Consider the following 72,089-nt stretch of genomic DNA (forward strand, 5'->3'; position numbering starts at 1 on the left):
GAAACTTATACTAAAATTGTGTACTAGCCCAACCTTTACTTTTATCCTATTTCTGAATTCGTTTTTCAGCGCAATGGTATGTTTTTATACTGGTAACAATCCAAAATTATGTCTCTATGAGATTGAACAGAGACCATATCTGGGAACCAGTGTGTCAACAAATCAAATAATCTATGAATATTATATATCTCCCCAAAAGAGGCTTGGTTTAAGAAACAGCTGTATTTACAAAGTGCAACCTAAAGTATTTACGATATCTTTATTGTAGATAATAAATCATTTGTATTTACTTGAATTTCCCTTTGGTAAAAAAAACATGACTTATATAGAGTGCATTTGTTTCTAACACAAACGATACAAACGGTTCAGCGAGGACACATTGAGATCATTTGTTTCTAACACAAATGATACAAAAGGTTCAGCGAGGACACATTGAGATCATTTGTTTCTAACACAAACGATACAAAAGGTTCAGCGAGGACACATTGAGATCATTTGTTTCTAACACAAACGATACAAAAGGTTCAGCGAGGACACATTGAGATCATTTGTTTCTAACACAAACGATACAAAAGGTTCAGCGAGGACACATTGAGATCATTTGTTTCTAACACAAACGATACAAACGGTTCAGCGAGGACACATTGAGATCATTTGTTTCTAACACAAACGATACAAACGGTTCAGCGAGGACACATTGAGATCATTTGTTTCTAACACAAACGATACAAAAGGTTCAGCGAGGACACATTGAGATCATTTGTTTCTAACACAAACGATACAAAAGGTTCAGCGAGGACACATTGAGATCATTTGTTTCTAACACAAACGATACAAACGGTTCAGCGAGGACACATTGAGATCATTTGTTTCTAACACAAACGATACAAAAGGTTCAGCGAGGACACATTGAGATCATTTGTTTCTAACACAAACGATACAAACGGTTCAGCGAGGACACATTGAGATCATTTGTTTCTAACACAAACGATACAAACGGTTCAGCGAGGACACATTGAGATCATTTGTTTCTAACACAAACGATACAAACGGTTCAGCGAGGACACATTGAGATCATTTGTTTCTAACACAAACGATACAAACGGTTCAGCGAGGACACATTGAGATCATTTGTTTCTAACACAAACGATACAAACGGTTCAGCGAGGACACATTGAGATCATTTGTTTCTAACACAAACGATACAAACGGTTCAGCGAGGACACATTGAGATCATTTGTTTCTAACACAAACGATACAAACGGTTCAGCGAGGACACATTGAGATCATTCGTTTCTAACACAAACGATACAAACGGTTCAGCGAGGACACATTGAGATCATTTCTTTCTAACACAAACGATACAAACGGTTCAGCGAGGACACATTGAGATCATTTGTTTCTAACACAAACGATACAAACGGTTCAGCGAGGACACATTGAGATCATTTGTTTCTAACACAAACGATACAAACGGTTCAGCGAGGACACATTGAGATCATTTCTTTCTAACACAAACGATACAAAAGGTTCAGCGAGGACACATTGAGATCATTTGTTTCTAACACAAACGATACAAACGGTTCAGCGAGGACACATTGAGATCATTTGTTTCTAACACAAACGATACAAACGGTTCAGCGAGGACACATTGAGATCATTTCTTTCTAACACAATTCAAACGGTTCAGCGAGGACACATTGAGATCATTTGTTTCTAACACAAACGATACAAACGGTTCAGCGAGGACACATTGAGATCATTTGTTTCTAACACAAACGATACAAAAGGTTCAGCGAGGACACATTGAGATCATTTGTTTCTAACACAAACGATACAAACGGTTCAGCGAGGACACATTGAGATCATTTGTTTCTAACACAAACGATACAAAAGGTTCAGCGAGGACACATTGAGATCATTTGTTTCTAACACAAACGATACAAACGGTTCAGCGAGGACACATTGAGATCATTTGTTTCTAACACAAACGATACAAACGGTTCAGCGAGGACACATTGAGATCATTTGTTTCTAACACAAACGATACAAACGGTTCAGCGAGGACACATTGAGATCATTTGTTTCTAACACAAACGATACAAACGGTTCAGCGAGGACACATTGAGATCATTTGTTTCTAACACATTGAGATCATTTGTTTCTAACACAAACGATACAAACGGTTCAGCGAAGACACATTGAGATCATTTCTTTCTAACACAAACGATACAAAAGGTTCAGCGAGGACACATTGAGATCATTTGTTTCTAACACAAACGATACAAACGGTTCAGCGAGGACACATTGAGATCATTTGTTTCTAACACAAACGATACAAACGGTTCAGCGAGGACACATTGAGATCATTTGTTTCTAACACAAACGATACAAACGGTTCAGCGAGGACACATTGAGATCATTTGTTTCTAACACAAACGATACAAACGGTTCAGCGAGGACACATTGAGATCATTTGTTTCTAACACAAACGATACAAACGGTTCAGCGAGGACACATTGAGATCATTTGTTTCTAACACAAACGATACAAACGGTTCAGCGAGGACACATTGAGATCATTTGTTTCTAACACAAACGATACAAACGGTTCAGCGAGGACACATTGAGATCAGTTGTTTCTAACACAAACGATACAAACGGTTCAGCGAGGACACATTGAGATCATTTGTTTCTAACACAAACGATACAAACGGTTCAGCGAGGACACATTGAGATCATTTGTTTCTAACACAAACGATACAAACGGTTCAGCGAGGACACATTGAGATCATTTGTTTCTAACACAAACGATACAAAAGGTTCAGCGAGGACACATTGAGATCATTTGTTTCTAACACAAACGATACAAAAGGTTCAGCGAGGACACATTGAGATCATTTGTTTCTAACACAAACGATACAAACGGTTCAGCGAGGACACATTGAGATCATTTGTTTCTAACACAAACGATACAAACGGTTCGGCGAGGACACATTGAGATCATTTGTTTCTAACACAAACGATACAAACGGTTCAGCGAGGACACATTGAGATCATTTGTTTCTAACACAAACGATACAAACGGTTCAGCGAGGACACATTGAGATCATTTGTTTCTAACACAAACGATACAAACGGTTCAGCGAGGACACATTGAGATCATTTGTTTCTAACACAAACGATACAAACGGTTCAGCGAGGACACATTGAGATCATTTGTTTCTAACACAAACGATACAAACGGTTCAGCGAGGACACATTGAGATCATTTGTTTCTAACACAAACGATACAAACGGTTCAGCGAGGACACATTGAGATCATTTGTTTCTAACACAAACGATACAAACGGTTCAGCGAAGACACATTGAGATCATTTGTTTCTAACACAAACGATACAAACGGTTCAGCGAGGACACATTGAGATCATTTGTTTCTAACACAAACGATACAAACGGTTCAGCGAGGACACATTGAGATCATTTGTTTCTAACACAAACGATACAAACGGTTCAGCGAGGACACATTGAGATCATTTGTTTCTAACACAAACGATACAAACGGTTCAGCGAGGACACATTGAGATCATTTGTTTCTAACACAAACGATACAAACGGTTCAGCGAGGACACATTGAGATCATTTGTTTCTAACACAAACGATACAAACGGTTCAGCGAGGACACATTGAGATCATTCGTTTCTAACACAAACGATACAAACGGTTCAGCGAGGACACATTGAGATCATTTCTTTCTAACACAAACGATACAAACGGTTCAGCGAGGACACATTGAGATCATTTGTTTCTAACACAAACGATACAAACGGTTCAGCGAGGACACATTGAGATCATTTGTTTCTAACACAAACGATACAAACGGTTCAGCGAGGACACATTGAGATCATTTCTTTCTAACACAAACGATACAAAAGGTTCAGCGAGGACACATTGAGATCATTTGTTTCTAACACAAACGATACAAACGGTTCAGCGAGGACACATTGAGATCATTTGTTTCTAACACAAACGATACAAACGGTTCAGCGAGGACACATTGAGATCATTTCTTTCTAACACAATTCAAACGGTTCAGCGAGGACACATTGAGATCATTTGTTTCTAACACAAACGATACAAACGGTTCAGCGAGGACACATTGAGATCATTTGTTTCTAACACAAACGATACAAAAGGTTCAGCGAGGACACATTGAGATCATTTGTTTCTAACACAAACGATACAAACGGTTCAGCGAGGACACATTGAGATCATTTGTTTCTAACACAAACGATACAAAAGGTTCAGCGAGGACACATTGAGATCATTTGTTTCTAACACAAACGATACAAACGGTTCAGCGAGGACACATTGAGATCATTTGTTTCTAACACAAACGATACAAACGGTTCAGCGAGGACACATTGAGATCATTTGTTTCTAACACAAACGATACAAACGGTTCAGCGAGGACACATTGAGATCATTTGTTTCTAACACAAACGATACAAACGGTTCAGCGAGGACACATTGAGATCATTTGTTTCTAACACATTGAGATCATTTGTTTCTAACACAAACGATACAAACGGTTCAGCGAAGACACATTGAGATCATTTCTTTCTAACACAAACGATACAAAAGGTTCAGCGAGGACACATTGAGATCATTTCTTTCTAACACAAACGATACAAAAGGTTCAGCGAGGACACATTGAGATCATTTGTTTCTAACACAAACGATACAAACGGTTCAGCGAGGACACATTGAGATCATTTGTTTCTAACACAAACGATACAAACGGTTCAGCGAGGACACATTGAGATCATTTGTTTCTAACACAAACGATACAAACGGTTCAGCGAGGACACATTGAGATCATTTGTTTCTAACACAAACGATACAAACGGTTCAGCGAGGACACATTGAGATCATTTGTTTCTAACACAAACGATACAAACGGTTCAGCGAGGACACATTGAGATCATTTGTTTCTAACACAAACGATACAAACGGTTCAGCGAGGACACATTGAGATCATTTGTTTCTAACACAAACGATACAAACGGTTCAGCGAGGACACATTGAGATCAGTTGTTTCTAACACAAACGATACAAACGGTTCAGCGAGGACACATTGAGATCATTTGTTTCTAACACAAACGATACAAACGGTTCAGCGAGGACACATTGAGATCATTTGTTTCTAACACAAACGATACAAACGGTTCAGCGAGGACACATTGAGATCATTTGTTTCTAACACAAACGATACAAACGGTTCAGCGAGGACACATTGAGATCATTTGTTTCTAACACAAACGATACAAACGGTTCAGCGAGGACACATTGAGATCATTTGTTTCTAACACAAACGATACAAACGGTTCAGCGAGGACACATTGAGATCATTTGTTTCTAACACAAACGATACAAAAGGTTCAGCGAGGACACATTGAGATCATTTGTTTCTAACACAAACGATACAAACGGTTCAGCGAGGACACATTGAGATCATTTGTTTCTAACACAAACGATACAAACGGTTCGGCGAGGACACATTGAGATCATTTCTTTCTAACACAAACGATACAAACGGTTCAGCGAGGACACATTGAGATCATTTGTTTCTAACACAAACGATACAAACGGTTCAGCGAGGACACATTGAGATCATTTGTTTCTAACACAAACGATACAAACGGTTCAGCGAGGACACATTGAGATCATTTGTTTCTAACACAAACGATACAAACGGTTCAGCGAGGACACATTGAGATCATTTGTTTCTAACACAAACGATACAAACGGTTCAGCGAGGACACATTGAGATCATTTGTTTCTAACACATTGAGATCATTTGTTTCTAACACAAACGATACAAACGGTTCAGCGAAGACACATTGAGATCATTTCTTTCTAACACAAACGATACAAAAGGTTCAGCGAGGACACATTGAGATCATTTCTTTCTAACACAAACGATACAAAAGGTTCAGCGAGGACACATTGAGATCATTTGTTTCTAACACAAACGATACAAACGGTTCAGCGAGGACACATTGAGATCATTTGTTTCTAACACAAACGATACAAACGGTTCAGCGAGGACACATTGAGATCATTTGTTTCTAACACAAACGATACAAACGGTTCAGCGAGGACACATTGAGATCATTTGTTTCTAACACAAACGATACAAACGGTTCAGCGAGGACACATTGAGATCATTTGTTTCTAACACAAACGATACAAACGGTTCAGCGAGGACACATTGAGATCATTTGTTTCTAACACAAACGATACAAACGGTTCAGCGAGGACACATTGAGATCATTTGTTTCTAACACAAACGATACAAACGGTTCAGCGAGGACACATTGAGATCAGTTGTTTCTAACACAAACGATACAAACGGTTCAGCGAGGACACATTCAGATCATTTGTTTCTAACACAAACGATACAAACGGTTCAGCGAGGACACATTGAGATCATTTGTTTCTAACACAAACGATACAAACGGTTCAGCGAGGACACATTGAGATCATTTGTTTCTAACACAAACGATACAAACGGTTCAGCGAGGACACATTGAGATCATTTGTTTCTAACACAAACGATACAAACGGTTCAGCGAGGACACATTGAGATCATTTGTTTCTAACACAAACGATACAAACGGTTCAGCGAGGACACATTGAGATCATTTGTTTCTAACACAAACGATACAAACGGTTCAGCGAGGACACATTCAGATCATTTGTTTCTAACATCCGTTTGCAAACTTTGCATAAACTTGCATAAGCAACCTGTAAATTCCTAAACACCTCGTGCTGAGTCACTAAAGTCGAGCGCACCCTAAAAGGTTTACTTGATTTTGGCCATATTTATATTTGTTTTAACCAATAACTACATGTTAAGGAAATCAATGTAAGCACTGCATGCAATAATCCTATATCTATCAGTCATCAAATCGCCAAATATGAGAGTACAAGGATAAAGGCTGTGGATTTTCTTTAAAAATCTTGATTTATTGGCCATATAGTCCTCTTTTTCTATTAAATGCAATGGAACAGTAAAAAATAATTCTTTGCATCAAGTTTCCCCTTGGAATATGTACAAAATGGTCTATCTCTATTATTGATTATATCTGTAGTTTTGATACAATTGAAGTTTGAAAAGTTCATACAAAAATGGCCACAGAAGGGTACATAAACCTTAAAAAGATTGATTCTGACGAAAGAAAAATGAGGTGTAATCCAGATTGTCATTGCTCAAAACAAGGTAAAAAAACAAATTTAGGTATTGCACTCCTTTGTTTTCATTGCTGACTTTTTTAATAAAAAGTTTTAATCATTACTATCTTCATACATTCATCTGATAAAGACAACGGACTAATAGTAAAATTATATCATATTCTCAGAAGAGCATGTCCTGTGTGTTTTTATATCTCCCCCGTCAATTATCAATTGGAATGAGTGCGGTAACATCATCCACGACTCAATCCGTACTTACTGCTCGAAGTGGATAAAATTCAGCAATGCACATAGTTGATATACGTATTCAACATTTTGAAGAACATTTTACTCCTAACAACAGCCATAAAAGCCCTATTTCTCGTATTACATGTAAACATAAACACATCCATGTTCATGTTTTCTAGCGGTTAACGCCTTACTATCCTACATCCTGTCCATACTATTTTTGGCATTACACAATTCATGTCTTCTTTGACTGTCCATGACGTTAAAATACTTAATCCCTGGGATGTTTTAGTCGAATTTAGTCTCTAATGCATTATTTTTTATTATTCATTTATTTTGGCATTTAGGAACATCGAGAACTCTCAAATCGTACTTTTAATTTGACCTGTTGATACAATTGTAATTTTTTGGTTATTGAATGTTTTTATTTTCAATATATACCAGCTTTGATAAGTGTTAAGTATGACTACACTATATTTTTTCACTTCTGTTTCTCGTACTATGAACAACAAAATTAATTATTTTATAAAACGTATTTCCATTCTGCATTTATTCTGTATACCTTACATCAAAATTATTTCTTTAACCTGTGTACTATATCCTATTTGTCGACAAAGGTTATTTGTTCAAGGTTATGGTTAACTTTCTGTAATTATTTAACATTTCACAGCTGTATAATACGGTTGCTTTTATTTATTCACCCGTTATTTTATTGGTTTTGTATTTACATTGTATCATAGATCAAATTTATTCGTTCAGTGTATGTTCACTTGTGTTTGAATGTTTTTTGATTGAGTTCAGCCATTTCAATTGATATTTTAGTGTGTGTCTTTCTATGTTGTGATGTTAATCTATTGTTTCATGTAAGGATGAAGGTTGGTACCTATCCAAATGTTTAAAACTGGTGCATTTGTTTGCACATGTGCGAACTTAGGAACCTGATGTTCAGTAGTTGTCGTTTGTTGATATGGTTCATAATTGTTTCACGTTTCTCGTGGTTTTAATATAGATTACTTCCTCTTGAGAGTGGTAAACATCTAGTTTAAGATATGTTCCCTTTGGTCATGTCATTACAGGAGACATCAACAACGTCAAAGACCGTGAGTTCAAAACTTTTCTTAAAAGGACCGACATATTGTCCTCCATTTAAAAAGATTGAAAACAGTGTCGTCACGTCATTAAAGACGCTCTGCTCTGTCTGACTACTGTAAGAATTGGTGTAAATGTGAAAAATCTGATAAAAAATCTCTAGACAGTTATTTGAATAAAATTATGAATACTGTTTATTTTCGTTTATCTCATTTTAAAAACAGTTTTGAAATCAATAATAGGGTTCATGATATTCCAATTTCTAGAATTAAAAATAAACTCTAAATACTCGCAAAGCGGGTTGTGTTCGTACCGGCAGACATAGATGCCAATAATGTAGTGATAGTGTGACGCATATACTACACGGAAGTTCTCCAAAACGAAATTGTCAATTCTTCTACCCTCAGGTCCGTATGGTTCCCAGCGAGTCAAATTGTAACAAGGCATATCACTGATACTACCCAGGTTAAGGTCTCTTCCAAACATTTGACAATCTCTACTATGTACTGCTTACTTTAATTGATTAAAAACCATTTAAATACCGTTTTATCTCCGCATCTAGTAAGTGTTCTACTACTAATCTATCAGTGCTTTTAACTACCTTCCTTACTACTATCAAATAACTTGTTATTAACTTTTGTATTAAAGCTTATGAAAATAATGTTATCAATTATTTTTGGAGTGATAAAAATTCTTTAGAGATTTTAGATAAAATACATGCTGTTGATGGTTCTTTTATTTCTGTCCACAGATTTTTCTAATCTCTACACTACACTTCCACGCAATCTTATGAAGAAAAAGTTATTTTCAATCAAACGTTTTTTTTTTAAATATCTCATTGTAAATGTATTTGCTATAAATAAAGGCAACAGTAGTATACCGCTGTTCAAAACTCATAAATCCATGGACAAAAAACAAAATCGGGGTAACAAACTAAAACCGAGGGAAACGCATTAAATATAAGAGGAGAACAACGACACAACACCGAAACGCAACACACACAGAAACGGACCAAGCATCAGACAAAACACCACGAGAATAACAAATATAACATGAAAACCAAATATATGAATTTGGGATAGACGTGCCACGTCTTATCTCAATATCTCAAAAATAAGAGAAAACACAAACGACTCAACGTTAAAATACAACACACACAGAAACGAACAATAATATAACAATGGCCATCTTACTGACTTGGTACAGGACACTTTTAAAGGGGAATAAAAAGTGGTGGGTTAAACCTGGGTTTGTGGCATGCCATACCTCGCACTTTAATGGCAAAGTTAAATATAACATTGAAATGACAACATAATATTACAGGACTACAATACAAATAAATAGGAGAACATATTAGACAAAGAAAAACATGATTAATAGATAACAAAAAGCATCAGGTTTAAAATTCAATACGCCAAAAACGCGCCTTGTCCACACAAGACTCACCAGTGACGCCCAGATATAAAAGATCGAAAGTGAAAAAAGTACAAAGTTGTACAGCACGGAAGATCAAAAGTTGAAAAGGTTTCGCCAAATACGGCATTGTTTTTATGCCCGGGATAAGAACATTCTTATTATATAGAACAATTCATGTTATTGCAAACAGTAAATTTTATCAAATGAATATGAAAGAGATATACATAAAGAAACTGAAGTATTAACTAATTACAGAAAACTAAACCCGAATACATAACGCCAAGATATAAAAGATCGAAAGTGAAAAAGGTACAAAGTTGTACAGCACTGAAGATCAACAGTTGAAAAGGTTTCGCCAAATACGGCATTGTTTTTATGCACGGGATAAGAACATCCTTATTATATAGAACAATTCATGCTATTGCAAACAGAAAATTTTAACTCATTTAAAGCCTTTTTTTGTAATGAAAAAGGAAAGTTTGCTAGATCCACTTACTGGAAATGTGAAGAAGAGATTGAAGCTTAAAATTTTCTCCTATTCAAAATATGTGTACGTTTCGACGATAAAGTATATATCGACAAGTAGTAGGTATTCACTTAGGCACTAACTGCGCCCCTTAAATAACAGATTTATTCCTGTATTTCTATGAATCTCAGTTAATGACCAAACTCAGTTAAGATACGTCGTTGTTACATTTTGTTTATACATTCAACAATACCGTTATCTGAATGATATTATTTCGTTAAATAATCCAGAGTTCTCTAAATATACGACCGAAGTTTACGCAAAAGAACTTACTTTAACTAAATCTAACATAAACAGCAGAAGTTGTCCATTTCTAGATTTAGACATTTCAATTTCGAAAGAGAAACACCATACTAAAATTTACGACAAAAGATACGATTTTTCATTTACTATTGTTAATTTTCCTTTTTTAGACGGCGATGTTCCTTTGGCTCCATCATACGGTGTTTATATATATCCCAACTCGTTCGTTCGTTATGCCCATTTTGTTTAGCTATATAGTGATATCATAGGTTTTAACGAACGTATTCAATGCATCGCTGGTAAATTGTTAAGTCAGGGATTTCGTTACCATAAATAACTTAAAACTTTTACTAAATTCCTTCATAGAAAACTTATTAAAAACGGTATTTCACATCTTAAATTTTACGGTAACATTGTACTAAAAGCGCGGAAATCACTATGTAATATGTTTAAAGTCATCGAACCTTTAAACCAACTTATTAGTAAAGATTAGCTTACAACTGTTGTAATAAGATCTTTGAATATCGTTTACATTGGCACTAATATCGATTTTGTCATCAGCAAAAAAAAACATATATAACTGAATGTGTTTTCTTTTCAAACGGGATGTATAAAGACACACTTACGTTGATTTTTTTGCACAACTCATGTCTTCTTTAACTGTCCATGTCGTTAAAATACGAAATCCCTGGTATGTGTTTTAGTTTATTTTAGTCTCTGATGCATGATTTTTTATCATTAATTGTTTTGGCTTTTAATTAGCTGTCAGTAATTGCGAATACTCTCAAATCGTACTTTCTTTTGAATTTGACCTGTTGATACGATTTGTAATCCTTGTATTTATTTAATGTATATTTGGTCTATATACCAGCTTATTTAAATGTTTAGAAGTACTACAAGTTTTCACTTCTTCGTACTGTAAACATCAAAATTATTTCTTTTCTCCTCTTATACTCACGGTACACACATCACACTTACGGCACCTGTACATGCAGAAGTTTTATTGAGCACCAATATTATAGTTTAATTGTTGATATTCACCCCACATGTACCAAGTTTTAGAAAAGTTTAATTGATATACAAGAAATATCTTGGTGTTCCTAGAGGGGGACAAGGGGTCCCAATAACAGCAAAACAGCAAATTTATATTGCTTATAACAGATAACAAGGAATTAAAATGGACAAAAACAAATAACAGTAAATGGAAATATTAAAATAAGTCGGGTCCTTGCTAAATCCAGTATTTCTTATTAAGGGTTAAACCTTTGTAATGAAATCTATTTTCTATGAAAATGGTGTTTAGAATTATGCATCTAGATATGTAATTGTTATAATTTTGTCCATCCGTCGTCAACATGTCGGACATTAACTCAAACACTCTTTAACCAATTTACATAAAACTTTAGGAAATTGTTTATATCTATTGACGTGAGCTCCCTATTGTTTTTTTATCATGAAATTTTAGATTTTAAGTTTCTGAGTAATGGGGTTTTATTCAATAAAAATGGTGGGTTTTTTTCTTCAGTTTTCTGATCATATCTCAAAAATCCTTTCACATGTTTGCAAGGAATTGTTTATATCTATTGACATGAGCTCCCTTTCAATTTTTATAAAGTTTCCGATTTATGGGGTTTTATCAATTAAAAGGGGGGATTTTGTAGTTTTCGGACATTAACAAAAAACGTGTTTATCAGTTCTCATGTAACTGTGTTGAATTGTTATGGCACCCTCAACGGAGTTGGGGTGACATATTGTTATTCTACGTTTCTTTTTGTTTTTATTTGTTTTTATTATGGCACCCTCAACGGAGTTGGGGTGACATATTGTTATTCTACGTTTCTTTTTTTTCTTATTTTTCTTATTCTTCTTCCACACATTTTGTCCGTCGTGTTTCTAGGAATCCTACGGACCAATGTTGATGGAACTTTACTATAATGAGGTCAATTCAATTCCGAGTTTCAAAGTTGTGCACCTTGGTATGGAATGGTAAAAGATGGCCGCCGTTTCCATGGAAACAGCAAAAATGCGAAAAAAATCAAAGTGTTCCAAACTGGAAGAAACTCCACAGGAATGTTAACTGGCATGTGCTGATTTCCAGTTTTACTTTGGAATTTTCAAAATGGCTGCCGTTACCATGGAAACAGCTAAAATATAAAAAATTCTAACTCTTTCGTTATAACACTCAGCTAGATGAAACTTTATAAAAATGTTATCTGGTACGCTAAGATGTCAAAACAATATTTGGGTAATCCAAAATGGCCGCCGTTGTCATGGAAACTAGGGGCAAGTTTTGCATTGACCCTATGGAAAATTGCATAAAATCTGCATTTTCTCAGAGAGTATTGCACCAAAGTAAATGAAACTGCATTGAAATATCACGTGACACGAGGCAATAAGATGTCTGCTTTTAGAATTTTGGAATTATCTACTGTAACCATGGTTGCAGGACAAATGTTCAAAATTTCCAAAAAAAAAGCAAAATCCTGCAAACTGGATGAAAATTCACAGGAATGGTAACCGACATGTGCAGAGTTGTATTTTGAAGTTGGAATTTCCAAAATGGCCGCTGTTGCCATGGAAACACCAAAAATCTAAAAAATCTCAAAATACTCCAAACTTAATATAACTTTACAAAAATGACAACTTGCATGTGTAGATGTATTCTTTGACTTTGGAATTTTCAAAATGGCTGCCGGTCGACTGGCAATGGGGAGCCGAGGGTGCCATCCGTTATTGCTAGCAATTACAAATCTAGTTATTTTTCTTCCACTATTTTTTGTCCGGAGCAGTTCTCGGAATTGAATTGACCAAAGTTGATGGAACTATAATGTTGACCACCATGTGAAGTTGTCCCTCTGACTTTGGAATGGTCAAGATGGCTGCCGTTGCCATGGAAACGGGTAAAATGTGAAAATTTTCTAAATTTTCAAAATGCTCCAATCTTTCTAAAACTTTACAAGAATGATAAACGGCATGTGCTGATGTGCTCTTTGACTTTGGAATTTCAAAAATGGCTGCCGTTGACCTGGCAATTGGAGAAGGGTGCCATCCGTTATTGCTAGCAATTACAAATCTAGTTTATATCTATTGTTGTAAGCGCCCTTTCGATTTTTATTAATTTTCGATTTTATGTTATTCAGTTAAGGGGTTTATTCATTATAAAGATGGTATTTTCCAGTTTTCGGACAATAAACTCAAAAATGTTTTCAGCAGTTCTCATGAAACTTTGATGTAGTGTTTATATACATGATAATTGTTGACTGATTTTTATAAATATCTGATATGACATTGAGAAATTATCGAATATTTCTAAAAGGCCTTATTTGAACAATTTTGTATCAGGTTTTTGATTGTATCAATTCTACTAGTAAGTAGAATACATAGTTTAGTAGGGGAACAATGGCTTGAAGACAAAATGGTTCTTTGTTTGTAATGAGTAATGTGCAGCTTCGGAACCCAGTACATGGTGGGAACTATCATTGTACAATGTATTTGGTTCTGCTTTGGAAAGAGCTGAGTCTATGTACCATATAATATAAAAGGTTAACTGGTTTTAAGGACATAGTCCATAATTGAGACCCTTGTCAGATATTCCTGGCCATATGTTTACCTTTTTGTCTTATTAACAGTTGTTCTAATTTAATATGTTCGTACGAGAAACAAGGAACATTATCCTTATAAGAAAAAAATAAGATACAATGTAATTCTAAATAAATGTTATAAAAGAAAATGGAATGTATTACAAAGGATAATCATAAGATATACTGGAATTGTCCTGAACCTCACTTCTGTGATGGGTATATGTTAATGGAATCCTTCTCTGAATACAGGACCAACATATTAGTAGTGGTAGACCCCAATGTTCAATGATCTTCAATTTCTACCGAATTTTGGATGTCAGAAAATGCTAACATTCCCATTTACAATTACAGTTAACAGCAAATACATTATCACAATAACAGATAACAAAAAAAAATAAAAGCCCCAATAACAGCTAACAAAAAAATTAAAAGCCCCAATAACAGCTAACAAGAAAATTAAAAGCCCCAATAACAGCTAACAAGAAAATTAAAAGCCCCAATAACAGCTAACAAAAAAAATTAAAAGCCCCAATAACAGCTAACAAAGAATAAGACAATAACAGCTAACAGCAAATAGATTTTCAGAATAACAGATAACAAAGAATTTTTCTTCCACTATTTTTTGTCCGGAGCAGTTCTCGGAATTGAATTGACCAAAGTTGATGGAACTATAATGTTGACCACCATGTGAAGTTGTCCCTCTGACTTTGGAATGGTCAAGATGGCTGCCGTTGCCATGGAAACGGGTAAAATGTGAAAATTTTCAAAATTTTCAAAATGCTCCAATCTTTCTAAAACTTTACAAGAATGATAAACGGCATGTGCTGATGTGCTCTTTGACTTTGGAATTTCAAAAATGGCTGCCGTTGTCCTGGCAATTGGGGAAGGGTGCCATCCGTTATTGCTAGCAATTACAAATCTAGTTTATATCTATTGTTGTAAGCGCCCTTTCGATTTTTATTAATTTTCGCGATTTTATGTTATTCAGTTAAGGGGTTTATTCATTATAAAGATGGTATTTTCCAGTTTTCGGACAATAAACTCAAAAATGTTTTCAGCAGTTCTCATGAAACTTTGATGTAGTGTTTATATACATGATAATTGTTGACTGATTTTTATAAATATCTGATATGACATTGAGAAATTATCGAATATTTCTAAAAGGTGACGGGCTGAGGTGATGGGCTTATCATGCGCTCATGGCGTATCTGTTTATTTGTTATAGAATACTTTTTTCAGCTTTTATTTTTATATAGTTATAGAAACTCACACATGCTTGTAATTTAAATAGTGTGTAATAAAATTAAGAATAGAAATGAGGAAAATGTCAAACAGACAAAAATGATATCTAGTAAAAATTCAAGGGCAGTTATGGTATCAAAGTAGGTCCAATTGACATAGTTCTTGTGTTTGTTGCTACTAAAAGAGTTTGAATATATATATTCGCATTCTGAATTTTTTAAATGCCCATTTAATGAGGTGTGTGAATTTTTTTGAATAAGACTATGAAGCAAAGTTCTATATAGGGTAAAAAAAAATATCAAACGTACCAATTATAAGCATGCAAATTATCAAGTACGTCGGACCAATTTTGACACTCCAAAAGTAATTTATTCCACTATTTTTAAAGGCCTTATTTGAACAATTTTGTATCAGGTTTTTGATTGTATCAATTCTACTAGTAAGTAGAATACATAGTTTAGTAGGGGAACAATGGCTTGAAGACAAAATGGTTCTTTGTTTGTAATGAGTAATGTGCAGCTTCGGAACCCAGTACATGGTGGGAACTATCATTGTACAATGTATTTGGTTCTGCTTTGGAAAGAGCTGAGTCTATGTACCATATAATATAAAAGGTTAACTGGTTTTAAGGACATAGTCCATAATTGAGACCCTTGTCAGATATTCCTGGCCATATGTTTACCTTTTTGTCTTATTAACAATTGTTCTAATTTAATATGTTCGTACGAGAAACAAGGAACATTATCCTTATAAGAAAAAAATAAGATACAATGTAATTCTAAATAAATGTTATAAAAGAAAATGGAATGTATTACAAAGGATAATCATAAGATATACTGGAATTGTCCTGAACCTCACTTCTGTGATGGGTATATGTTAATGGAATCCTTCTCTGAATACAGGACCAACATATTAGTAGTGGTAGACCCCAATGTTCAATGATCTTCAATTTCTACCGAATTTTGGATGTCAGAAAATGCTAACATTCCAATTTTCAATTACAGTTAACAGCAAATACATTATCACAATAACAGATAACAAAAAAATTAAAAGCCCCAATAACAGCTAACAAAAAAATTAAAAGCCCCAATAACAGCTAACAAAGAATAAGACAATAACAGCTAACAGCAAATAGATTTTCAGAATAACAGATAACAAAGAATTAAAATGTCCCATAACATAATAACAGCTAAACCCCTTGTCCCCTCTTCCTATATAAACGCAGAAGAAGAAGTATACTTAACAACAAAATATTTTCGTTTTCCTGTGTCATATGATAATTTTGATATTACAAATGGCGATTTTTTTTCTAAGTTAATGTTTTTTTTTCGGAAATTGTTTAGCATTTCACAGCGGTATAATGATTTGACTTTAATTATTCATCCCTTATCTTTATTAACTTTGTATTTACATTATATCATATAATAAATTAATTCGTTCAGTGTATGTTCACATAGTGTCTTTTGATTGGGTTAAGCCATTCCAATTGATATTTTTTAGTGTGTCTTTCTATGGTGTGATGTTACACTATCGTCTTATATATGGGTGAAGGGTTGATACTGATTTAAACTTTAAACCCGCTTCAATTGTTTGCACCTGTCCTAAGTCAGGAATCTGATGTTCAGTAGTTGTCGTTAGTTGGTGTGGTTCATAAGTGTTTCTCGTTCCTCTTTTCTTTATATATAGATTAGACTGTTGGTTTTCCCGTTTAAATGGTTTTACACTAGTACTTTTGGGACCCTTTATAGCTTGCTGTTCGATGTGGGCCACTGCTCCATGTTGAAGACCATACCTTGACCTATAATGGTTTACTTTTATAAATGGTGACTTTTTCATACATCATCTTTCTATATCTGTAAAAGAACTCGCCAAGGAATTTTGTTTTTGATAAGGCTGCTAATGATATCCTTATTGTTTGACGTAAATTTTACATTGAGGTTCAGAAAAAAAAGGAAATCATGAATTCACCATCATTCCAATTACCTCCATTTTCTGAAAATGACACAAACTTTTAGCTACCTCTTTAAAAGCAGAACAAAATATAATGAAAGGTCCAACAATTTCCGAAGCTGCACAAAAGTCCTTACAAATATAGATTTATTTCTTCTTCAAGACATTTTTCCACTACTGAACTATCTATTCTACTTTCTAGTACACTTGATACAATCAAAAACCTGGTAATACAGTGTTCAAATAAGGCCTTTAAAAATAGTTGAATTAATTACTTTTGAAGTGTCAAAAATTCATTGGAAGTACTTGATAAATTGCATGCTTATTTCGGGGATTTCGAATCTGTTCAGAGTTTAGATTTTTCTATCAAATATACTATTTTGCCTCGTAATCGTATTAAGAAATAAATCAAACACCGGATTTAATGGGCATTGCAAAAATCAGAATGCGAATATATACTCTTGTATGTCATTTTTAAGTAACAACCAACAAAAGAACTATGTCATTTGCACCTACTTTGAAACTATAACTACCCTTGAATTTTTACTAGAAAACGTTTTTGTTCGCTATGGAGATTCCGTATATCGTCAAGTTATCGGAATACAAATGAGATCAAACTATGCACAACTTATTGCGGACCTGTTTCTATAATAATATTTTGCATTGATATGAGTTACAATTTATGACTACAACTAGCAAAGACCCATCGAAACATCATTTGATTCACAATTTTAGATATTTGGATGATATATTGGTTCTCAATAATGACGACTTCAGTGTATACACTAAAGCGATTTATTTATTCCGAACTAACTTGAACAAAAGCTAAGACTAACAACGAACACTGCCCTTTCCTAAATTTTGATAGCTATATCTTTAACGGAACGCCTAGTACCAAAATTTATGATACAAGAGATGATTTTTCATTTTCTATGGTTAATTAGCAATTTTTAGACGGCGAAATTCCCTTATGGTGTTTATATGTCTTAACTCGTCTTTGTAGCGACGTTTTTTATTTTAACGAAAGAAATCTCTGTACTACTGAGAAAAATGATTACACCAGGACTTCGATATCCCAAACTAGTGAGTCAAAACATTAACTTAATTTTATCATCGGTACAAGGACATCATTCGTAAATATAGATATAAGTCAACATGCATACATCCTATTCGTTCAGGTATTTCACATCCAATCTTTTATGCTATTATTCTTTACAAAGCACAAACATGTCGGCATTCACATCAAAAGCTAACCTAACACTTAAACAAACTTATTTAAGGTGGTATGGGAGTCTAAAATAAAAATTATAGAATTTGTTCGGACTTTGCCAAAACGTAGTATCTATTGATATATGTTGGAAAATATAATAAAAATGATAGGTCACCGTGCATTTTCTCAAGCTACAGGACGGGACAAAATGACAAATTTTGTATGGTTTAAACAGGAAAAAACACAATTTTGTGATTAGAAACTAAACAAAATGATAGAGTTGTTAAATACTTCAGGAAAAGATAGCTTTCAGACACTGCTTTGAGAATATCAAAAGAAAAGAAAGGGTCACCGTATGTTTTTCCGGCTAAATTAAAAAATAGGAAAATTCCATGTAGAATTCTTCAGAAAATGCAGTTTTAGAGTTACCTCCCCTTAAAATGCCAATTTTAAAAAATATTAAAAACAACCAAAAATAATTAAAATTTGCAAAAATATTAATATTTATAAGTTATATTCTTATAAATTGGTTCTTATAGATGAAAATTCACATTAAATGTCTGCATTCCTGCATCGAATTTTGCTTACTTGATGGAAAATCTGGACCTTTGGTTCTGTTTTTACAATCCAAGATGGAGGAAGACGCCCATACCATCTTTAAAGGACTATAGTTACGATACTGTTGTCAGGTCATTAAAGATTGTATATTTTGGTATTAATATTGATTTTATAGGGTCTTTGCATTGGAAACACACACATTTATTCGAAAGCCAGTTGTTGTCATGGTACGAGTTTAAATTTTCTCATAGATATAGGAAGATGTGGTGTGAGTGCCAATGAGACAACTCTCCATTCAAATAACACTTTATAAAAGTAAACCATTATAGGTCAATGTACGGCCTTCAACACGTCCGCCTTGGCTCACACCGAACAACAAGCTATAAAGGGCCCCCAAATTACTAGTGTAAACCCATTCAAACGGGAAAACCAACGGTCTAATCTATATAAAAAAATATATATTGTATGATGGTATTATACTATTACTAAACACCTGGCCTTAGAGGTCATAAAACTTTCGAGTTTGTTTTTTGTTCTCATACTCCAAATTCAACAAATCAAAATGCTTGATTTCATGTTTCGAGCATGATTTTTATGCTCCGAGCACTCGGAGCAAAGTTTTATGACTTCAGCCCCTGACGGGAGGGACTGTGTCTGATTTTCACATATATAACAGTGAAGACATAATCTTTTAATCAGTTTAATTGAGGTCTGGAGCTGGCATGTCAGTAAATGCTATTAGTCCTTTGTTAAATTCTATATCATTGTCATTTTGTTTAGTTTCTTTTGTTACCTTTTATGACATCAGACTCGAACTGTCTTTAACTGAGTTTTACTGTACGTATCACTGTGTGTTTCTTCATTCTACATTGGCTAGATGTATAGGGGCTTTCACAAAAAATGTTTAACCACTCGTTATTTTTGCGACTGTTCAAGTCAGGCTCCTCTGGCCTTTGCAAGGCTGGAATGCTTTATTATATTAGTTTATTTATATGTTTTGGAGTTTAGTATGATGTCCATTTCACTAAACTGATACACAATTTTATTCAAGGGCCAGATGTGGCCCACCTCCGAGTGCGGGATTTTCTTGCTGCTTTGAAGACCTATCTGGTGGTCTTCGGCTCTTATCTGCTCTTCGATCGGGTTGTTTTTTCTTTGACATATTCCCCATTTCCATTCTCAATTTCATCAAATAATGCAATAACAGCCTTGTGCATTTTCTTTTTTTGATTTGTCTTATGCGTGTAAAGATTTTATATCATTAACTTATACACAATACTGTTTCGTTTTCTTCTTTTCCGTGTTACACAAAAATTGTTAGGAAATAAAATTACTTTCTAGAATTATATTTCACGTCGATATGAATAAAAGTTCATTTAAGAAACAAATATAAAAAAGAGGTTTAGACTATATACATTTTATTTATTTCATAAACAATACAACATCCGTCAAGATTCAGTATAGCACATTATTTTAACATATTAAAGCAACTCGAAAAATCCAGCAACGACAAAAAATTTGTGATGTAAACGTTTGAAAAACTGCTAAATCCATGATTTCAGTTTTCAGTACAGTAACTTGCAAAACTAAAAAATATCTACACTAATGTCAGTTGTTCTGGCCCTATTATAATCTCGATTACTCAGACGCTTAACGCCAATGTCATAATGCATTTCGGTTACCGAGACTAGGCAAGGTTGCACTTATAGTACTTCCCGATGCTCTATAAAGATACAATCACTATCACGTTTTGTTAGAGCTATGAAAATATCACCTTATAAACATAAATAGTGAGCAATTTTGAAGTATGGGATACAATTCAATTTTTTATAATTATATTAGATGTATTTTTCATTATAATACTTTATTCTGATAACTGCACATCACGTGTTATTCCTGAAGCAATTGCATTACTCAGTAAAACTTTTCATTCATGATAACACGTGGTCCCACAATAAAGTGCACAGATGAATAAAATAAAGCAATTATAAAATTCGTGTTTTCATTATCATAGTAGAAACAATGTAATTATAAGTATTGAATGCTTCTTTTTGTAACTTCATAGGGTTGTAAAAGCGTTGACCGTGCGTACATTTATAGGAGCGCTTTATACAAAATGTAATTCGGTCAACGCTTTTACACCCCAATGAAGTTACAAAAAGAAGCATTCAATTCTTAAGTAAAGCGAATTTTCGTAAAAAAATAATTAGTATCTATGAGATAGAAAAATAGGGGGAAAAGTCAAAAATTGGTTTTAATATTGGTGTTTTTATTTTATTTTACAAGATAAGAAAACAATCAATTGTTTGGTAAATAAAGAAAATTATTATAGACATCATGTAATGACATTTTCTATGCTGATTCTGTAAAATATGTATAAAATAATACCACTGAACGTTGACGGATATGACGTCATCATCATGTTATATCCACCGGTCACTAGTCACAATAAATAAAATATGGCTACACACACACATGATGTACAATATTCAATTTTGATAATCAAATATGACTTAAACACACAATATTCAACTTTCATAATCAAGAAATATTCAACATGGATAAAACTATACTTATATACCGCAAGTATATGCAATAACATTTCTTTATGTATTCTTTATAAATAAACGATTTTGAATTTACCGCGTCTTTTGTTTTCTTGTTATTTCTAAAGAAGATTCTACCCTTGAGCAGGAGTTCCTATATGGAAACCTTTCAGGGCTCTCTATCGAAATTCATACATTTATACCATTTGAACATCTATCTAAATAAGATTTGACTCTGAGACACGGTACAATGCAAAAGGAGGTTACTCGTAGACAAAAAGAGATAACACTTAGTAGAAAGTAAGTATATAATAACAGAGAAAGGTGAGTTGTGAAGAGCACTTTAACCGACTAAATAGCAAATCAAATCAGGAAAGTTAATTGATTTCAGGGAGTAAGACGATGCCTTTTCTTTATGTTTTGAGTGGAATGTTTACGATAGCACTATTAAAGCACTGTTTCCTGCAGCACTAGACAGAGTATAACATTCTGATCATTGGTACCTTTAAATAAATACTGCAATATGATATCTGCAAAACATCAGAAATTTATACTGGGACAAAAATTACTAGAAATTATTACTATCTTGACAGAAAAATAAAAGCTTTAAATTTCGAACCAAATTTGTTTTCATTCCAACAATTAACAATATACCTGAGAAGTGAGAACAATTTTTCTGAAAATTCATGAAATTCATATAATTCTTAAAATGCATGACACAATGAAAATATAAATCTGATGTATAATGTCGATCTTGTTTTTACAGCAATTTGTACATTATAAGAAGTCTCTAAACTAGTTTTAATGTGTTGCATCTGAAACTTGGCTCCATTCTAGTATATAATAATAGTACATTCAACAATTTACAGTCAATCATTCTATATCCCTGAGATTATACATGTTAAGGTTCACACGTGACCGGGTAAATACATTGCGTTTAAAAATACAATTTAAAAATTTAAACTCGATAACAAAAACATAATTATATAAGTGAACCTTTTGTCTATTCAATCTTACTAATTTACTGTGCAACACATCAACATTTTAAATGTATATCAAATATGTACTAGCTTCCCTGAATTGTTTTGTGAGCATTGTCAAATAAAAGGCACATTAAAAATATTGAAATTTTTACAAGAACACTGCTATCAGCATACACTGCCAAAGAAGACGATAAATTCTTATAACTTATAAGTAATGAGATTAAAGGCCAATCAAAAGATGGATACACTGAATGTTGGTAAACGGCGAATAAACATTATATATTAAAATACTTTGATATAAATAATCCAAACAACAATCATCTTAAGGAAAAATAATACAATAGAATGTGATGCCTCCCTGAGTGGTAACAACATGATATAAGCAGAAAAAGATATTTCTACAGACACAGTACCATAGAGAAACATATTTCTAAAGACACAGTACCATCATATTAGCTAGCCAAGGGTTACGATCCACTCCCGCTCTTTTCACAGAGCAGGGAGTGGATCATAACCCTTGGCTAGCAAAGATGCAGTACCATAGAAAAACAATTTGTAGTAGATGTAAAATATTTGGAAATCGATACAACAAAAACATATTGTAACAAAATATGTTAATTTTCAATCTACATGTACATCAATATTTAAAGATCTTTAAAATAATGCAGCCCTCTCTTGTGTGCTATTTCTACCATGATTCGTACGTTATATGATTTTTTTTCTCAAAGACAAGTGTTATGCATTATACCATTAGTAAAATGTTCCTAAAGAAACGAGTTTCTGCTGTCTGCATAGTTTGTGTCGTGAGCAAAATAAACTAAAAGACACGAGAGAAAAAATGATTTGTTATAACAAATATATTCGAAGTTGTAGAAAGTACAATAAAGTTAAGATGCTTATTTGCTGGATGAAAAGTAAAATACATATTGTATTTGTTTACTACAATCAAAAATGGTGATATACAATGTTGGTATAAACCAAGCTGTTTATACATTTTCAATAGCTAATTAAGAATTCAAATCTATCAAATACATCTGAGCAAACAAGCAAAGCCAACTTGTATGTACTCAATACATATTCAAATGGTATCACCTGTAATAAAATTTGAAGAATAGGAATATACTAAATGTTACCATAGCAACTCGTTGGAACAAGCACAAGCGTTTTTTAGAATTTATTTTTAAAATAATTTATGAAATCTCCTCAATTACCCTGATTCCCCTAACAACTAGACACATTCAAATTGCAGGTCAACAAACAAATTCCCATAGAGTTACAACATACACATGCACACATTCATTTACCGGTTGGAGTTAATTCCCTTTAATTCATATATGAATTACCTCCCTTACCCCGCGTATGGACACTACTTTGGTATCCATTGATCTGAGGATATCTAGCAGCAAATGTTTTATAACAGTTTCGTATAAACTTACAAATAAGTTTCTTTTAATTTATAAATAACTAAATATTTCAAATGGAAACAAAAAAGGTCTGAGTGAGACAAATACAATCTCTTAAAATATTCAGTTTCAGTATAAATCAAATTCTGAACTAGACAAAGTGATAATTTGATTAGATTATTCCATCTAGTTTTTTTTAACAATGGAGAGCACTGGCGAGATTTTATTCATATAGAATATGATTTATTTAAATATTGTGACTTTATATTCCAAATTTATGTTTTAAAACATTAAGATCATTCTTTGATATAGAATAATAACAAGCATAGCTAAAACAAAGGAGAATAACTCGTTAGAAAATTAGATCTTCAAGTCAAATTTCCACCTTGAAAACTATTAACGAGAAAGGGCTATAGTAACACAACATATTTTAATTGGGACCAATGAGTATATATTTAACGAATATCACATGAATGCAAATACATAACAGGCAGCACATAATAAAAACAAAACATAAAATAATTTCATCAACTTGCATCAAACATTCAATAATTGTTCTAAAGATATAGCTACTATAAGAACCAGTTCAACATTCTAGGCAAGTATGCGAATGGCATTTAACAGAATCCCTTCGGAAATTGTACATTGTCAGACAACTCAATCCTCAATCTGTTTATGACAAGATTATACAAGCCACGTGATATTGAACACTTATTTTTTTGTTCCATCCAGTTCCGTCATTCTATTTTAATTTAAATAGGTTATTACTGAACACATTTAATATAAATAACACGTTGCTGATGCAGAAAAATATCGTTTCATTTTTCCAGTTTTGAAGTAAAATATAAAAATACATTTCTCAACAAAACTCTTGACTTCGAATACAATACTGAAGGTCCCTGAGTTGCCATGATCACAGCAGTCGTTTATTTGACATTGTTACGTGACTCTCGTTATAATTCAGTGAATCAGTTCAGCATAGCATCGTCAGTCTGTTCTATCACAGGAAGTCCTGTCCGCCATTGTTATCAAATAAATTCAACAAATGAGATGGTACGTCACCGGAGTGATCGAGACGTATACAAAGTACCCGTTCAGCATGTCTTGTACTAATTGTACGTAAGTCTGTTACTTTCATTAAAATTTTCGCCCAATGTACTGGTTGGTGGGGCCTTTTTTCCGCAACATAACGCTTGAAAGCACCAAGGATTTCGTCTTGTAATTTTTCAACTGCTTCCGGTTCTTTAAGTCCGGAACGATCTAAAATAAACAAAACACATGTGGTCACACGTTGGGTAGAATAACTGAATAAAGTTCACAATTACAAGGGCCGACTTGTCCTTGTGCTTTCTTTGCCTGTGTAAGTATTTATAAGCACAAAGATGAAACTCAAACGTCTTAGTGACATTGGTATGACATTACAGAAAACAGTAAAACTAATTTTTTTAACTGTTTTACATTTAAGTGTTATGTCGTTGTTCTCCTCTTATATTTAATGCGTTTCCCTAGGTTTTAGTTTGTTTAACCCCAATTTTATTTTTTGTCCATGGATTTATGAGTTTTGAACAGCGGTATACTACTGTTTCCTTTATTTATTAACCATTTAACAGAATGTTTTTTCAGAACCTTCTGCTTAACCAGATTTTTCAAACGTTAAAAGTTAAAACTAATCTTGAAACAAGAATCGAAATCGTAACTTATCAAATATTCATTAAACTTTGAACTATGAACTCGAATTCTTACCTGACTGCATTAATAGCACCGCAGACAACAATGACAGTTCCGTCTTATCAAGCTGCAACTTTGAGAGACCGACAGCAAATTCAAAAATGGGTTCAACTAAAACTCCTAATCCTTCAGATTTAATCTGTGATTTGTTAATTAACATGCCGTTATGCATTAATAATGTCTCTTTCTCAGCATCATAACGACAGGCAGCTCGAAGGCACATAACCTCTAAACAGCAGGATTTCAGCAGCAAAATCTGATCATCTACATATAACTGTAAACAAAAGAGAAAAACTTTGAGATCATCTACATACAACTGTAAACATACAACAGACTTTGAGATCATCTACATACAACTGTAAACAAATAACAGACTTTGAGATCATCTACATACAACTGTAAACAAATAACAGACTTTGGGATCATCTACATACAACTGTAAACAAAAGAGAAAGACATTGAGATCATCTACATACAACTGTAAACAAAAGAGAAAGACTTTGAGATCATCTACATACAACTGTAAACAAAAGAGAAAGACATACAACTGTAAACAAAAGAGAAAGACTTTGAGATCATCTACATACAACTGTAAACAAAAGAGAAAGACTTTGAGATCATCTACATACAAATGTAAAACATAGACAGACTTTGAGATCATCTACCTTCAACTGTTAACAAAAGAGGAAGACTTTGAGATCATCTACAAAACTGTAAACAAATAACAGACTTTGAGATCATCTACTGTAAACAAAAGAGAAAGAGAAAGAGATCATCTACAAAACTGTAAACAAAAGAGAAAGACTTTGAGATCATCTACATACAACTGTAAACAAATAACAGACTTTGAGATCATCTAAATTCTACACACAAATATAAAACATAGACAGACTTTGAGATCGTCTATATACAACAGTAAAACATAGACAGACTTTGATATCATTTACATACAACTGTTAAAAAGTAGACTCAGATTGACATCAAAATGTATACAACTATAAAAGATAAACATGGTTTTATTGGCTGCAATATTCATCTGCTTATATATAGCTTAATTACACAAACATAAATACCTAGTTTACCACAGAAAAGTAATTTACTAAAAACTGTTTCAGCTGCAGTATTAAAACTGGGGTCCTACACTTATGATGGGTAAAGTTAAGAAATTGATTATATTAAACGATCTTGACGATTTCTATTTGCCTTATTGTTGGCAAAGTTCAGTAACTGTAAATAAATAAAACCGAGTACGACCATTTTTATTGGCTGTATTCAAAAGACATGAATCCGCGTTTGACGATTAGTTAGTTTAAACATATTTATTTATAGTGGATTGGGAAACAAGTTTTGCAACTTATATTAATCCCTTTCCACTTTGCGGATACGAGTGCTGCCTTGTAGCGGCATTAGCCTACTCTTTTTCGAAATCTACAAGGGTGTCTTTAACGTGCAAGAGATATGGCTCTCTCTTAACACGGGTCAGCCATTTATCGTCCCTGTCCGACGGACTATCATCGTTTCCTCAAGACCATACTCGCAAATGGTGTCAAGGGAGAGCCGATTTCTATTGGCATTCAAAAGTCATGAATCCCTGTTCCGCTCTTTGAGATAATATCTGAAAATCTTTCTAATTTTTCAATTTGTTTGCCGTTCCAATTTCACTTTCCGAATTTTTTTAGAGAACATCAATTCTTATAACAATATGATGTAAAATTTAATAAGGGACTGGATAACGTTCCCATACATTTTATGTTGTGTAAATAAAAGAGAGGTTGAGAACCAAGCAGACTCTTAATCTGCAACCACCTGGACCCGAAAATGAAAAGTTGAACATGCATATATATCCCTTGAAACCGATAAACCAAAAAATAATTCAAAAATTATATAAAAGCTTTTTTGAAATCTTTACCTTTGCAATTCTTTGTAATGCTGGCTAAATATTTGACTAAAATTGCAATTGATTTTCTCAATCTTATATTATTTAACATCTTTTTTAAGGTCAACACAGTGCTTCCAATTTACGCACCAAACTTTATAATGTTTTTCTGTTCACTTGATACTTGATACCGATGTTAAACATTGGACTGACCATTTTAATTTACACATCAAGGTTTAAATCTCCCATATAAAACTGTTTGCCTTGACCCGTCCAGTTTTAGGTCACATATCTAGGTTTATATCAGTGTAAAAAGTGTATATCATTACACAGGACAATAATTTATTCATCCTGACCCCTTAGGTCAACATCTAATGCATTCATACTGCTGACTAAGATAGATTTTTTAAAAGTAGGCGTTGTATTATATTTCACTTCACCAGTTCATGACTAAGGCCATTCAATTAATAGTTTGGTTATTTTCCCATTTAAATTAATTGAATTTCAGCCTGATTTTCCTACATTTATTATGATGAGGTCAAAGTCCGCCTTCTACATTCATTAAAGCTATAATCTGCATTACTCTTAATATCTTGATGCAAAATAAATATAATTTCCTTTTCCCTGTGTTTTATAATAATTTCCTTTTTACTCTATCTGTCGTCAAATTTAAACATACGTTATTGCTCCAAATGGTTATGTAACATATAAACATTTTGCAACACATATAGTATTTAGTCTTCTTCAGATATACCTATCTGTTTGTACCATTCAAGTAAAAAGAAAGGTCGAGTAACGATGCCAGTGTATCATACATAAAATATTCTTGATTAACATCCAAGTATGCCTCTTCCTATAGTTTTTCGCCGGGAGTTTTTTGTTTTGTTTTATAATTATGGTTTGTTTTGCTAAACTTGAGTTGTACAGATTTTCTTTATCGCTGGAGTAAAAAATAATGAGATTAAGTTTACACCTTTGTAAGCGCTAAGGAGATTTTGTTTACACCTTTGTAAGTGCTCATGCCAACTCTCAAATGTAGAAATAGTGTTGTCTCAACATATACATCATTTAAAATTCTTTGTTGATTTGTCATTAGGATTTTAAGGTGGTACCCAACACTTTCACTAAAATTAATTTGGCTCGTTTAATTTTCATAAAATTTGGACAATGTATTTACTTTGACCCTTAAACAAAACTATTAAAATTTCAAAAATTTTGAACCAACCGTTTTGTCAGAACAATTACACTGGTTATATAGCAATTTGACAAACACAAATTTTGATCATTGAGAAGCTTAATATTCCCTTTACAACACAACGTAATTAAAACGTTTAGCTGACTTTACAGAGTTATCTCCCTGTAGTGTTAGGTACCACCTTAATCGTTTGGTCTGAACACATCTGATTTTTCAATCGCTCTGACCACACTGTTTAAATTTTAGATGACTTGCAAACTTGTACAACATTTACAAGTTTTCTGAGAAGGCTATAATTCGAGGTCAACATTGAGATTCTTTTGGTCAAAGGTTTCAACTCTCTTTCTTGATTAATACTAAAAATCTAAATTTACTGTGAAAGGAAAACGTCATGTTAGCCTTATATACTACTAGTAAAACTATGCAATATACAAAACCCCTTCGGCTATATAGTTTTTATGAATAAATAATGGTTAATGTTCAGACCATAAGGTCAATTTGGGTCATTAAACAAACAAAGTCTTTAAAATATGTCATATACACAACAAAGCAAAATGGACACACTATAAAATTTCCCGCGAAAAAAGGACACACTATAAACTTTTCCTAAAAAAAAAGACGGTATCTATTTCTGTCACTTGTTTTTTTAAACTGTGATGTACTACTATAATGTATTAACGAACATGAATGTTTATTTATTTCATATAAACATTTCTCATACACAATTGTTACAAAACCATGGACTTATTCATGTTGTGTTAATAAGATAAAACTGGGGATGGAGTACTGATAAATATATTTTAACCTTGCAACAAAAGCCGGAAGCTCGTAAGATAAGAAGAACTGGTACGAGTAGCAATGAGACAACTCTCCATCCAAGTCACAATGTGAAAAAATTGAACTATAGGGTCCACATGTGGTTTTTAATCTGGAGCCTTGGCTCATACCGTTTCTGTGAGCAAGGAAATTATACCATATCAATCCCTATCCACCGCGAGTGATGAACTGTAAGTCGCAGACGGTAACATCACCAAAATGGCATACCTTTCGTAGGGTATTATTGCCTGTACATACATTCTAAAGCAACTCCCTCAAATTTAACCTTAGTAGCAGGTTTTGTTATTTTTATTCTTAATATTCATTTGCTGAGATTATAACTAACAGAACAGAGAGTACAATAGGGTGTTGTAATTGTAAGCAAAGCTTGGACACATGGTATGTATATAAGTAAGAATAGATTATAAATACAGCACTGCTAATTGCTTCAATGGTCCACAGATTAGAGATACAATTAGAGTATAACATTTGTTTACAAAAGTAATACAAATCCACCCGAACAAAGGAAAAGTCGTAATATTTTTAAAATCAATGAAAACAAGAATGTAAGTGCACTCAATATGTGTCGTTCTGGGAAAAAATGCATTAAGTTACCTGAATAAAACCGGGAACGCCTTTGGCAAATTCTACAACTTTAACAATGGAAGGCGTCATAGCTTCCGCCATTTTCTGCCATGCTTCAGGACTGTGTGGCTCAGGATCAGAGTTTTCAACCTAAAACACAAATTTTCATTATACTTTACATATATTCTATAAATAACTGATCTGTTACAATTTTCCTTGAAAGTACCTATAATCATAACCAACTTAAGGAAAGGACAATACAGGAGCAAGGAAGGATTGTCGCCAATTTTAAACCAGGTTTTATCTAATCCAGGCCTCCGCCTATCTTCCAATGTATTTATGCATACATTGACTCCTCAAAAACTGTGAAATATTAAATACCTCATTGTTCAATTTTAAATTCGATAATTTACGAACATGCCTTTTAGTCTCAACATTTGACCGACTCCGTTTCCTTACAATTGTGGGTAGCATGGATCTGTTATGTTATATAGATAATGGATACGTGTGGATGCTTGAAAAAGAAACCATGAACTCCGAGGCTAAAGATTATTAAACAATACTGGCTTCTTACAAATATCATGGCACAAAACTACTGATTTTTTTTAAAATATTATTAGCTTAAATATTTTGCATATTGCATACCTCACTTCCCTTTGGTGGCAGTGTGACATTTGTTTGATCATACGCTTGAACTATTTCATTAATTAACAATCTGTCATTATCAGTCATTAATTCATGCAAACATCCATCCGCAAGAGCTTTTGGTTTAAAATCATCAGTTTGTCTTTTTTTCCTATTGTCCTCTATAAGTTTCCGTTTGGCTCTTCTCTGCTTTTCATTTAATACCACTGAAAAAAATGCAAGGGTAAATAGAAATGTCAACATTATATGGAAAAATAATGTTTTTTTTTATATTACAGGAGTGTCTGAATTGGGTTAACAAAATTAAAAATAATAACCTAAAAAATCGATAATAAAGGTCAGACAAAAATAAGCCCACCAAATAAAAATCGAGAATAATTAGACTCCGTACAAAAAAAAAGGTTTTGTTAAGATGCACTGCAAAGTATAACTACATCTGACTTTTTATTAGTGTAATCTGGTCTGAATAAAACATTAAAGATCAAACAGACTTAGCCGAGCGACAAATCAGAGGTTATCCAGGCTTAGACGAGCTACAAGTTAGAGGTAAAACAGGCTTAGACGAGCTACAAGTCAGAGGTAAAACAGAGGCTTAGCCGAGCTATAAGTCAGAGGTAAAACAGGCTTAGCCGAGCTACAAGTTAGAGGTAAAACAGGCTTAGCCGAGCTATAAGTCAGAGGTAAAACAGGCTTAGCCGAGCTATAAGTCAGAGGTAAAACAGGCTTAGCCGAGCTACAAGTCAGAGGTAAAACAGGCTTAGCCGAGCTATAAGTCAGAGGTAAAACAGGCTTAGCCGAGCTACAAGTCAGAGGTAAAACAGGCTTAGCCGAGCTATAAGTCAGAGGTAAAACAGGCTTAGCCGAGCTATAAGTCAGAGGTAAAACAGGCTTAGACGAGCTACAAGTCAGAGGTAAAACAGGCTTAGCCGAGCTACAAGTTATAGGTAAAACAGGCTTAGCCGAGCTACAAGTCAGAGGTAAAACAGGCTTAGCCGAGCTACAAGTCAGAGGTAAAACAGGCGTAGTCGAGTTTCAAATCATAGGTTAACCAGGCTTAGCCGAGCTAAAAGTCAGAGGTTCAACATTGTGAACACCTCAATTCTTTTTTCTTCTTGTTGTGTTTCTATTATAAATTTAAATTATGTTTTAAACACAGTCATAGATATTTTAATCGAATAAAAAGACATTGTTACACCACGTCTAAATATACCATTGAAAGACCTATCAATCTCACTAATTCAAGCTCGAGACAACTGACATTACAGACTCTCGTTTTAAGTCTTAAAGCGAGAAAGATTAATGAAAAGAAAAATCATATCCGCTGATCTGACTGTTATGTTACGGTATTTTCAAACGGTTTGTATCCGTATAGTTTTGTAAAACATCTGTTTTTGATCGACCGAGAGTACATGTTTTTGTTCTGGCAACGTACTAGTGTACCAACAAGATACACTCGAGATACTATTTACATAGGTCTAAAACAAACATACGAGGTCAGTAAAATTGATAACTCTGACCTCGTGTAAGGTCAAAGATTTTTTACAGTAAACATATTCTCTATCTCAGGCCAAGGGTTAAATTTAAATGTACATTTAATTGAACCTTTTGTATATTTTCTGCCCTCCATTTGTGTTTTGCCATTTCTTCCATTGAACTAAAAGTTATTCAAAATCTTGCTGCAGGGTGATTTTGGGTATGCCATAACAAGACAACAATGACATTATTCAAAGACGTATATACAGGGTGGTAAGAATTTTCAACAATAGAGAAGTCCCTCATGTTAAAAACTTTATTAATATAACTGCAAACTGTCACTATTTGCGGGGGATTTCCCCTCATGGAGGCTCCCAAATGGAAATTTTAAAAAGAGCAATTTTGTCCACAATTTTAAACAAAACAATAAATTTTAGAATGGCTATAGGCTTGTGAAAGTATGAAGAAGCCAAAAACAACATTCACACGACAATGTATTTGAAGGCCCCATGAAGGTTTTGTAGATCTATAAGAAAATATATGAAAATCCCCATGGTCATTTTGAAAAGTTGGCAGGTATGTATTAAACGTGCATGAAGTTTTTTTTATATCATTATAGGGAGTTAAAAAGTTGAATTATCTTCATACTTATAGTCAGCTTGCTGTGTCTAATATGGTTATAGATAGATGATTTCAGCAACAGTCATTCGCCATTAATAACAAATTGAGCTTTCTTAAAATGGCTTTTTATTCAACATTATTATCACTTGAAATTTTATAATATTCAGTAACTTTTTATATAGCACAGGTATGATTGGAAAATTAAATTAAAATTTTAAAAATGTATTGTTGAAAAATAGTACTCATCACCAAATACTTTACCATACCAAATGAAATTATCTATTTAGTCATCAACATTTTGTATAAATGTTTACCCTTTGAGGTTGCTAAATACGATCAGCAAAAAGTATAAAATCCACCAAGCAGAGTAAATTGAAAGACGAAGAAAATGCCCGAAGATATATCATGTTCCAAACCGTGTCCATTTATTTTTTATAATATGATAAGTATGTTTGACCATTGTAATGGAAGGACTTCAAAGAAAACGACAACTTACTTCAAAATGTATTCATAAACATTGAGGACATTTGTTCTGTAAAAGGCGAATAGATACAAAACCTGTACAAATCTATGACACGAGCATTTTAAACTTTTTTGCGAATCTATATCTGCCAACATTTCAAAATGACCATTGGGGTTTTACGTGAAAGATGGCTCTCCAGTCCTACAAAACCCTTAAGGGGACTTCAATTTCTCTTTGATGTTGTTTTTTATGCTTCATGCTTATTTAATCCTACATACATGGTTAAATATATTGTTTTGTTTTAAATTGTGGACAAAATTGCTGTTTCAAAAATTTCAATTGGGAGCCTTCATGAGGGAAAGTGACAGTTGGCAGGTATGAATCTATGGTTTTGAAAAAAGATACTTCGATTCCAAAAGTATATAACATTTCCTCAATCAGCACAAGGATCTTTTTTCAATATTTTGCCCTTAATACTACGAAGAGCTTAATAAAACGACATGAAGGTTAGACCAGGTTTATGATGGTAAAAAAAACAAAAAAACAAAATTGAATGCAACGGCATTGGGAGTGAAACAGAAAAGGTCATCAAACTCTTCCAAGTTAAACTGGAGACGGTTTATCTTTAATGTTCAATTGGTGAACGTGAACGTGACGAAAAGAGACAGACATTTTTAAAACCAAAAAGACGTCATACCATAATATCTATATACTCAGTGCATGGGCACTACACTTATTTTATGAATGTTGAATGTCATTGTGTCTTTTCACATTCTATACTTGTTAATGACAATTAAAACATAAGCTTTTCACTACCCACAAATTGAGCGTAGTTACATAACTAACTGACCTTTGATAAATATCGCTAACATTATCCTTTTGAGGCAAACACCCCACCCTGTATACTAGTATATAATTATAAACATTTAGTTATTCTCTTCCAAGCAATTTCCACAGAAATATTCCACTCAATTGAATAGAACAATCCAGGAGAGTATTTAGGGGGGACAGTGGGCCCGCCCCCCCCCCTTTTCGTGGGAAAAAAATGGTTGATTATATAGGGAATCACTGAAGCGTAACTGGAGCAGACCCCCTCTTAGGCAGTCAGTGGGCTCTTATGGAAATTTCTGGATCTGCCACTGTAAGCTGTACTGTTGAATGGTTATTACGTTCTGGATAAGATGTCGTACTTTCGACATAAATGGAAAAATTGTAAATGCTAATAATTTTGATTAAAATATTATGCTACACTCTACAACCCAAAGATATTTTGAGTGAAACAGTATCGGACGTAACTCGTCCTAGTTTATAAAAAGAAGGAATAGCGTATAATAATAATACCTCGTTCATTCAATAATTCAATAATTCAATCTTATTAGAATAATTAATAGATATTGAGTAAATGACATGCACACGTTTTAAAATTGCGGTTTTAGCCAACGCAATCTTAAGTTTGAACATTGTTTTCAATTTTGATTTTGAAAGTTGTAATTTATTCCAATTATTGGAGAAGGCCATAATGGCCGAAACGTATGGGAAATTGTGTCATAGTTTTTATTATATTTTATGTATTATATAAAAAGGCTTTACTAACAAAAACCAAAAAATGAAAGAAAACACACCAGAGTTTTATAAAATGTATGATTAACTTTACTTGTCTTCAATACTTAATAATTCATATGGAGTAAAGATAAATATTTGTTGTCCCATGACCTTGTATAAGGTCAAATTTTTAATCTCTCGAATGGTTTATTTAAGGTAAACTCTGACCATTAGAGTGACCTGAATAGCATATATCTATACAGTACTTATGTAAATAAATACCATGTACTTATGAATAGGAGGGTCTTAACCACAACATCTCAACTTGTGTAAAACGTGTTTTAGACGGAAATAGATTTCCAATTTAAACTTCGTTATCAGTTTGAGGAGCAGGCAATACGTATTTTCAAAAATATCTTAATTCAACACAATATCCTGTTTTTAGACGACCACAGATGCGATGGCAATCAACAAAACAAAACAACAAAGCACCAAACGTTTTAATAAAAGACTTGAGGAAACATTCTTATAAGGGAGCTACCATTTGATTTTTATGGGGGGGGGGCTAGGATGAAAAATTTTGTCCTGCATTTTTTTTTAGTTGTAAACTCTGTCCTGCCTTTTTATTTTTCACTCTATCCGGTCCTGCTTTTTGTTTTTTTAGTTTATCCTGACTTTTTTAACATCAATTGTCATCTTGACTTTTTTTTTGTGCAAGTGTTTCATCCTGCCTTTTTTTTTACTCAAAACTCCTGTCCTGCCTATTTTTTTCAAATTTCATCCTAGCCCCCCCATAAAAATCAAATGGTAGCTCCCTAATTATAAAATTAAATGTCTCGTTCTGTTACGGATTTAAGATCATTAAAGAAGAAGAAAATCCCACTTGTTTTCAATAGAATTAAGTTTGTAAAATTATGTGATACCAGTGTTACCGATAAGGAAATGAAGAGAACTAACTTTTACTCATGTTTAACCCTTTAACCCCAAATACAAACCCTTTCCTCAAAGTATCCAAAATATACCCTTTTTGCCAAGTTTATCTCACATACTAATGTACACCTCCTTTCCCCAAGATTATTCCGAATGCAACTCCTTTTGGCCAGGTTTATCAAATATTCAACATTCTAACATGGTTATCCAAAAAAAACGCCAGTTTACCGGGTTTTTCCCACATACACCCCCTTTCCACACATTTATCCGAAATATTCAAAATACATCCTTATGTAAGGATTATCTCGTATACACCTCCTTTCCCCATGTTTCCGAATACAACTCCTTTCGGCCAGGTTTATTCAAAATACACCCTTTTTGAAAGGTTTATCTCACATACACCCCTTTCTCCACGTTATCCAAAATACGGCCAGGTTGACAGGTTTATCTCACATACACCCTTTCTTCATCAAATATATAAAGTTTTTTTTTCATCTCAGAGCCATTAATAGAAACTGTAATGAATATCATCTTCTTTCTAGACTAATGCTAGCACTGCCAGGGAGCTAAATTCAATTTCTGTACTGGAAGGCTGACCAAACAAGAATAAGTACATTACTAGAATTTCCATAAACTAAAAGTCAAATTATACAGGTTGTATTGTGTAAAGAAGAATACTTACAATCGACAGCCATTCCAACATATAAACATTTCTTAAATCTACAATATTGGCACTGGTTCCTTGTTGTTTTGTCTATGATACACGACTGGTTCCATTTGCAATGGTATTGTAAGTTTTTCTGGATTGTGCGTCGAAAAAATCCCTGTTAAAATGAAAAACAGTGAGTGATGTCTTATTCTATCAGTTTAGTTATAATTCAGTTTTATATTCCCCATTTCCATTCTCAATTTAATTACTAACCATAAAAAGTCTTTAAAAACGGGCAGTATTTTTTCAATGTGATGTCAACAGCTTCAACTATCTCCTTTTTATCACAGAGTTTGAGTAGTGAAGTAATTTTGTTTGGAAACTTAAGGATGTACTTAGGTGAAGTTTTGACTCTCTTGTTATTGATTTGAGGCCAAAATAATATCAATGCAAATATAAAGTAAAAGTCCGAGTTAGCTTTTCCCCCCTCCATATTTTATAACTCAAATATCTTGAAAAGGAGCTCCATGACCTATTATCAATATTATTTTAGCTTATTTTGATTCGTAACTTATATTTTTCCAGCTTAAAGTATCAATTTCGAATTCTTTATTTATAAATTTGTCCAAAGATCACCTAAGTCACATCCTTAAGTCCAGCATGCTTCCATGAGACCGAGGCTGGCGATACTGACCATTTACTTGTCGTTATATTGTTATTATCAAATTAAATCAAATCAAATTTCTTATTGTCGTAGAAACTTTACAGTTTGTGACCAACATATATTAATACAATAAACATAGCATAACCTGTACAAAATCGCAACTTGTACACGACATATACATGTATAAATATGTTTATGATAACAACAAACACCCTGAACATTATAATATAATTAGTGTACAAGTACATCTTATGAAGCAACTAAATGGTTTCATTTGAAAATGAAATAAAATAAAATATTTTATTTTTCCAATCAGGGTCCCACAGGGGGCATTTACAATTAACAATTGTGATAGTATAAGCAACAAACATGAGATATTGTACAATATAACTGACAGATATTATTATAGACAAATGAAAATAGCAGAACCTTTTAGTCCGAGATTACTCTGACGTCCAACGGCCCCAGCGTGTCTGGCAAAACAGACGTTGGACGTTAGAGTAATCTCAGACTAAACCTTTTAGCACTTGCTTAAAAAAAGAAGCTTGGCGATCTTCACACTCAAAACAATCTAACAAAAAACGAATTCTACAATTTTTTTTTCAATAAATGTCAACTTGTGAAATATAGTATTTGTTTTTTTGTTAGATTGTTTTAAGTGTGAAAATCGTCATGCTTCTTTTTTCTAGCAAGTGCAAAAAGGTTCATGCAAAGTACAAATATTGAATGTGAAATTGAATAGAAATAGACTTTCGACTTCAAAAAATGCTTTTTTTTCCTTCATGGCCCCTAATTCCTGTACGTTTGGGTCAATTATCCCCTTCCTCATTTACAGCCTTCCCTTTGTGATTTGGAACCTTTTGGTACATGCAAATTCAGAAACACATCTATGTCATACATCTATAATGGTACCCAGTAGACCCCTGTGTATGTAATACACTTACCTTGCATCCTTCACATGTCATACATCTATAATGGTACCCAGTAGACCGCCTGTGTATGTAATACACTTACCTTGCATCCTTCACATGTCATACATCTATAATGGTACCCAGTAGACCGCCTGTGTATGTAATACACTTACCTTGCATCCTTCACATGTCATACATCTATAATGGTACCCAGTAGACCGCCTGTGTATGTAATACACTTACCTTGCATCCTTCACATGTCATACATCTATAATGGTACCCAGTAGACCGCCTGTGTATGTAATACACTTACCTTGCATCCTTCACATGTCATACATCTATAATGGTACCCAGTAGACCGCCTGTGTATGTAATACACTTACCTTGCAGCCTTCACATGTCATACATCTATAATGGTACCCAGTAGCCGCATCAGTACAGACAACGCATGGTTCTGGACCCTGACTCAGGTCCATGTAACTTGGGATGTACGGAGTGCCTACTGAAAAAAAACCAATGTAAAATTCAACGTTTATTGTCATTACGGAATTACATACGGACTAACTGGCTGCAAGACGCACAAAATGGACAACAGGATGCCGCCGAACAGGGCATAGAAAAATCCTTAATTGACCAGTATTCAAGTGGTATTTTTTACCTCCACTTCTCTACTTTATAAACCTCCTTATATACCTCGTAACGTATTGTGGCATATTTAGCTTGTATGTCCATACCTTCGTAACGTATTGTGGCATATTTAGCTTGTATGTCCATACCTTCGTAACGTATTGTGGCATATTTAGCTTGTATGTCCATACCTTCGTAACGTATTGTGGTATATTTAGCTTGTATGTCCATACCTTCGTAACGTATTGTGGCATATTAAGCTTGTACGTTCATGCCTTCGTAACGTATTGTGGCATATTAAGCTTGTATGTTCATGCCTGCGTAACGTATTGTGGCATATTGAGCTTGTATGTCCATACCTTCGTAACGTATTGTGGCATATTAAGCTTGTACGTTCATGGCTTCGTAACGTATTGTGGCATATGTAGGTTGTACGTTCATGCCTTCGTAACGTATTGTGGCATATTTAGCTTGTGTGTCTATAATTATACCTTCGTAACGCATTGTGGAATATTAAGCTTGTATGCCCTAATGTTCGTAACAAATTTTGGCACATTTAGCTTGCATGCCAATCCATACCTTCGTTGCGTACTTTGGCATATTGAGCTTGCATTTTCATTCGTTTGTGGCGTATTGAGGCATCTTTAACTGGCATGAAGTTCGAAATCAAACAAAAATGTAAAAGAACAACCAACCATAAAAAAAAAAAAAACAACAACAAAAAAAACCCCAAAAACTTGACTCAATTTTGGGTTCTCTTTCTTATTCATTGTTACTACACAGAAGATGATGTGGTATGAGCCATTCAAACCTTTTAAATATCTTCATTTAAAACGAAATTAGAATTTTTTGTAGAGAAATGACAAAAGTACACATCATACTATAACTCAAAGGTAGACAAAATAAGTAAATGAAACCCCCTATTGACACATTTTTCGGAAGGATGAGAAACACATTGTCTTATCTTTTATTCAATAATACTGTTGAAACCCGCGAAAACAACATAACCGTTTTTTCATTTGCCTTATTTATAAAGTTCAGAAAAAGTCGATCATTGCAGTTTATTGACCGCTGTCTGTGACCGGTCGTTGACTGCAGAGTACCGCTAGGTGTCGTTCTAAATATTTAAGCGTATTACACACCATCGCGTAACTTACACATTTTTTGACAGTGGGAAGATTGGATTAACTCTCAAACTTGTGGTAAGTTTTATTTAATTTATAATGTTAAAGATCGTAAAGATAAAATGTAGATTTACATTTTTTTTGTACAAGAAATATATATATATATATAAAATGTATAATCGTCTAATCAAACTAAAACTCAACCGAAGACAAAAACAAACATTATAATCAATGTTTCATTTAAAAGAAACTCTTGTTAAAAAGGCGTTAAAAAAAACCAGAAAGACAATTCAGATGTTGAAATACTTAATTTTCCAAGGAGTGAGGTCAACAATGGAGGAATGGTGATTCTATGAACATTGATGAACTCCGGGCTCAATATGTTAGTTTACCAAAGATCTGTTGAGATCGAAGTTAAAAAGCCAGGAAAAAGCGGGCAGCCGATCAAGTGAAAATTAGTAGGAAAGAAAATTATATTCAATGCAAACAAAATTCGCATAGTTAGAATTGAAACTACGTGTGAATGGAATATTTCTTTTCCAAGAATCAGAATATTTTGTTTTGTTATATTCATTTGAAAAGGGGTAACAAAAGTCCATTTATGAAACAAAATCAGTACATGTCGGACAGGAAAAACACAAAAAAAAAAGGAACAGCGTTTTTATTTTGTTCTTTGTCTAAAGTCACAAAGACACGCCCTCAACACGGAGCAACGATACCACCTCAGAGATAAATCCTGAATATATATAGTTCGGGCAAGTATGGACACAACATTCAAGTTGCATACATATCTGAATCATTTTAGATTTAAATTTGGCACAGCACAAATTTCAGACAGTTTCTGATTTAAATTTACCTATTATGGCCAATAATCTGAATACATGGCTAAATTCAGCACATCAAAGAATTCCAAGAATTAAAATTTTGATGAAATAGAACAAAGTCTAATAATGTTGGACCCACCTCAATGTGGAACATGTTTGATAATGAGAATAAAATTAAAAAAAAATCTATAAACACATAGTTAGATTCGGTTAAACACAGAACCCCAATTATTCATTTTTTTACGAAATAAAACAATGTTTAATGTTGGGCCCTTTGGACTGATGTATAAAGGGGGTCCAAAATCCTAAATGTTAAAAATCGGTTAGGTTCAGCAATTTAAGAACCACATTAATTCAAGAATTTGAATTAAACACCATTAAAATTGGTTAAGAAATAAGCAATCTACATACAAGATGTAGATATATATCATATTTTTATTCAAAATCAAACCCCAAAGCTTGAATGGGTATAGACATTTCCCATTTCCTTCCTCAATTTTATAGAAATTTGGTAATTTAGATGCCTTCTGTCGACCTCCTGTAGAACCCTTGTCAAAGTCGATACATTGTGTATGAAATGTTTGCCACTGGACGTAAAGCAAACATCCAATCAAAATCAATGTTATTCTTATATATATATATATATCTGAAGGGACATAACTCAAATATATTTAACAGTAAAGATAGAGGTCAAATTGAACATAAATACTATTTATACTATTATAATTTATGTTAATGAGCTGATTAAATCGGAATTTAGTTCTTTTCAATGTAATGTAATGAATTATTCATATACTGTTACAAAAAATATGACTTTTTGTACTAAAAGTATACATACATCATTGGCAATCATACCACATCTTCTTTTTTATATATAATAACAGCAAGAATATTAGTTGTTTACCTCAGTACTGTTACAGTATTAGGTATCTAACGTATGACCATAGGGGCAAAACTTTCTATATCTATTAGATTTCTGATATTCCCTTTTGTTCTTGGCTTTTTATTTTTTTACTTTACTATCAGTGTACAGCCCGGTTTCCCCTTAAAAAATTAAATGAAATAAGAATGCGACGTCATGTTTTATTGGACTTAGTACAACAAATACGAGAAGGATGGCGATCTGATTAATGACCAGTACTTATTAAAGTATGCGATATCACATCTGCCTTATCCATAAAATGTCCATAAGTAAAGTCACATATCGATTTCATTAGTGACCGTCTGCTTTGCGGTTGAAACCCATAAGATAGACAAAGAAATACAAATACGTTTATTTGCCGTACTACATAGGTTGTCGTGTCAGAATGTTTTATGATATATTGTGGTGAATATATTTGATTACAAAATAAAATAAGGTATTGATTTTTTTAATTCTTCTGTCTGCAATTTATGTTTTATCGAAGAAAAAAAAGTGGGTTTTTTTTAAGTTTGAAAAAAAGGGTTTTCTCCAGAACTCCCACCACAGATAAATGATAGATGTTTACGCAATTCAATTCGTTTTGAATTAAAGGTGACTGAGAGTAAATCAATTTTATCAATGCTTTAAAATTTGGCATGACAGGAAGCAACGGATAAAAGAGAATAAGCTGTTTTGACGTATGGGATGCTTAGCATTTTTTTAACATGTGCTTCGGATTTTACTCGATAAAAAAGTAGAGAGTCACGTGATTGCGTATATTTGTACACCCGCGCATCAAAACGAATGCCTCTTCTTATTTTAGTGCGTCCAGTGGAAACTTTGTTTCAAAACAAAGGCAGCCAACAGTAGTATACCGCTGTTCAAAAGTCATAAATCGATTGAAAAAAAAACAAATCCGGGTAACAAACTAAAACCGAGTGAAACATATTAACTATAAGAGCAGAACAAAGGAACAACAGGAACACTGAAGTGCAACAAACACAAACTCCAACATACATAGAAACGCACTATTTGATAACAACTGCCATATTCCTGACAGGACATTTTAAGGAAAAATGGTGGGTTGAACCTGATTTTATAGCTAGCAAATTTAAGCTACCTTTAGGTTGGGTAACTGGTTATTGCTTGAGTCAATCTCAGTAAATATGCCAAATAAATATATACTAGATAGCATGTCTATAGACTAATATTTGCAACTATATTTACGATTTATAAGTTATCCTCAAGTAAGACTTTTAAAAACTATTTTCGTTAATCCAAATACAAGTAGTCAAAAGATTTGAGGCCTTTTGAGGAAGATTTTTAGACGTGATAGTTTTAAAAAAAAAGCCTTCAAATTATTTTTAACTTTTTAACCAGTTCCCCATACATAGGAATTTCTATTGTCTATTGCCAACTGACACGAGAACTTAAATCTGCTATCACCATTTCCTATACTGACCGATCACATTCTAAATGGTGATGACGGATGCAAGCAGCTGCATCTATTTATCTTGACGCGTTATTGAAGAACATAAATCACAGATGGGCTACTTATTTAATAGACTGCCAAGTTTTATAGACTAAGCAGTTATAAATTAATCCCAAAATTCCTTCCAAAGAAATCTATTTGCTAAGATAATGTCAAAGCAGAAAAATACCCGGCAAAACCTTCCATCTTGCTCATAAAAGCAGACTGAAAATGTGAATCCTTTTAACTTGTTCGTGTGTAGGTGTAATTTACCGCCTGATGTACATATTATATGCTTACAATGCATATCGCTGTTAAGTTACAAGTTGGTAATTTACTGATGCATTTTGATGCAGTTATTCAAAAATTTCTTTTCTGTTTTTGTCGATGCTTTTTTTCAGTATTTCTTTTAACACGTACGTCACTTTTCTTTATATTTATGCATAAACAGTCATATGACAATGGGCATCATTGAAAGGGGTCACAACATACAGTATTTTGATATGATATGTGTATGTTTAATAGGATTGTTTTCTTTATGTTTATGTATTTTGCAAACTAATTAAATACGTTTTGAACCACTAAAAAGACGTTGAAACAATTAGTTAACAGTAATTCAAAGTGTTTTAAACGACTCTAGGGAGTTTTATGTAGAAAAATGAGTCAGTTGAAGTATTATTGTTGTCGAAATTTGTTTTTTTTAATCTGAAGAAAATGATGGTTCCCACGCACATGCCGCCTCTGCATCCGCTTGTCGAAACTGAAATAAAGGGGGAAACTGACTGATTTCAATGGTTATAAAAAGATTGTCATAAAAAGCTTTAATCCTCAATTCTATTTTTCAGACCAGTAATTGAGTAAACAAATTTCATATAATTTATTCAGTTTTGACCTAGAAATTCTTCGTTGATAACTGATTCAATTCATGTTAAGATCCCGTGATGTTTTATCTTTTACTGCGGAGCTTTAATGGCGGGGTTGTCATGTCTGCTTTATCGATCAGAGTCGGCTTTATTCTTTTTCTCAGCTGCTTTCCCATTGATGAGAAGAAAATGTCATTATGACCTTTCAGAACTAGAAAAGGTCGAGACGACATAAAAGTTGATTTAAATTTCAGAGACACGTCATATTTTCAATTCATAAATAAATTATTATTATTTTTTCAAAATTTATCATATAAGTGATTCTTTCTTTAGAGGGAAACTTATGAATATGGGTGAAATCGTGGTAATAAATTTGATTAATTGATTGAATATTTATAACATGAATTTAAAAAGTAGATAAAAATATCAAAATAAAACTTGTAACTTGCTAATTTTTACACACACTACTCCTACGTACTTTAGTTATGCAAGATGCTTGGGGAATGAAACTACGTGTCAAGATAATTCTTATTTGTTTAATCACCTTATAAGGTTAAAATCGAAGATTGGTATGACGGTCTACAAACAGTACCATCAAGTTCCAAAAGAACAGTCAGACGCAAGTGAACACCCACTTATCGCGTTATGTGTATAGTTTGTGAAAATAAATTCATTCATAATCTTTCCCCATGTTGCACTTGTGTCGAATTGTAGCTTTAATAAAACTCTTTAGAACTGAATTTTTCATTTAAAATATAATTATGATATATGATAAATGATAATTTTATTTGCAAAAATACACCCATATGGGTCAAGCAAACACAAATACAACATTTAATACAGACAGCGAAGAACTACAAATATAATATATAAAACTAAATTTCAAATGACTATCTCTTTCAATTTTCTTTTACTTATATTTTTTTCTGAGCTTCTTATTCGTTTTGAAATAAATGCCAAAATGTTTCATATTTATATTCCTGCAAACATATAATACGGACCGCCAAAAATAAATTTTGAACTAAGATACTTAAACATGTTAAAAGTAGGCCAAATTATATATGTACATGTACAAAAAGGTCGTACGTAAAATCTAATGACAACTTAGAGTGTTTTTTTTTTGTTTTTGACAAACTGGCACGGCAATCAAAACGTCCCATAAACATCAAATTCAGACCAACAATGACCCAATTCAAGGCCACACTAAAAAAATACTAATAGTCTAAAGTTCTTGATTAAAATGATTTCTCGTATCGCATATATTAATATTGCAAGGGTTCCTTTCCAGATTAAACATCAACGGCATGCACATGTATTAAAAAAAAAAAAAAAAGGACAACAAAATTGAACAAAACAAAATCAACAAAAAAAACCAAACCAAACAATGCAACAAATTCAAAATATGCAGTCGTCTCATATTTCTTCGTTATATAATTTTAGCAGCTGCGACATTGCTGAAAATACATTCATGACATTTTAACTTGAATCGCCGCGATGATTCGCTAATACGATAAACACCTTATGTCATATATCGTGCAACATATTAATTTGGTAACCTTAATAAAATTGAGAATTCACACATTTTTGTCTTTCTTAAAAAAAAGAGGTGAACCAGTAATTTTTATTGACATAAGTAATGTAATATGTTGAATTATTGAGCCCGTTAGTAGCGGCCATTATTTCCCACGTGACCTCATTACAGGGTAACATGTAACGTCTAGTCGAGGCAATAATGATTATGAAATATTTTTCTATCGTGTTAATAGCACAAATAATAAAAGAAACGTAATAATTTGGTGTTTTTGACTTCAGGCAAATCTATTAGACTGGTTATTTTTGTCTGATGAACAAAGGGTACCAGGTGGGGGACTACATGTATGGAAAGGGAATACACCAAAAAAAAACATCAGTGATACATGTATGTGTTTGGAAAGATGACGAGGATACACAAACCTAAATATATGTTTGAAAGATGACGGGAATACACAAAAATATTTATGCGTATTTGGAAAGATGATCCAGGAATTAGTTTCAATGATATTTCTAATAGAAATACCCATGTTTAGGAATGTATGCGGGTCGATCGGTACATCGTAGGTGGGTGGGGTATTAAATGGTGCTGATGAAAAAAGGCGGCCAAGACAATATTTTTCAATGTATTTTCCCCTGCATTTCCAATGGAAACAATTTTTGGCCTCTTATTATCTAATGCACATTACAATTAACAAACGATTTATTGCGAGTCCCAAACTCCACCTCTACTGGAAGGAGAATGTAATATGCCTTATTGCGCGGATGCTTGTATTTAGGCTTGTGCCAGCTCCTACACAACTTTCTAAATTTTCTAATAATTACACTGATTTCTATGCAACATTTATAGAATGTTTCGCTTTGATCTTAATTCTTTATTTCAGATACTGGACAGATCAAAGAGCAGACGACAGAACGAACACTTCAGAAGAACACACGGATAGATCATTTGTTATTATTAGTCGGTTTTCATGTGTATATGTTTATGTTATATTTCAAAGATACAAGATTTGTATTTTTTTTTTATTGTATTTTACATTAGCATAATAATTAGGATGATGTTTTCATTTTATTCGAATTAAGTAACAAATGTAAACAAATTATTAAATCTGAATACATTTTAATATGAAGGGGAAATTGACACATCTCTCTCTCTAATATATGACATATGTGGATGATGGAGGGGAATTGACCCATCTTTCTCTCCAATGCATGTGGGAGAAGGAGGTGTGTTGCCACCCCTCAACGTTCCTTTTTTCACACGATGTTAGTTATCCTGTCGTGTACCCCTAGGTCTAGACCCCTGTTATCGGATCGATCCGATTACACAACAACCGATAAAGTATACTTCGATTGCCAATACATTAATAAACAACATAATCAATAATCACTTTAATCTGTCATGTCTAAAACTTACTGATAATAAATAGTGTTCCTAGATATATTGCCATCCTTAGGGATAAATATAGTATTGACCTAAGTACAGAAACTTCGTCTGCACCACTTACAAAAAAAATGTGTTTCCACTAAAATTCTGAGTATAGAATTGTAAAATTAAAACCAACGACCATAATTTCGGTTTAAGAAAATGGACGACATTTCAAAATAAAACAGCAAAAGTCTTTGCATAAAATGAATTAAGATAGACGATGAAACACCATTTTTTTCTAATTTTAAAATAAATGTTCATGCAAATTTTTATTAGAAATGGAATATTACAATTCCTGGTTTTGATGAGTTTACATGCATACAGTGAAAAAAAGTTTTACTCATTTAATCCTTTATATCAACTCTTAAAATATGGCATAGAACAGTTATGTTTCAGTGTAAGTTTTTAGCTGTACATGTGAAAATTGCTTAAGTTTCAAGGAAATCATAATATTTTGCAATGCATACAAACGTAAGAGTTTTCTATTCCTTGAGAGATAATTTTCTTATCTTATCATTTTCAAACTTTCCTAATAACTTGAAATCTATTTTTTAGGATTGTCTCATTTTGCGTGAATATGAATTGGGAATAGAATGACGTTGTTTAGATATTGACTTCTTTACACGAAAAAAATGTGACCTTGTAGAGTGTACATCAATAAAAAAAGTTGTCTAGAAATCGAAATTCATGACCTATGGACCTAAATGTATAGCAGACATTAGTCTTTGATATAAGACAACCCTTGAACAATTTTGGAAACATTAAAAAGAGTAGATAGTTGCGACATCAATTAGTAAATATTTGTGTAAGTTGCATAGAAATGAAATCCGTGGTTTATATGGAGGTCTTGATGTTATGTGATAACTAATGAATATACAAACAGACAAACGATTGCTTTTAATTCTCAGTACTTTTTCAACATAATCTTCAACAACACTGGTGTTTTACAACCTGAAGGCGTATACGATGTAGAGTTTGAATCAATCATTCATTCTACGTTTGATGTATTCCGTAAAACATTCGTGTTTTATGTAAATTTTCTGAATAAATAAACATAGGTCAGAGTTTATGATTTTACCTGGGTCCAAAATTCGGAAATTTACTTTGAATAATATAGCGTACTACAACATGTACAAGTACCACGATAAACAAAAAGCCGTTTTTTTACGGGTCGTTAAATTAAGGGTACATCTATATACGTTACATAGTTTAATGTATCATATACATGTACATGTACCGAGAACAGTGTACATCTTATAAGTATGCAACATCTCAACTTCTACATTATAAATATAAGATGAAATTTTATATTTTGTTTTCACATTTTTATTTACATGTTTAATATGGGTCTAATATTGCTTTCAATGACAAATTGAAATTCTACATTTATAAATATAAGATGAAATTTTTATGTGTTTTTTGAAATGTTTTCACATTTTTATTTACATGTTTAATATGGTTCTAATATTGCTTTCAATGACAAATTGTGTAAATTATACAGATAGTTTTTAAGTACTTTAATTTGAAAGTTAGATTTGTTGCTTTTTTTACTTTCCATTATACTAAAAATGAAACCAAACTAGATTTCAAGAAAAAAAATTACATAAACAAATGACCTTGTTAAAACTACAACTCTTTCATGTCTTTCTGATATGTATAAAATACTAGTATGGAACTTTCAATATTATTTTAAACGCACTGTACATGCAAATGTATAGATCAAATGTAAAATGTATTTACCTTCTTGGACCTTCAAATTGTTTTGCCATTTTAAACTTGGGTAAAAACAGATGTTTGTTTAGGGTTTTCCTACTTTGGATTGTTTTTGTTTCTAAATGTTTACTTAAAGTTTGGAAGCCACATGCAATTTTGTTACAATTCAATTCCAAAGAATGTTAAGAAGACACTTTTGAGGTACGCATTTTGAGGCATAAAATTTTGAATAAAAACAAATATTTTTTTTAATTTTTGCCCTACACATTTTTTGTTTTACATTATTAATATTATGGTTAATTGTTAAATCAATGCCAAAATGATACACCTGTTTTATGTATGCTTTGATAGAAAGTTTGTTTAATTATTCTCCCTGAATATGCACCAAATGTTTGCCACTCGACGGAAAGCAAGCACCATCGTTTGGTCATAATAAAATTGTATAGAATTAAATCTTTTAGCAGAACATAAGGAAATGAGGAAATATACACAAACAATATTAGTGCTTTATACAGTTCAAGATTTTTAATGAAGTAGTTTAGCTAGAAATTTATTAGCTATGCTCAATTCCAATGAAGCTTTAAAATTAGTTCTGCAACAAATACGTCCTCGTTCAATATTTGCCATGAACATAAAGCTTTCTTTAATCTATAACCTCACTTGGTTAAAATATCCTTGTTATTCAGTATACATGTGATAAGGGGTTGGATAATTTCTTCTAATAATTTCATATTTTTCATTTCATTTATGTATTTTTTAAAGAGTGTAATTCACTTAGCAGCATATATACAAATGCACTAATGATTCCCAACATCCATTAATTGTGCAATCAAATTTTGATTTAACGTTCTTCCTTTGCTCATGACCCCCTTTACCGCCCTCTTATAATACATATTGTTTATATATCATTAGACAAATTCACAGAAAACCCTATCGATTCTATATACCTGTTTTCCGCTTTTTATTGTGTTTCGTTTCTTCTTGTGAAGATGAAGATGAAGTTGATGAAAACGAAGACGATGGAAAACTTTCGCCACTTGCGGTTGAGTCAGGGGTGGATACGGGTCCGTATTTTACAGTGGTATCATTTCCATTATCATCCGGAATATCATATTGCTGAGGAGTTTCTGGCACCATAAAACGCATAGGGTCCGCATAAGCATTAATATCACTGTGCATATTCCTCATAAAGTTCATATTTGAATATATTCTGTTGTCCATTTTATCTATGTTGACCTATGGTGGTCAGCTACGGTCAGTTAATTTGCACTCGTCAACAGTCATACACATAACTCCAACATTCTACTCAGCTATACATCCTTGCACACAAAATTTAATAACTTAACTTGACCTGACCTAATCGATTTGTGGTACTAGTGTCGTGGTCACCTTCTTGACTATTGACCAGTGTCCGTGATGTAATCGGTTTTACAGATGAATAGTAGAACTTGGCATTTAAAGTGCATAGGGGTGGGCAGGTAGTAACATGTTTTGATTGGTCAGATGTGTTAACACTTTTTTGTATCAATATCATTTAATATCATGTTATTATTTTAAATATGTAAGAAAAAAATGAATTCTGTTAGTTTTATGCACATTTAGAATAAAAGTATTCATAAAAATGCTGTGGTCAGTTTTTTGAAGCGGTGTATTTACCCCTTGACATTTCTCAAAATGGACTATTCCCTCCGTTTTAATAATTAACCGATATTTTCACATATAACCAATGGCCGGTTGTCCATTCTAAAATGTTCTGTACTAAAATGTAAGAGCTGGTATTCATGTTGTATAGCAACTTTTGTTTCTATCTTTTATCATTAACACATTTTAGTTGATTTCCGATCCAGAAAAATGGACTCGCCTGACCAGCTAAGGCCATGGAAGGACAAAGGGTATTACATTGACCAGACGTAGATATAATCAATAATGACTACACAGGGTTAAAGGTTAAATATTTACAAATGGGCGAACAATAAACTAATAACCAAAATTACGCAATTGATCATAACGGTACACAGTTTACGAATGAATAAACCACAACCAAACCACGTTCTCCCGGCGAGAATTGTAAATATGTTGTTCATATTTGTACACTGTTTTGGTTTCTAGATCAACAAAAAACTTGATTAAGTATTATGGAAAGATACGTATTTAAAATAAGGAGCTTTTATCATGATAGATTATTTTCTTAATAACTTATTTTCTCCACCTTGTTTTAGTACTAAAAGATAAAATATCAGAAAAAAGAGAAATGCATTAAAGCGTTTATAACAGATATATGACATTTGGTCTTTTTATACATGTACGAATTACCACACTCAAACGCATGGTTTTAAATATATAAAGAAAGTATAAGTGCTTTTGAAAACTGTAAGTCAGATGTAATTCCAATTGCTTTTGAAAAAACTTGGAATGATTATATTAAGATACGTAACCAGGTGTCTGCTAGGCCATTTTCACTGAACAAGTACACTGTTTTATTAGAGGCCAGACGAGAATCACCTTCGGGTGCGGGATTTCTCGGTGCGTTTCAGACCCATTGGTGGCCTTAGGCTGGCATCTGCTCTTTGGTCGGGTTGTTGTCTTTTTGTCATATTCCCAATTTACATTCTCAAAACATTCTCATCGGGATAACGTTTCCGTCCCGTGCTCACAATGGAACAGGAAGGTTACAATCTTTACACACTAACTACGTTTATTCGTTTGCTTTTTTTTGTATATTCACGTTAACAATATCACATGCAACCTCTTATCAATTATCGTGAAATGGAAGACATTAGAGAAAAAAACCGATAGAGACATTAACAATCTAATATCATGACATTTGTTTCATGGGAGGAAACGGCATTATTCTGCTGAAATAACTTGACTTGTTCGCACTTCGACTTCTATGTTGACGTGAATTATCATTGATAATTTTATTATTATAAATAAACTATTTACAAAACCTTGAATTGTTCGTAATCATGGACATAAGGTTGGTGTTTATAGTGTAGATAGCTTAATAGCCATAATAATTAAACTTCATCCTTGAACCCCGGCACCCAACACTGATATATATCAAGACGCCTGAAGTTCGGCTTTTCAGTTACGACTGCTGAATTTTGGCCATGAGGAGATGAGCTAGCTAGAAGGAACTCAGAAGCAGACATTCACTAGAGGATTATCGAAAGAAACTTCTGATATTCTACTATGTTAAAATAACTTTAATTCTTTTAGTGTTTATCTGTACTTGTTGTCATAAAAAAAGTTGCGATGTCTAAATTGTATTCCTTCCCATCTGTCATTTCGTGTTGGACAAAGAATGACCATTCTTAATTTTACGATTAGGTCAGTCGTTTAATGGACAATGGATATTTTGAATCAGGCCAATTTAAAATCTGACGTCGACCATTAAATAGTCGAAACCTGTCATTTGAGCCAATTGTTCAGAAAGATACAAGAGTACAGTCATACAGTGGATAATTTTTTTTATGAAAGGACTGCTTTCCGGCAAAAAAAATTCTTGACAATGCGATATCTGGTATACATATATAGGTCTCCTATGCAACATAAACATTATAGGGGGAACATGGTAATGATTAATTAATTAAAACAGCATTGAAATTTCTTTTTTATTTCTGATTCGAAATTTCAACATAATTTTTAAATCACGGTATTTTGAAATTAACTTTAAAAACTCGCTGAAACTGAATTTCAGCTTTTGTATTAGTTCATTTTCATTTACGTCTTCGACACCGTTTACACTGCCAACGAATTTTGAATCGATTTTTATTTGACTCGATCTTAAAAAGACCAGATCGCGCTTCGATTGTTTTTGTTAGTGTAAACGGGGTCTAAATCTTGTAATGGTTCTTTTGACAGACGTTTACTTGTTACAGTTATTTCAACCTATTTAAAATTCGAAATTTCGATAACAGCTCTAAATTTTGACTTTATCTATCAAAAAATTAGTTGTATCTTCAATTTAAAGAACGAGCTTGCTATCACGAGTCCAACGAATGCACGTATCCATTTATGGACATAAATTTAATAATTATTATTTCAATCATTGAAGTACTGATGAATACAGCATTCAATACCAACATGTAAGAAGAAGAGAATTTTATCAGTCTAAACAGAGATATATATGTCTCTGGTCTAAAATACGAATAAAAGGGGTGGTACTAAATAAAATAACCAACCAACAAACAAACAAACAAAAACATATGCATATAATGTCCAGTCAGGACTATTAAAAACTGCAGGGGCTCTGCAAACCGCCATAAAGCAATCTATCTAACAATAACATCAATTTTCTTCTACTGGTATGTAATACATAGCAGCAAAGGAATGCAAAACTTAAATAACAAACTTCGTGGTATAGTCTGCGAGCCATTCGATAAATGACTCATAAATATACTGATCAGAAAATTGTAAAACCGAACTTTATATTCCGACGGCTATATAATGGACCAGTAGTCCGATATAAATTAAGGCTATCACGTTTTCCCCAAACTTCCAACTATGATTAAAACGGGATTTGAGAGAGATTGCTATATTATAAGTAACAAAAAAACAATGGCTAAATATTTTGGGATGCATTCTGGGTAGAGATAATTTATGCAAAACACCCTATAACTTTTAATAAGCACACTAGTCTGTTGAAAATATTGTTTGACCATCGACGTGTTAATATCTGATCCTATACATAGATGTCATATCAGTGGCATGAGTCATTATGGTAGTTTTAATATCAGGGGCGGATGCAGGAATTTTCAAAAGGGGGGGGGGGGGGTGCTAACCCAGGGCAAAAAGGGGGGGGGGTGCAAAACATATGTCCGATACAAATGCATTGATCGGCCCAAATAAAAGGGGGGTTCGCACCCCCGGAACCCCCCTCTGGATCCGCCACTGAATATTAAATGATAAATTATATGTTTGTATAAGTTATCAATTTAAAAACTTACTTCTAAATATACTGACAATTCAATCACGACCAAGGATTTTAAAATAAAGCTTTGAGGGATTCTCTCTCATGTATTCAAAGATTTATTCATTCAAGAATCACAATTTTAAAACTTCCCTATAAAAATATAATTTTTTAAGATTTTTATAAAAAAAATTATGAGAGTGTACATGAGAGCTTTCTTGAATCTGAGACAGAGCGAATCTACTTTTTAAAAAGTGAGATTTCTAGGATACTGGCGGAGTTTTGTGATGATGATGGCTTGATGTCCCGGTTGAAAAACTACTTTAAAATTAACCATGGTATGCTAATGTACATATGTGTTATCTAGTTTGACAAATATTAATGAATATAACATTCATCGGACATAAGAAGGTCGACACGGACATGAAATAAACCACTAATTTAATGGAGATTGTCTTATCTGTAATAATTAGCTAAAAGACCCCGGATTGGGCCTTGAATCACATTATTTTGACGTTTTATCGCAAGTTGTGCGGTAATGTTTGGAATAATGAGCTATATTGATGGAAATCTTGACTGTTTATTATTGAACATGCTGCCAAGAATCATCTCAAACTGCTGACCTTGACACCATTACTTGATCAATTAAGCGTTTTATTTGTAATATCCACGTTCTCAAAATATTTGTCTATTTGGAATTCTGAGATGTTCAAACAACTTGTATACTTGTTAATTAAAGTTGATTATGATTTAATGGGCGTATGCGAACAAATTAAAATTGTTGTTACTAAATGAATTATTTTTCAAATGTACATGTCATGATGAACGACTTAGTCAGCAATTTCCTTACAAAGGTTATAAAAAAAATCTTAGCTATCAGTCTGACAAGAGGATAAATTAGAATCGGCAGCGTGCTGATTTTCAACAACTTTTCCTAAGGTGTTACATTGCATAAAACTGTCGTGGAAAGACATCCTTGGTTTTAGAGAAATCAACAACTTAAATGTATGTAGAAAATGGACGTCGGAAAAGCAAAATCAAATAACAGGTAAAAAAGTGTATATTGTGCAAGGTCAATCAAGCTAAGCCAGCATGTGACAAACAACAATCATTCAATAAAAAATCTTCTAAAAAAAAACCAATAAAACACACACAAAAACATTTTTGTGTGTTGTGTAAAAGGAGTCAGTATTCACCTCAGAAACTTACAAAACCTTTAAATAGACTTATCAAGAAAGGATATAATTACGATACTGTTGTCAAGTCATTAAAGATTGCATATTTTGGCGTTAATATTGAGTCACTGATTAGGTCTTTGCAATGGAACTAAACACATTTATTTTAAAAACAGTTGTTGGCATGACACGGGTTATGTTCTTCTCATATATGTTATGATGGTATGATACTAAACCCCTAACGGGAAGGATTGTGCCTGATGTTCATATGATGAAATCATAATCTTTCAGTCAGTTAATTGAAGTCTGGAGCTGGCATGTCAGTTAACTGCTAGAAGTCTGTTGTTATTCATGTATTATTGTAATTTTGTTTATTTTCTTTGGTTACATCTTCTGACATTAGACTCGGACTTCTCTTGAACTGAATTTTAATGTACGTATTGTTATGCGTTTACTTTTCTACATTGGTTAGAGTTATAGGAGGAAGGTTGAGATCTCACAAACATGTTTAACCCCGCCGCATTTTTGCGCCTGTCCCAAGTCAGGAGCCTCTGGCCTTTGTTAGTCTTGTATTATTTTACTTTTAGTTTCTTGTGTACAATTTGGAAATTAGTATGACGTTCATTATCACTGAACTAGTATATATATATTTTGTTTAGGGGCCAGCTGAACTTCGGGACGCCTCCGGGTGCGGGAATTTCTCGCTACATTGAAGACCTGTTGGTGACCTTCTGCTGTTGTTTTTTTCATTGGTCGGGTTGTTGTCTCTTTGACACATCCCCCATTTCCATTCTCAATTTTATTTTAACACAATTGTTCCCATAAATAAATAAAAACTACACACCACGTATGAACTATCTACTTTCAACGATATAATTATTATTTGACAAGCATGTAAAAGCCAACTGCACCGCGTTGGCATCGGAGAAACGTGTTGTGATCTTGTGTGGTAGGTCTTATATCCGTCCCCGACCATGACATTAAAATTCAAACTGTACCGATTGCGATGCTGAAGTAAGTTTATACATATAGTATTTGCCACTAAACGTAAAAAAAAAATGCAACACCATAATAGTAAAGATGGAAAGAGAGGGACAATGCATTGTTTGATTTCAATAATTTTAGGGGGAAAATTACATGAAAAGAATAAATAGTCTTTTGCCATTGAAATATAGGGAACAATATTGAATGTAACCATGATTGAGCTTCTGAACCATTTTTTTTTCTCCCGGTATAATTTATAAGTTTTGTTTTAAATGGACGAATAAGATGTTTGCTCCAAGATGGATTATCTGAAAGAGTTTCGTGCCTGTTTATCCCCAAAACTACTAACTAGGAAACGGAAACTTATGAAAAACACATGCTTAAATCACAAAATTGACTCCAAACGCTTTAGGGACGACATCAAAAGATCAATGTAAAAATTAAAAAAACTTAGTTCAAATAGTTTGGGTGGGGTGGGGGGTTGAACTGTTGCAAGATTTGGTTTCCCGACATTGATTTTTACATACTTCCATATGGGTCAATCATTTTTTCCCAAATTAAGTTAAGAGGGGGGTAGGGGGTCAGTGAAAAAAACTATGTGATTTCAGTTTTTTATCCTTCATTGAACGTTTTGATGTCGTCCCTTACAAGGAAGAGGGGCATTGAGCTGGACTATTAAAATTCACGTATTTTTTTTTATTTTTTTTTCTCAATAAAACTGACCAAGAAGAAATATTTTTTCTCTTTTTTTCATCCACTTTACAAATTGAATTTATTTAAAACTTCATTGAATAAACTCATCAAAGATACCAGAATAGATATATTTGTTTATACATTGTGTTTACATTTCTCAGTTTTTACCTGGCAACCAGGTTACGGAATAGACAGGTAACTAGTTATTCCGTTACTTTACGTCACATTACGTAACGCGACAGACGACTTTTATTGAACCTTATCAAGGTCAAATACATATACTAGATTAAGCTGATCACTGGATAAGTGTTAAAAGAGACCAAACTGCTCGGGGGTGTTGTAAATATGTGTTCGGATTTAGGTTAACACACATAGTACATGTAGTGTTGAGTAACATGTATTATACGTTATTAACAAATACACATTGAAAACTGAAACAATATGGTGTGTATTACCAGAGACATATAATACATTATTATATGTCTCTGCATGGTATTACTGTGGTAGTTTCAGAAGAAAAGAGACTCAATAGTCGTAACGAAATCGGCCACACTTTAATAAAACACAAACGATTGGAAATATAACTTTTTTTTTATTAAAGTAAAAAAAAATCTACCTTATTTTGATAACATGTTTATATTGGATTAGACATTCGTTTTTGATAAAATTGAGAATGGAAATTGGGAATATGTCAAAGAGACAACAACCCGACCAAAAAAATAATGTCTGGACCGTGATTTAGCGCTACAATTGGGGTGGCGTTGCTGTCGTCGCCCGGTCCTTGTGTATTGTTTTTATGATCGTTATAAAACTGGAAAATCGCGCCTATTAATCATAAAAAAAAATGAATTCGAATTACAATAATATTATTTAAATTAAATATCATTCCGAGCACTAAAATCAGCCATTACTCATAAATCGTTCAACTTTAATTTGCACTAGATAGTTGGTATTCTCTGCAAGGTACCACGTATACATAAATAGAACGTCTAAGTTATTTCATCATTTAAAAGACTTAAATAATAATAAAAATAAACAGTGAGATTTGAGAAGAAACGTATAGGTTAAATACTTGTTAATTTGTGTAATTTAGTTTCGACAGTTTGTTCGTCTTTTTTTTTTTAATGTTATTCTGATTAATTTATACAACATCCTTGGCGTCATAAGCAATTACCAGCTAGTGTCAAACTTATAAACACAATAACATGGAATATGGAAATATAGATTCTTACACTGCAACAAGTGTATTACGATATTTCTCCACTCGAGACAGTTAAATTTTATTATTTAAAGCGCGAGGCTTGCCGAGCCCTTTAAATAATAAAATTTAACTGTCGAGAGTGGAGAAATATCGTAATACACGAGTTATAGTGTCGGAATCTGTTTTCTCTAATGCTTTTTATAGTTCTTTTTCAAAGATTTTCAGAAAATTGTGCTCTTTACATGCGACGTCATCAGGCAAGGTCGCCTTTTTTCATGACGTCACAATAGGAAAATTGAGAAGAAAACAAAACATTTTGACGTCATAATCAAATTTCGACTAATCATTTGCCGAGAACAGATTTTTCACTAGTGAGGAGAACTATTTTTCTCACACCGGTCAGAAAATGTGAAAATAGCACAAAAATTAGAGAAAATGCCTTTTATGGTTATACGTGGATACATCTCTAGAAAAAAAATGAAAATTGTGAATGGAAAATAGAATAGAAAACGGGCAAAAATACATTTGGGCTGAATTCTAAGCGTGTCCACAGTATCATTTGGGCTGAATCGCATAAACGTGTCCATAGTATCATTTTGGCCGAATCCCAAGCGTGTCCATAGTACCATTTGAGCTGAATCATAAGCGTGTCCATAGTATCATTTGAGTTGAATCATAAGCGTGTCCATAGTATCATTTGAGTTGAATCATAAGCGTGTCCATAGTATCATTTGAGTTGAATCCCAAGCGTGTCCATAGTACCATTTGAGCTGAATCATAAGCGTGTCCATAGTACCATTTGAGCTGAATCATAAGCGTGTCCATAGTATCATTTGGGTTGAATCATAAGCGTGTCCATAGTATCATTTGGGCTGAATCATAAGCGTGTCCATAGTATCATTTGAGTTGAATCCCAAGCGTGTCCATAGTACCATTTGAGCTGAATCATAAGCGTGTCCATAGTACCATTTGAGCTGAATCATAAGCGTGTCCATAGTATCATTTGGGTTGAATCATAAGCGTGTCCATAGTATCATTTGGGCTGAATCATAAGCGTGTCCATAGTATCATTTGGGTTGAATCATAAGCGTGTCCATAGTATCATTTGGGCTGAATCATAAGCGTGTCCATAGTATCATTTGGGTTGAATCATAAGCGTGTCCATAGTATCATTTGGGCTGAATCGCATAAGCGTGTCCATAGTATCATTTGGGCTGAATCATAAGCGTGTCCTTAGTATCATTTGAGTTGAATCATAAACGTGTCCATAGTATCATTTGGGCTGAATCATAAGCGTGTCCATAGTATCATTTGGGCTGAATCATAAGCGTGTCCATAGTATCATTTGAGTTGAATCATAAGCGTGTCCATAGTATCATTTGGGCTGAATCATAAACGTGTCCATAGTATCATTTGGGTTGAATCATAAGCGTGTCCATAGTATCATTTGGGCTGAATCATAAACGTGTCCATAGTATCATTTGGGCTGAATCATAAACGTGTCCATAGTATCATTTGGGTTGAATCATAAGCGTGTCCACAGTATCATTTGGGCTGAATCATAAGCGTGTCCATAGTATCATTTGGGCTGAATACTAAACGTGTCCATATATGTATCGTTTGGGCTGAATCCTAAACGTGTCCATATATGTATCGTTTGGGCTGAATCCTAAACGTGTCCATATATGTATCGTTTGGGCTGAATCCTAAGCGTGTCCATAGTATCGTTTGGGCTGAATCATTAACGGACCCCATGGAAGACATTTTTTGCTGAATCATAAGCATGTCTTGGTATCAATTAATTGTTATTGTAACAGAGTAAATATAATAAATTTTGTAAATTATTACAAACAACACATAGACCGAAGCTTAAGTGTATAAGGTTATAAATTCAGTAGCAGTTCTTCCTAGTTAACCTTTGTCTATTTGTTTTTCTACTATAATAACTAAATGACCTTGTATATATATATCTATATCTATAGTAATTGTAACATTCTTATCTTGTCATGTGCACAATTTATTTCGTATACTATGTATTATTATTTCATTCTATACAGTGGTTTTAAAGAAATTGTCTTGGCTTTTGTTTTAGAGGTATAATATATTTTGTTTGCATTTGGTCTATTTAAATTGTTTTTTTTTCTACCTATAGACCTATAGACATATATACTAATATATCTTAAATATATAAAACAAGTGCATTTAAGAAATATAATATTCTGTCATTTCTGATAGTGATCCAGCGGTTGCGGTGTTAAATAAATTCTGAAAAGCTTTATATTTTAGGTGGAAGAACTGGATGCTTCATACTTTGTATATAGATGCTTTATGTTACGAAGTTTCCGCCCATCACATGTTCAATGCCCTTGATCTCATTTTCATGGTTCAGTGACTACTTGGAAATAAAGTTCAGATTGTTTGTAATGTTAATTTCTTTCTTATTATGAGTATTATTACATGATAACTATATTTGGTAAGTCCGTACTTAGCAAGGTGCACATGCCCGTCAGACAGTTTTCACTTGACCTTGCTCTCATTTCATGGACCAGTGACTAAGGTTAAAGGTCAAGTCCATATCTTTGATACAATGAGTAAAAGGTATAGTATATTTGGTGTATGCTGAAACTACTATAACATGTGTTATAGTAGTCTCAGATGTATGGACGCATAGTAAGGTGTTCATGTCCAACTGACAGGTGTCATCTGACTTTGACCTCATTTTCATGATTCAGCTGTTATAGTTAAGTTTTTGTGTTCTGATCTGTTTTTATACGACCGCAAAATTGATTTTTTTTTGGTCGTTTATTGGTATGACGTTTTTAAATTGGTCTTAATTAAGGTCCAAAGGGTCCAAAATTAAACTTCGTTTGATTTTATCAAAAATTGAATACTTGGGGTTCTTTGATATGCTGAATCTAAACATGTACTTAGATTTTTGATAATGGGCCAAGTTTTCAAGTTGGTCCAAATCGGGGTCCAAAATTAAACTTTGTTTGATTTCAGCAAAAACTGAATACATAGGGTTCATCAATAGATCTATGCTCAATCTAACCATGTATTTAGATTTTTAATATTTGCGCCCGGTTATCAAATTAGTCCATATTGAGGTCTAACGGGTCTAACGTTGAACAATATTTGATTTCATCAAAAAATGAATTATTGTGGAACTACGATATGCTGAGTCTAACCATGTATTAAGATTTTGGATATTGGACCATAATGGGTAGACGTCCAATTTGATAATTTTAAGATTTTAAGTTTAAGTTCTTAGACCACATTCATGTTGTGTCAGAAACCTATGTTGTGTCAACTAAATTTAATCACAATCCAGATTTAGATCTGTATCAAGCTTAAATGTTGTGTCCATATTTGCCACATGCAACTGTTCAGGGTTCGACATCTGCGAAGCATCTGGTTCTAAGATAATATGCAATAGGTCTACTATCTTTTGTTCATGTCAGTCTCACAGTTTTTATTTGATATTTACCTCATGTTCCCGGTTTATTGCTTATTGTTAGGTTTTTGTGTGTTGGTTTGTTTTTTTAGAACTATAAGCAATAGGTCAACTATATATTTGTTGTATGGAAGGATTGTAAGCTGTATATGTCTGTCTAGCAGGTATCACCTGACCATGACCTCATTTTGGTGGTTCATTGGTCAACGGGCAGTTTTCATGGTTAAGTTTGTTTCTTAGAACTAAAAGCTATAGGTCAACTATGTTTAATGTATAAATTGATTGTAAGGTGTGCATGTCTGCCTGGCATGGTTTATCTCACCCTGACCTCATTATCACGGTGCATATGTCAATGTTTAGTTTTCTTGGTTAAGTCTGTTTCTTAGAAACTATAAGCAATATGTCAACTATATTTAGTGTATTGCATGACTGTATGGTGAACATGTATTTCTCGTTTGGTTTAACTAACTTTACCCTCATTTTCTTGGATTATGTTTATAGACAAAGGAAGATGTGGTCACGTGAGTGCCAATGAGACAACTCTCCATCCAAATAACAATTTATAAAAATAAACCATTGAAGGTCACTTCAAAACGAAGCCTTGTCTCACACGAACAATAAGCTCATTTGATAATTATAGTTAAAGCTTTATATTTAGGACTATCAAAATAATATCAATGGTTAGTAAAGAAGGTGAGACATTTCAGCGTGTACACTCTTGTATCAAGATACATATGCTACAACCTTCATAGAACGTCCGGTCACGTACAACAATATGTACTATTTTAATAATAGTTAGAACTTACAACGTGCATTTAATGAAAATTGGTATCATTTCGCGATACAGCAGGCAGCGTCACTGGACAGTTTTTAAAGGCAGCTACTAAACCAATTGTGTGGTTTTTGTTTTTATCTTTCACCTTTCTGTTTGATTCCTGCATCTGTTCATAGTTTCAAACTTTATTTAGTGCTATAAAAAAAATAGAATCCCTACTAGCTCCCAATTAATGAGGATGTGAACTGACTCTGTCTAGCGAGCGGAAGCGTAACATGAAATGTGAAATAAGTTATATTCCATTCAAATAAAGATAAAAAGAGTCTCGCTTCAACTTAATATACTAGAAGTCTTTAATTTCTATAATAATAAATTGAAAAAATAAGGTGATAAAGACGACTATTCAGGAACAGAAACTGACTATCATGTCGTACCACAAACAAATGAAAGTTTATAACGACCTTGACTGCATGGCTATACAGCCCTAGCACTATCGGTGTTCCGTACCACACGAGTTCACCTTCAGTTTTTGTTTAGGTTCGTGTTACTCATGCATCTTGAGATTTTCTCTGTTGTATTTTATGAAAAGTTTTTGGACATAGTTTCTGATAAATCTTTCTAGTGATATTGCCCCTCTAATTTTGTTTTTGGACATAGTTTAGTTTCTGTTTCTCTGTAGTTTATGATTAATCTTTCTAGTCATATCGCTCCTCTAATTTTGTTTTTGGACATAGTTTAGTTTCTGTTTCTCTGTAGTTTATGATTAATCTTTCTAGTCATATCGCTCCTCTAATTTTGTTTTGGACATAGTTTAGTTTCTGTTTCTCTGTAGTTTATGATTAATCTTCGGAGTGATATTGCCCCTCTATTTTTGTTTTTATACATAGTTTCTGTATAGTTTATGATTAATCTTCCTAGTGATATTGTCCCAGTCTAATTTTGTTACAGTGAAGAAACATCAAACTGTTGGTTATGTTTTTCTCGATTTTGTTTTTGGGTATAGAGTCTATTTCTCTTTTATGGTTAATCTACCCCGTGATATCGCCCCCTCTTTTTTTGTTGAAGAGTGAACTGTTCCACCAATTAATAGTTACACTTTAATACCCACGGACTGTAATATCAATGAGGACCAGCTGTTATTTTTTCATAGTAATAAGTTTCAAAATACAATTGAGTCACAAAATAGTTTTTCTTGACTGCTGGTCAGTTCTTTAATTATATGCACGGACAGTGGTCACTCATAACTGGTCAATTGAATTGCACCTGTGAGGTCAGTAATGTGACCCTAAGCGATCATTCTCCTTTTTCCCAAATTGACACAAATTTCCAGTGCCCTTGAATCAGATTGTGAATAAGAGACGAGGCGTAGACGAGGGGCGTGACTGTACCCAGGGGCTTTTATTAAAAAGTTTTATGTTTATGATGTTAAATGATGAAATTCAAAATACGATTTCCAATAAATTATGTCTTTTTCAAATGAAATTTGTAACCTATCATAAGTATAACAAGTTAATGACACAGGTTCATGTGCTTGTATTTTAGAAACAAAACTGTGTCAACATATATGCATATATAAGGACGTCTCCGGGTGCTGGAGTTTCTCGCTGCATTGAAGACCCATTGGTTGCCTTGGCTGTTTTCTACTCTTTGGTCGGATTGTTGTCTCTTTGACACATTCCCCATGTCCATTCCGCTCAACTTTATATATACCAGAAATGACATGAATAAGTGCTCAATTACATAACTGAATATTTGTGATGTAAAAATTGAGAACTTGAGATAATGTTGTTAAGAAAAATGTTTTGTATTTGATAGTCTAAAGGAAATCGCCCGAGTGGTAGGACATAACTGATGAAAAGGTGAAAACGAGACAAGGAAACTACTTGGAACCTGATGTTCAGTGCATGGTTGTCGTTTGTCATTTGATTCAAAAGTGTTTCTCGTTTTTTTTAGATTTGACCGTTGTTTTTCCCATTTGAATAGTTTTACACTAGTCATTTTGGGGCCAATTATAGCTTTCTGTTCGTTGTGAGTCATGGTTTCATGTTGAGGACCGTACTCTGATCTCTCTATACTAGTATATAATGTTCTACTTTTACAAGTTATGACTTGAATGGAGAGTTGTCTCATTTGCACTCATACCACATCTTCTTATATCTGTATACATTAAAGGTGTTGTATCGGATTACCTCCATGACTCTACATGTCTTGTTAAAGAAAAATCTAAAGCCATAGAATTATGAAATAGAAACAAATGACTCAAATGTATTTCCTGCCAACAAACAGACCCACAACTCTGATTTAAAAGGCAGCTCTTTTTTGTTTAAATTGGTAGATCACCCCGATGTTTCTTCAACTCTCAATTCGGTGGCCCTATACTCTGTACGTTATAACTAGTATACATTATTATTTTACGCTTTGATCGGCTTTTATAAATAAGTCATGTTTGTTTTGGTGTGCGCTTTTTACCATGTTTTAATACCCCAAATGCATCCGATTCTGAAATTGCGATTTTTTTTATTGGAATTCCGAAAAGATGAAATTGCATAACCAAAGTTATCTACAGAGCATGTCGACCTAAGAATACTCACAAGAATGCCTCTCAGTTGTCTTACTGATGGATGACAACGATAAATCTCACAGCAAATCCAATACCAGAAACGTCATTAACTCTTGGTAAATATTGGCGCGAGAATGCATAATTAACAAATCATTGTCTTATTTATTTCTCATTGCTGAACTCTTTGTATTTTATTCTGATAAAGTGATCATATATACACCTTAAAATACGAAATAAACTTTTTATTTCGTATTTTAATATGGTTTAACCCTAACCACTAAATTTCTATTTTTAAAGGTTTTTGACGGTCTCATTAACATTTACACATTATTTTTTTCATTTAAACTTACAGGCTTGCAAGTTTAAAAGAAACCAAGTAGCCTTTGCATACTTTTATCAAATCTGAAGGACATTTCCAACATCGCTTAGGGACTGGATTACTATCTAGTTCGAAGCATATTTTCAGTTAGAGTTAGTTAGCCAAAGTTCGAGATAAATGATAAATGATAAATGATACCAGTTACCGAGAAAAACGTACCGTATAAACCACTTATTTTCGTACCATCTGAATTTGCCATAACTCGAACTAGCTCGAAGTCAACTGGCTGGTAAGACACGATTCTCGCTTGAAAGTACAAGTAAGACTGAAATTCAAAAGAATATATTGATATCGTAAAAATTGTAAGATAAGAGGCAAATTAAAACAGATGCTTGGGATGATAGAAGGTTTGTCTGTGGTATTTATAGAAACCAACTCATTAAGACAACAATCTGTCACCGCGGAATATAATCAGATTCAATTTCAATCGGCACACGGCATCTTCCATTTATTTGACTAAATGTTTAGATTACTTTCCTAAAATAGTTTTAATTTTGCTTAGAGCTTGAATATGGACTTCATTTTGAAATATATCGCCATAGAAAATCTTATTTGCTGGTTGATTATTTTGTTTTTAATTAACAGAACGCGTGCATACCACTGGTGACTATAGGTAGCAACTATTACACTTAGTCAGAGAAATTCGCCTGGTTTTGAAGATAAAAAAAAGAACTGGTGTTGACTGGAAAAGTACAAACATACAATAACCGGATCGTGAATTTTTCCGCTTTCAAGTAAAAAGTTTATTGTATTTAACAAATATGTGTGACATGTGTGGTTGGTTAAAATACTGCCAGTGACAGTCTTTCGCAGAGGAATTAAAATAGTCGGATTTTGTTTGTTTGTGAAAAGGGTATATATATCATTTGGTATATACCTTTAGTGACCATGGTGACGTTTTGATCATAAAATATTTGTGACACAAAGAACACAATAAACAAAATTTAAAAAAACCAACAACAGTAGAACATGTAAAATCCATAACAACAACAATAGAACATGTATAATTTCATAACAACAATAGAACATGTATAATTTCATAGCAATAATAGAACATGTATAATTTCATAACAACAATAGAACATGTATAATTTCATAACAACAATAGAACATGTATAATTTCATTACAACAATAGAACATGTATAATTTCATAACAACAATAGAACATGTATAATTTCATTACAACAATAGAACATGTATAATTTCATAACAACAATAGAACATGTATAATTTCATAACAACAATAGAACATGTATAATTTCATTACAACAATAGAACATGTATAATTTCATTACAACAATAGAACATGTATAATTTCATAACAACAACAATAGAACATGAATAATTTCATATTGAAAATATATCCCTAAAAGTATCATAGGAAACCTCTCTATTTGAATATAATACTAAATTTAGTCCTGGTATCTATGATGAGTTTATATATAAACTAAAAGTCCCCGTTTCCAGTTACATAATGTATAATGAACATAGTCATGATGGCAGACGGGTATGATTTTCTCATGTACTTACCATGAATAAAAATCTGGCATGTTTTCTACGACTTTTTTTAAATTTTTTACAGAATTTGGTTTTATTTATTATACTCTAAGGATAAGAAAAAATGCATCCAAGTTAGGAGCAAGAGTTGAATTAGGAAGATTGCCATAGAATGTTTTATTAAAACACAAACCCTTTTATATTTAGCTAGACTATATAATAATAATATTAATCCATTGTCAAAGGAAGCTTTTTCTCTAGCACAGTCTCTAGATTTGACAGGAACTTACTCATGGTATACATATGCTAAAAATATTGTTAAAGAGACTAACGTTGACCTTAATATTCTTTCTACTTGTAAGGACATAAAAGATGTAAATAAAATAAAAAACGATATAAAGATAAAAATGAAAAATAGATATGAATATTTAATTCAAAATAAATTTCAAAACATCGATGATAAAAGTAATTTTTTTCTCTATAAAAAACTTAAAAAAGATTATAAACTAGAATATTATCTAAATACATCTAATTTTCAGATAAGGAGATTAATCACTAAATTTAGAATAAGTGATAATAATTTAAATGAAGAAGAAAAAATACATTACTTACTAAATCCATCATCGTCTTTACAAACAAATAAGTTAGGATCCTTCTTGAAAAAGTCATTAGAACTGAGGGCAGGGGACTCTTAACAACTTGTTTGTTGTTATAAATTTTAATGCTGTTCATATTTTGTATGTTTAATATGTATGTATATATGTTTATTGTGTTTATTGTATTAATATATGTTGGTCACAAACTGTAAAGTTTATATGACAATAAAATATTTGATTTGATTTGATTTACTATTATAAATCGAATAATGCATTCCCTCCCCGTAATCGCGGACTAACTGAATGAAGTAATCGTAGATCAGCGGAATATAACGACTGAATTATCCGGGTTAATGCTAGCCAATTATTGCTTCCATTTATATAACCCGAATAATTCAGTCGTTATATTCCGCTGATCTACGAAGGCTACATTAACGCCTGAACGTCTTCCTCGTTCAAAACCGTCAACCGGAAAATTCACACCGCTTTGCAATATGGGAATTTCGATTTAAATTGGCAGCTAAGGAAGGAGGAGTTCCAGATGTTAATTGATGTTAAATGATGTTAACTGATGTTAATTGGTGTTAATTAATTATTATCGGATTTGTGTTAATTGAACACACGTGCTTGGTAAGACAATTACAAGACAGTTGCGCAGACTCATTATCCTGATCGCCGCCGATTGGCTCTCTCTCACAGAGAGCAGGCGACGCGGCCAATGATCATAAAGAGTTCAAGCCCTCGTGTGGGAGAAAATCGGACACGGAAAGGGCTTGAATTATTCGAGTTACCATTTATAAGTCTTCTTGTTTAGAACAGACCGTGCATCAATGTGTTCCTGTCTGAGTCTTACAAACGTTTATAATTAAAGAAAGGAAACGCTTTGTTTCTAAACTGACAGTTTGCTTGTATCAAACTATGAAACACATTGTATCAATTTAAGCGGCCATTGAACACAGATGGCCTTGACCTCTTTCGTCATCGTCTGGAACCTTATGGCTATAACCAGTTTATAAGCACCTGTCATCTTGTTGAAGTGATTCCTTTTATTGTTAAGAGCTTTAATTCAAATCATCAAAAAATCACTGGACGACTTTTCAATTTGGATGAAAGGGCACAATTAACTTGGTGTTATTTAAAATACGAACCATCCCGGACAGCTTCGACCTGTTTCCACTGATGCGTGGATATAATTGAATGTTACAAGAGATCATTTGTTTAAATTATATTCATCTGTTTCTGAAAGTCGGAGAAAATTGAAATGGACTGATGCATAACGCTATGATATACCTTTACACTATCCGATAATTTTATTAAGATTTGAAATGGCGGGAACTAAAACAATACATTTTTTGAAACTTGTATGTTTTTAAACCCCGTGTGTTTCCTTTGCTTTTGCAGCGGTAAATATATTTTTGATAAAAAACCAATTCAATCTAAATCTGAACAATACACGAGATGGGGAAGCATAAGAAAAATAAGGCACAAAACAGGATAAAATACTTTAATTTGTTTGTCTATCTGTTTGTTTGTTTGTTTTTTTTATCTAATTTATTGTGTTTATTTTCTCTCTCATGTTTTTGGAGGATACAAAATTCTTCCATTCCTGTTTTTGATTTTAGATCACAAAACTATTAAAACGCAAATAGTATAATTAATCCCCGATTAACTTTAACGTATTTTCCTTGTACATTGTTGTAACAGGCATCTCGTAATAATCGAATTCCTCATATTCTTGTAGTGGTCTATACGAATATGTGAAAACTGTTGTTTCTTAATTGTGTTTGTAACTATGTATACTGTTTATTACATTTGTAAAAATGATATTATAATGATATTATAATGATATTATATTATGCTTCTAGGAAATAAAGCATTTTCTATAAATTGAATACTTGTTCCACCAACAGAGCACAGTTTTGATTTATTCCTGGCATATGGTCAACTCATTAAGTGTTCTGTAATTTTATGTTTCACGCATGCATATTTTTGATAAGACCGCTCCAAAACATCATCTGTCAGTACAGAAATATTTTAGGGCGCCGTGACCCGACAGAAATAGTTATCCCGCACTAAATGTTTTAACAGATCCACACTGTAACACAATAAAGGTCAGCATAAAAATGTATATTGCTTTCCTCTTTGTGTCGGCTCGACTTACAATCATTTTTACGTGACCAATAGCAAACAGGCTATTTTGTTTGATAGATCATAAAAATGAAATATTAGTTGGAAATTCTTTTCATGTTAAATACTGCTTATAAAATAAAAATTAAAGAGCATTTATCGTTGAATCAAAATGGATCGCTTATTTTCTGTTTATTTTTAATTCAAAGAAACAGTTATGAAAAGAATTTTCACTTGAGAAATGTTTTCTTATGTGCTTTCATTGAATCAAATGTCTTTTTAATGACAATATTCAATTTTAGTATTTCATGCCTTTAGACAAGCAACGATGACTGATGGCGATGAGACTTTAATTGATACAAAAGTTTTTTTTATTAGGATAGCATTTAAAGAAACAAAAAGAGTACAGCACAACATTCCAAATATAAGTATTACACAAAAAATAAAAGATGTGGTATGATTGCCAATGAGACAGTTATCTACATGAGACCAAATGCAACAGAAATTAACAACCATAGGTCACCTTGTATGTCATCTGCAGTTAACAACATTGATGTTATATAATTGCAAAAACAGAGAAAAATGGTTACTCCCCCGGGTAAGAGATCCGATAGTTTGCACTCTCCTTTCTCGGTTGTTTTTACCGCGTATAAGTCGGCAAAAATAAACAAGCTAGCTGTCACCCGCCATGGCTTCGGGATAAACCACAGAAACCTTGTTTAGACTGTTGCTGGAACTATATATTATATGTTATTCAGGTCTCAGACAGGGTATATATACTGTGACATTCCCGGCTTAGAATTTATGTCCCCTGAGCCGAAGGCGAAGGGGATATAAGCCCTAAACCGGGAATGTCACAGTATATACCCTGTCTGAGACCTGAATTACACATATATTACGGATTACCCCTGACTTAATGTTATTTTCCAGTGCAGGTATTTGTTTACAACACATATATAAGTTGAAAAACCCAACCTGATATGTTCGGCATACGTGAAGGATTTTCTAATATGCTGTGAACATAATTTTATCGTGTATGTAATGATTTATAATAACACTTTTAACATTAAATTTAAGTATTAAAAGTGTTAATTGCGTGATTTTGTTTCAAAAATGTATTAGTGACTGAAGCACGTCATTATTTTTCCTCTGTGAGCCTCTGACAGTCTGATAGCTTTTGACTACGTCACATGGTAACCGGTGTTATGATGACGTTTTTGAGGTTCCAATTGGGGATAAAAACGTCGTATATACCCCGGCAGTTTTCCTGAATATATACCGACATATCTGTGTTGTTATCCAATAACAAACCTCGACACATTTGTAATCCGTAATATATGTATATCTTTTAAATGTCCTGTCTGATGTTTAGTTGTTTCATATCGATCTGTAATTGGATCTTATCTACAGCTATTAACATATCAGAATAGCAACTGTGATTTATTGCTATCTAAACTTATCGACACGAAATATCTAGCAAAGTAAACTACAAATATGTCAATATTCAATTGCACGAAGCTTCCCTGTTTTTCCATTTCATACATTACACATAAAAAACGCAACTCTCATTTAAACAAACATACTCTGTAACATGATAAAGATTATTGATTTTTTTTATTAACAACATAATTGATTTACTTTCGGAAAATGTGTTTTTCAATTAACAATGGGAATTCCAAGGGAAACCAACTGTGCCACCTCACTGCATGTCTACTAAGGCTATTGATAGGTATAAGTATAAATCCAATTATCAATGGGCACTTGGAATCATTAGATTTCGTGCCTTTTATCAAGACTCACTATGATCAAATTTTTCAAATACTCGAGGGTACCACATGTATTTCTTGGACATGTACAGTACTCCGCTTCCTGCTGATTTTGTAATATAAGGCAAACTTCATATATGATCTTTGTCAGACCAATTGATACCACAGATACAGTTAAATCTTTTGTATGTTATAATGGTCGGTTGAGATAAAAATTCACGACAAAAAAGGTGATTCCAGCTTTTTATTCTGGAAAAATTAATTTCAATTGGAAAAATCTAAAAGCACCTGTTTTTGGAGTAGATATCTCTCATGCATGCAGTTGATGCGATATACGATGTATAGAGCGTGCATTTCGTATGAGATAAAGTCATTCATTCTAAAATTTTATTGACGCCATCACACTTTGATTGACTGTTATGGAATATCTATTTCATATAGATGACAACAGATATATACCAAATGTCGTAACCACATTCCTACCATATTTTGATTGAATGTGATTGTGATTTTACCGACTTATCACCGGGTTCCAATAAGACTTACCACAAAGTTTGTGCATACGAGCAACATGACGATGCCACTTCAAGAGCCGAGCCTGCTTTACAATTCCGTATTGCACACCAACGGTTTAATGCGGTTCGTTTAACTATATTTTGTATGTGCGTATCTTGCAAGGTCCTCATGCCCGTCATTAAGTTTCCACTTGATCTCGACCTCATTTCATTGATGGTGGTGGTCTAGTCCATATATCAGATACTATAAGCCAAAGGTCTAGTATATTTGGTGTATACATAGAAGGATTGTACTGTGTACATGTCCAACTGGCAGGTGTCATCTGACCTTGGCCTCATTTTCATGGTTCAGGCCATGGTCAGTGTTTTGGTCTGTTTCTATAAGCAATAGGTCAACCAAAAAATTGTTGTGTGAAAGGATTGTAAGCTGTGCATGTCTGCCTGACATGGTACATCTGACCTTGGCCAAATGTTCATGGTTCATTGGTGAATGTGTATAGTTTTTTCTTGGTAAGTCTATTTCTTAGAAACTATAAGTAATATAGTTGATTTAGTGTATTGCATGATAGTAAGATATACATGTATTTCTCTTTTGGTTTATATGACCTTGGACTCATTTTCTTGGATCATGGTATGTTTATGT

The 72,089-nt window shown here is 33.1% G+C and overlaps 1 protein-coding gene across 1 annotated transcript; it reads right to left on the bottom strand.

Annotated features, from left to right (window-relative positions):
- Positions 1-22,200: 22,200 nt before the first annotated feature.
- LOC134695230 (thyroid hormone receptor beta-like) lies at positions 22,201-50,254 on the bottom strand. Its single transcript, XM_063556442.1, has 7 exons — positions 49,759-50,254; positions 38,713-38,831; positions 36,788-36,929; positions 31,077-31,282; positions 30,462-30,581; positions 25,975-26,233; positions 22,201-25,491 (listed from the first exon to the last, which is right to left on the bottom strand). Exons 1-7 carry the CDS (start codon positions 50,030-50,032, stop codon positions 25,232-25,234), a joined length of 1,380 nt encoding a protein of 459 aa, XP_063412512.1. The 5' UTR covers positions 50,033-50,254; the 3' UTR covers positions 22,201-25,231.
- Positions 50,255-72,089: the final 21,835 nt, after the last annotated feature.

The sequence above is a fragment of the Mytilus trossulus genome, chromosome 13, assembly GCF_036588685.1.
Source record: "Mytilus trossulus isolate FHL-02 chromosome 13, PNRI_Mtr1.1.1.hap1, whole genome shotgun sequence".
Taxonomy (NCBI): Eukaryota; Metazoa; Mollusca; class Bivalvia; order Mytilida; family Mytilidae; genus Mytilus; species Mytilus trossulus.

Excerpts from the sequence above, each read along its gene's own strand:
- LOC134695230 (XM_063556442.1), bottom strand. The coding sequence starts at position 50,032 with ATGGACAACAGAATATATTCAAATATGAACTTTATGAGGAATATGCAC. Across the intron at positions 36,930-38,712 it reads TGACATGTGAAGGCTGCAAG|GGATTTTTTCGACGCACAAT; the intron begins GTAAGTGTATTA and ends TCATTTTAACAG. Across the intron at positions 26,234-30,461 it reads GCGTTCCCGGTTTTATTCAG|TTATATGTAGATGATCAGAT; the intron begins GTAACTTAATGC and ends TTTTGTTTACAG.